At 47.9% G+C, this 72,089-nt stretch overlaps 2 protein-coding genes across 2 annotated transcripts in view; both read right to left on the reverse strand.

Annotated features, from left to right (window-relative positions):
• Positions 1–8,175: 8,175 nt before the first annotated feature.
• LOC142302129 (uncharacterized) lies at positions 8,176–48,963 on the reverse strand. The gene is made up of 6 exons (XM_075343211.1): positions 48,843–48,963; positions 22,733–22,839; positions 15,439–15,672; positions 14,127–14,254; positions 9,248–9,317; positions 8,176–8,902 (listed from the first exon to the last, which is right to left on the reverse strand). Exons 1-6 carry the CDS (start codon positions 48,925–48,927, stop codon positions 8,756–8,758), a joined length of 771 nt encoding a protein of 256 aa, XP_075199326.1. The 5' UTR covers positions 48,928–48,963; the 3' UTR covers positions 8,176–8,755.
• Positions 48,964–69,659: 20,696 nt separating this feature from the next.
• The window catches only part of WRAP53 (WD repeat containing antisense to TP53), an 8,227-nt gene continuing 5,797 nt past the window's right edge, over positions 69,660–72,089 (reverse strand). The window contains 7 exon segments of the mRNA XM_075343212.1: positions 69,660–70,019; positions 70,251–70,385; positions 70,475–70,578; positions 71,045–71,253; positions 71,355–71,466; positions 71,468–71,488; positions 71,863–71,953. Of these exon segments, the coding sequence (XP_075199327.1) occupies positions 69,791–70,019; positions 70,251–70,385; positions 70,475–70,578; positions 71,045–71,253; positions 71,355–71,466; positions 71,468–71,488; positions 71,863–71,953 (901 nt within the window). The 3' untranslated portion in view covers positions 69,660–69,790.

A 72,089-nucleotide genomic window follows, 5' to 3' on the forward strand; every position in this document is an offset into this window, starting at 1 on the left:
CCTCAGACTCATCAGAATCAGGAAGTGTTAATGTTTCCCCGCCCCCCAGACTCATCAGAATCAGGAAGTGTTAATGTTTCCCCGCCCCCAGACTCATCAGAATCAGGAAGTGTTAATGTTTCCCCGCCCCTCAGACTCATCAGAATCAGGAAGTGTTAATGTTTCCCCTCCCCTCAGACTCATCAGAATCAGGGAGTATTAATGTTTCACCGCCCCTCAGACTCATCAGAATCAGGAAGTGTTAATGTTTCCCGCCCCTCAGACTCATCAGAATCAGGAAGTGTTAATGTTTCCCGCCCCTCAGACTCATCAGAATCAGGAAGTGTTAATATTTCCCCGCCCCTCAGACTCATCAGAATCAGAAAGTGTTAATGTTTCCCCGCCCCCAAGACTCATCAGAATCAGGAAGTGTTAATGTTTCCCCGCCCCTCAGACTCATCAGAATCAGTAAGTGTTAATGTTTCCCCGCCCCCCAGACTCATCAGAATCAGGAAGTGTTAATGTTGCCCCACCCCTCAGACTCATCAGAATCAGGAAGTGTTAATGTTTCCCGCCCCTCAGACTCATCAGAATCAGGAAGTGTTGTTTCCCCGCCCCTCAGACTCATCAGAATTGGGAAGTGTTAATGTTTCCCCGCCCCTCAGACTCATCAGAATCAGGAAGTGTTAATGTTTCCCCGCCCCTCAGACTCATCAGAATCAGGAAGTGTTAATGTTTCCCCGCCCCTCAGACTCATCAGAATTGGGAAGTGTTAATGTTTCCCCGCCCCTCAGACTCCTCAGAATCAGGAAGTGTTAATGTTTCCCCGCCCTTCAGACTCATCAGAATCAGGAAGTGTTAATATTTCCCCGCCCCTCAGACTCATCAGAATTGGGAAGTGTTAATGTTTCCCCGCCCCTCAGACTCATCAGAATCAGGAAGTGTTATTGATTCCTTATCAAGAAGTGTCAATATTTCCTCACAAATTAGACACATTAGAAATAAGAAGCGTCGGAATTTAAAAACACGTAGAGTCCATGTTTCCCTGCCTCTAGGACTTAAAATTCAGTACAAGTCACTGCTTCCTTGCCTTGTGGACTCTTTAAAATCAGGAAGTGTCAGTGTTTCCCCACCTCTCGGACACTTTAACCCTAGAACGCGCAAGCATAACAATCTACCATAGAAAACAAAAGACCTAGCAGGCCTGCGAGGCCACAGGTACGCATTCTAGGGTTAAAATCAAGAAGTCAGTGTTTCCTTGTCATTAGGACTTTTAAAATCAGGAAGTGTTAATGTTTCCCCCCCCCTCTAAGATTAGAAGCAGGAAGTGTCCATGTTTTCCCACCCCTTACCCATTAGAAGCAGGAAGTGTCAGTGTTTTCCCACCCCTTAGACTCAGAAGAAGCAGTAAGTGTCAGTGTTTTCCTGCCTCTTAGACAGATTAGAAGCAGGAAGTGTCAGTGTTTTCCCGCCCCTTAGACTCATTAGAAGCAGGAAGTGTCAGTGTTTTCCTGCCCCTTAGACTCATTAGAAGCAGGAAGTGTCCATGTTTTCCCACCCCTTAGACTCATTAGAAGCAGGAAGTATCCATGTTTTCCCGCCCCTTAGACTCATTAGAAGCAGGAAGTGTCAGTGTTTTCCTGCACCTTAGACTCATTAGAAGCAGGAAGTGTCAGTGTTTTCCTGCCCCTTAGACCCATTAGAAGCAGGAAGTGTCAGTGTTTTCCCACCCCTTAGACCCATTAGAAGCAGGAAGTGTCAGTGTTTTCTCGCCCCTTAGACCCATTAGAAGCAGGAAGTGTCAGTGTTTTCTTGCCCCTTAGGCTCATTAGAAGCAGGAAGTGTCAGTGTTTTCCTGCCCCTTAGACTCATTAGAAGCAGGAAGTGTCAGTGTTTTCCTGCACCTTAGACTCATTAGAAGCCGGAAGTGTCAGTGTTTTCCCACCCCTTAGACTCATTAGAAGCAGGAAGAGTCAGTGTTTTCCCACCCCTTAGACTCATTAGAAGCAGGAAGTGTCAGTGTTTTCCCACCCCTTAGACTCATTAGAAGCAGGAAGTGTCAGTGTTTTCCTGCACCTTAGACTCATTAGAAGCAGGAAGTGTCAGTGTTTTCTCGCCCCTTAGACTCATTAGAAGCAGGAAGTGTCAGTGTTTTCTCACCCCTTAGACTCATTATAAGCAGGAAGTGTCAGTGTTTTCTCACCCCTTAGACTCATTAGAAGCAGGAAGTGTCAGTGTTTTCTCACCCCTTAGACTCATTAGAAGCAGGAAGTGTCCATGTTTTTCCACCCTTTAGACTCATTAGAAGCAGGAAGTGTCAGTGTTTTCCTGCCCCTTAGACTCATTAGAAGCAGGAATTGTCAGTGTTTTCTCGCCCCTTAGACTCATTAGAAGCAGGAAGTGTCAGTGTTTTCCCGCCCCTTAGACTCATTAGAAGCAGGAAGTGTCAGTGTTTTCTCGCCCCTTAGACTCATTAGAAGCAGGAAGTGTCAGTGTTTTCCCGCCCCTTAGACTCATTAGAAGCAGGAAGTGTCAGTGTTTTCCTGCACCTTAGACTCATTAGAAGCAGGAAGTGTCAGTGTTTTCCTGCACCTTAGACTCATTAGAAGCAGGAAGTGTCAGTGTTTTCTCACCCCTTAGACTCATTAGAAGTAGGAAGTGTCCATGTTTTTCCACCCTTTAGACTCATTAGAAGCAGGAAGTGTCAGTGTTTTACTGCCCCTTAGACTCATTAGAAGCAGGAAGTGTCAGTGTTTTCTCGCCCCTTAGACTCATTAGAAGCAGGAAGTGTCAGTGTTTTCTCGCCCCTTAGACTCATTAGAAGCAGGAAGTGTCAGTGTTTTCTCACCCCTTAGACTCATTAGAAGCAGGAAGTGTCAGTGTTTTCTCACCCCTTAGACTCATTAGAAGCAGGAAGTGTCCATGTTTTTCCACCCTTTAGACTCATTAGAAGCAGGAAGTGTCAGTGTTTTCCTGCCCCTTAGCCTCATTAGAAGCAGGAAGTGTCAGTGTTTTCCCGCCCCCTAAAGACTCTTTTGAAGCAGGAAGTGTCAGTGTTTTCTTGCCCTTTAGACTCAGTAGAAGCAGGAAGTGTCAGTGTTTTCCCACACCTCAAACTCTTTTGAAGTAGTAAGTGTCAGTGTTTTCTCACCCTTTAGACTCAGTAAAAGCAGCAAGAGTCAGAGTTTTCCCACCATTTAGACCCATTGGAAGCAGAATTTGTCAATCCTCCTTATAATCAGGATGAGTCAGCGTTTCCCCACCTCTAGGACTCTTTAAAACAGGAAGTGTCAAAATGTCCCTGCTCTTTTGAACCAAGAAGTTTCAATGTTTCTCTGTCCTTAAATTAGAAGAAGGCGATGTCAGTGTTTCCCCACTCCTTAGACCCATGAGAAGCAGGAAGTGTCAGTGTTTTCCCATCCCTTAGACTCAGAAAAAGCAGGAAGTGTCAGTGTTTTCTTGCCACTTAGGCTCATTATAAGCAGGAAGTGTCACCTGTCTCTAGGACTCTTTAAAATCAGGAAGAGTCAGTGTTTCCCAGCTTCTAGGATTCCTTAAAATCAGGAAGAGTCAGTGTTTCCCAGCTTCTAGGACTCCTTAAAATCAGGAAGAGTCAGTGTTTTCCCACCTCTAGCACTTTTTAAAGTAAGGAAGAGTCAGCGTTTCTCCGCCACTAGGACTCCTTAAACCAGGAAGTGTCAACATTTTCCTGCTCTTTTGAACCAAGAAGTTTCAATGTTTCCCTGTCCTTAAATCAGAAGAAGGCGGTGTCAGTGTTTCCCCACTCCTTAGACTCATTAGAAGCAGGAAGTGTCAGTCTTTTCCCACCCTCTAAAGACTCATTAGAAGCAGGAATTGTTGGAAGTGTTCCAGCCCCTTAGACTCATTAGAAGCAGGAAGTGTCAGTGTTTTCTTGCCACTTAGGCTCATTAGAGGCAGGAAGTGTCAGTGTTTCCCCTGCACCTTAGACTCATTAGAAGCAGGAAGTGTCAGTGTTTTCCAGCCCCTTAGACTCATTAGAAGCAGGAAGTGTGAGTGTTTTCCCGCCCCTTAGCCTCATTAGAAGCAGGAAGTGTCAGTGTTTTCCCGCCACTTAGCCTCATTAGAAGCAGGAAGTGTCAGTGTTTTCCCGCCCCTTAGCCTCTTTAGAAGCAGGAAGTGTCAGTGTTTTATTGCACCTAAGACTCATTAGAGGCAGGAAGTGTCAGTGTTTTCCTGCCCCTTAGGCTCATTAGAAGCAGGAAGTGTCAGTGTTTTCCCGCCCCTTAGCCTCATTAGAAGCAGGAAGTGTCAGTGTTTTATTGCACCTAAGACTCATTAGAGGCAGGAAGTGTCAGTGTTTTCCTGCCCCTTAGGCTCATTAGAAGCAGGAAGTGTCAGTGTTTTCCCACCCCTTAGACTCATTAGAAGCAGGAAGTGTCAGTGTTTTCCTGGCCCCTTAGGCTCATTAGAAGCAGGAAGTGTCAGTGTTTTCCTGCACCTTAGACTCATTAGAAGCAGGAAGTGTCAGTGTTTTCCTGCACCTTAGACTCATTAGAAGCAGGAAGTGTCAGTGTTTTCCTGCACCTTAGACTCATTAGAAGCAGGAAGTGTCGATTTTTTTCCCGCCCCTTAGACTCATTAGAAGCAGGAAGTGTCAGTGTTTTCTCGCCCCTTAGACTCATTAGAAGCAGGAAGTGTCAGTGTTTTTCCACCCCTTAGACTCATTAGAAGCAGGAAGTGTCAGTGTTTTCTCGCCCCTTAGACTCATTAGAAGCAGGAAGTGTCAGTGTTTTCCCGCCCCTTAGACTCATTAGAAGCAGGAAGTGTCAGTGTTTTCCTGCCCCTTAGACTCATTAGAAGCAGGAAGTGTCAGTGTTTTTCCACCCCTTAGACTCATTAGAAGCAGGAAGTGTCAGTGTTTTCTCGCCCCTTAGACTCATTAGAAGCAGGAAGTGTCAGTGTTTTCCTGCCCCTTAGACTCATTAGAAGCAGGAATTGTCAGTGTTTTCTCGCCCCTTAGACTCATTAGAAGCAGGAAGTGTCAGTGTTTTCCCGCCCCTTAGACTCATTAGAAGCAGGAAGTGTCAGTGTTTTCTCGCCCCTTAGACTCATTAGAAGCAGGAAGTGTCAGTGTTTTCCCGCCCCTTAGACTCATTAGAAGCAGGAAGTGTCAGTGTTTTCCTGCACCTTAGACTCATTAGAAGCAGGAAGTGTCAGTGTTTTCCTGCACCTTAGACTCATTAGAAGCAGGAAGTGTCAGTGTTTTCTCACCCCTTAGACTCATTAGAAGTAGGAAGTGTCCATGTTTTTCCACCCTTTAGACTCATTAGAAGCAGGAAGTGTCAGTGTTTTCTCGCCCCTTAGACTCATTAGAAGCAGGAAGTGTCAGTGTTTTACTGCCCCTTAGACTCATTAGAAGCAGGAAGTGTCAGTGTTTTCTCGCCCCTTAGACTCATTAGAAGCAGGAAGTGTCAGTGTTTTCTCGCCCCTTAGACTCATTAGAAGCAGGAAGTGTCAGTGTTTTCTCACCCCTTAGACTCATTAGAAGCAGGAAGTGTCAGTGTTTTCTCACCCCTTAGACTCATTAGAAGCAGGAAGTGTCCATGTTTTTCCACCCTTTAGACTCATTAGAAGCAGGAAGTGTCAGTGTTTTCCTGCCCCTTAGCCTCATTAGAAGCAGGAAGTGTCAGTGTTTTCCCGCCCCCTAAAGACTCTTTTGAAGCAGGAAGTGTCAGTGTTTTCTTGCCCTTTAGACTCAGTAGAAGCAGGAAGTGTCAGTGTTTTCCCACACCTCAAACTCTTTTGAAGTAGTAAGTGTCAGTGTTTTCTCACCCTTTAGACTCAGTAAAAGCAGCAAGAGTCAGAGTTTTCCCACCATTTAGACCCATTGGAAGCAGAATTTGTCAATCCTCCTTATAATCAGGATGAGTCAGCGTTTCCCCACCTCTAGGACTCTTTAAAACAGGAAGTGTCAAAATGTCCCTGCTCTTTTGAACCAAGAAGTTTCAATGTTTCTCTGTCCTTAAATTAGAAGAAGGCGATGTCAGTGTTTCCCCACTCCTTAGACCCATGAGAAGCAGGAAGTGTCAGTGTTTTCCCATCCCTTAGACTCAGAAAAAGCAGGAAGTGTCAGTGTTTTCTTGCCACTTAGGCTCATTATAAGCAGGAAGTGTCACCTGTCTCTAGGACTCTTTAAAATCAGGAAGAGTCAGTGTTTCCCAGCTTCTAGGATTCCTTAAAATCAGGAAGAGTCAGTGTTTCCCAGCTTCTAGGACTCCTTAAAATCAGGAAGAGTCAGTGTTTTCCCACCTCTAGCACTTTTTAAAGTAAGGAAGAGTCAGCGTTTCTCCGCCACTAGGACTCCTTAAACCAGGAAGTGTCAACATTTTCCTGCTCTTTTGAACCAAGAAGTTTCAATGTTTCCCTGTCCTTAAATCAGAAGAAGGCGGTGTCAGTGTTTCCCCACTCCTTAGACTCATTAGAAGCAGGAAGTGTCAGTCTTTTCCCACCCTCTAAAGACTCATTAGAAGCAGGAATTGTTGGAAGTGTTCCAGCCCCTTAGACTCATTAGAAGCAGGAAGTGTCAGTGTTTTCTTGCCACTTAGGCTCATTAGAGGCAGGAAGTGTCAGTGTTTCCCCTGCACCTTAGACTCATTAGAAGCAGGAAGTGTCAGTGTTTTCCAGCCCCTTAGACTCATTAGAAGCAGGAAGTGTGAGTGTTTTCCCGCCCCTTAGCCTCATTAGAAGCAGGAAGTGTCAGTGTTTTCCCGCCACTTAGCCTCATTAGAAGCAGGAAGTGTCAGTGTTTTCCCGCCCCTTAGCCTCTTTAGAAGCAGGAAGTGTCAGTGTTTTATTGCACCTAAGACTCATTAGAGGCAGGAAGTGTCAGTGTTTTCCTGCCCCTTAGGCTCATTAGAAGCAGGAAGTGTCAGTGTTTTCCCGCCCCTTAGCCTCATTAGAAGCAGGAAGTGTCAGTGTTTTATTGCACCTAAGACTCATTAGAGGCAGGAAGTGTCAGTGTTTTCCTGCCCCTTAGGCTCATTAGAAGCAGGAAGTGTCAGTGTTTTCCCACCCCTTAGACTCATTAGAAGCAGGAAGTGTCAGTGTTTTCCTGGCCCCTTAGGCTCATTAGAAGCAGGAAGTGTCAGTGTTTTCCTGCACCTTAGACTCATTAGAAGCAGGAAGTGTCAGTGTTTTCCTGCACCTTAGACTCATTAGAAGCAGGAAGTGTCAGTGTTTTCCTGCACCTTAGACTCATTAGAAGCAGGAAGTGTCGATTTTTTTCCCGCCCCTTAGACTCATTAGAAGCAGGAAGTGTCAGTGTTTTCTCGCCCCTTAGACTCATTAGAAGCAGGAAGTGTCAGTGTTTTCTCGCCCCTTAGACTCATTAGAAGCAGGAAGTGTCAGTGTTTTCCCGCCCCTTAGACTCATTAGAAGCAGGAAGTGTCAGTGTTTTCCTGCCCCTTAGACTCATTAGAAGCAGGAAGTGTCAGTGTTTTTCCACCCCTTAGACTCATTAGAAGCAGGAAGTGTCAGTGTTTTCTCGCCCCTTAGACTCATTAGAAGCAGGAAGTGTCAGTGTTTTCCCGCCCCTTAGACTCATTAGAAGCAGGAAGTGTCAGTGTTTTCCTGCCCCCTAAAGACTCTTTTGAAGCAGGAAGTGTCAGTGTTTTCCCACCCCTTAGACTCATTAGAAGCAGGAAGTGTCAGTGTTTTCCCGCCCCTTAGACTCATTTGAAGCAGGAAGTGTCAGTGTTTTCCTGCCCCTTAGACTCATTAGAAGCAGGAAGTGTCAGTGTTTTCCTGCACCTTAGACTTAATAGAAGCAGGAAGTGTTAAAGTTTCGTTGTCCCTTAGATTTATTAGATGTAGATCATGTAAATGTTTTCCCACACTTAAGACTCATTAATAGCAGGAAGTTATTAGGATTTACAACAGATCCTGTAATTTAAAGGGGCAGGTCTTTCTTAAAGAAAGTTTGGATTGTTAGAGAATGCGGAGGAGGACATGGCTGTACTTGAAAGACACAAGTCTACGTCCATGTCTGCTATTGCAGATCTAGCTGTAATACCTGACCCAACCTGTGACCAGGAGTGGCGCTGTTTCTGGAAGCTTGCAGCCATGTTTTTCTAATTAGGAACGAGCCTGAATATGGAAAACTGATACGTTCGTGATCACACATAAGAGCGTAGAGGACGCAGATCGTTGTTCGGCGTGTATATAATGGAAGCGAGCGTATCTGACACTCGTTAATAAGATAATGAGCGGGTCACATAATTAAACTTGTCTCCGCTATAATTACACAAGGATGTTTCCTCTAAGACCTGATTACAGTAAATCACAGCTCCAGCATCATTACACAGGCGAAATCTATATATAATGTGATTTTATATCTTCCAGTCACATCCAGAGCTGCAATCACAATTCTGCTACTATCCTGTTAATTCTCAGGCTGCAGTAAACTCCTATTTAAGTGCTGCTCCCTGAACTGTGACCTGAGCCTGCTGCGGTGCATTGTGGGAGATGTAGTCCATATGTCTGGCACTGTGTAGGCATCACGTGTTGAAAAAAAAAATGCATTGTGAGTGCAGCTCTGGATATGATTGGAGCATAAGACATGATCAGGGAAATGGTGGAGCGCTGAGGGCCTCTAGTGGCGACAGAGTAAATTGCAGCATGCTGGAATTTGTAAAAAATGGTAAATACAGAAATAGAGAATAAAAATTACAAAATAAAAATATATATATATATATTTTTTCTTGGCTCCAGTATGGATAGGATGAGACCAAGAACTTTATAAAGAATCGCCATCCATTTCTGTCTGGACGGCGCAGTGGGCGAATCCAGGAGGTTTTCCGAGGCGAATTAACCGCAGGAGATAATCGGAGTGAAGGGCAGAGTCTGTCAAGTCGATAAATCGCTTGTAATTCAGCTGTAGCTCCTGTAACAAAAAAGAAAACTGAACAGTCTGTATTATACTTCAGAGCTGCATTCATAATTCTGCAGAGCTGAAATCGTTAATTATTCCCTGATCCTTCAGTTTCTTCTATTGTTGTACAGGAATCTAAAAGAAATGAGCACACATCCGATTCTAAGGATGCGTCTGTCAACAGCCTTGCTGACTGTTTCCATTAACAAACTGCAGAATTGTGAATGCAGCTCTGAAGTGAAATTCAGAATCTAACTGTAATTATTCAAAAGTAACAAACTGAAGCTCAGACTAGGATCTTATGACCTTCGGAGCTTACAATCTACGCCCTATGTATAGAGGTAAACAGTAAAATACCTTAAACTGACAGGCGTAGTCCTCCTTGTTCCGGATGACGCATTTCAGCTGCTCCTGTACGGTGCAAATCCTACCGGGAAGGAAATGCAGGCGCGGTATATAGTAAAGTGACACTACATACGTGTGTGTATATATATATATATGCACACACACACATTATATGTGTGTGTGTGTGTGTGTGTATATATGTATATATATATACAGGGCGGTCCAAAAGTAGGTGGACAGCATGTGTAATATGGTTTTCAAACATGGTGTAAAGCGAAACTGACTCAGTTGCCCTTAGCAACCAATCAGATTCCACCTTTCATTTTCCAAACAGCCTGTGAAGAATGAAAAGTGGAATCTGATTGGCTGCTAAGGGCAACTGAGTCAGTTTCACTTTACACCATGTTTGATAACCCTATTACACATACTGTCCACCTACTTTTGGACCACCCTGTATATAAATAAATATATATATATATATATATATATATATATATATATATATATATATATATATATATATATGTAGAGTACAGACCAAAAGTTTGGACACACCCTCTCATTCAAAGAGTTTTCTTTATTTTCAGGACTCTGAAAATTGTAGATTCACATTGAAGGAATCCAAACTATGAATTATCACATGTGGAATGAAATACTTAACAAAAAAGTGTGAAACAACTGAAAATATGTCTTATATTCTAGGTTCTTCACAGTAGCCACCTTTTGCTTTGATTACTGCTTTGCACACTCTTGGCATTCTCTTGATAAGCTTCAAGAGGTAGTCACCGGAAATGGTCTTCCAACAGTCTTGAAGGAGTTCCCAGAGATGCTTAGCACTTGTTGGCCCTTTTGTCTTCACTCTGCGGTCCAGCTCACCCCAAACCATCTCGATTGGGTTCAGGTCTGGTGACTGTGGAGACCAGGTCATCTGGCGTAGCATCCTATCACTCTCCTTCTTAGTCAAATAGCCCTTACACAGCCTGGAGGTGTGTCTGGGGTCATTGTCCTGTTGAAAAATAAATGATGGTCCAACTAAATGCAAACCGGATGGAATAGCATGCCGCTGCAAGATGCTGTGGTAGCCATGCTGGTTCAGTATGCCTTCAATTTTGAATAACTCCCCAACAGTGTCACCAGCAAAGCACCCCCCACACCATCACACCTCCTCCTCCATGCTTCACGGTGGGAACCAGCCATGTAGAGTCCATCCGTTCACCTTTTCTGCGTCACACAAAGACACGGTGGTTGCACCCAAAGATCTCAAATTTGGACTCATCAGACCAAAGCACAGATTTCCACTGATCTAATGTCCATTCCTTGTGTTCTTTAGCCCAAACAAGTCTCTTCTGCTTGTTGCCTGTCCTTAGCAGTGGTTTCCTAGCAGCTATTTTACCATTAAGGCTGCTGCATAAAGTCTCCTCTTAACAGTTGTTCTAGAGATGAGAAGGTGTGTCCAAACTTTTGGTCTGTACTATATATATATATATATATATATATATATATATATATATATATACAGTGCCTACAAGTAGTCTTCAACCCCCTGCAGATTTAGCAGGTTTGATAAGATGCAAATAAGTTAGAGCCTGCAAACTTCAAACAAGAGCAGGATTTATTAACAGATGCATAAATCTTACAAACCAACAAGTTATGTTGCTCAGTTAAATTTTAATAAATTTTCAACATAAAAGTGTGGGTCAATTATTATTCAGCCCCTAGGTGTAATATTTTGTGGAATAACCCTTGTTTGCAATTACAGCTAATAATCGTCTTTTATAAGACCTGATCAGGCCGGCACAGGTCTCTGGAGTTATCTTGGCCCTCTCCTCCATGCAGATCTTCTCCAAGTTATCTAGGTTCTTTGGGTGTCTCATGTGGACTTTAATCTTGAGCTCCTTCCACAAGTTTTCAATTGGGTTAAGGTCAGGAGACTGACTAGGCCACTGCAACACCTTGATTTTTTCCCTCTTGAACCAGGCCTTGGTTTTCTTGGCTGTGTGCTTTGGGTCGTTGTCTTGTTGGAAGATGAAATGACGACCCATCTTAAGATCCTTGATGGAGGAGCAGAGGTTCTTGGCCAAAATCTCCAGGTAGGCCGTGCTATCCATCTTCCCATGGATGCGGACCAGATGGCCAGGCCCCTTGGCTGAGAAACAGCCCCACAGCATGATGCTGCCACCACCATGCTTGACTGTAGGGATGGTATTCTTGGGGTCATATGCAGTGCCATCCAGTCTCCAAACGTCACGTGTGTGGTTGGCACCAAAGATCTCGATCTTGGTCTCATCAGACCAGAGAACCTTGAACCAGTCTGTCTCAGAGTCCTCCAAGTGATCATGAGCAAACTGTAGACGAGCCTTGACATGACGCTTTGAAAGTAAAGGTACCTTACGGGCTCGTCTGGAACGGAGACCATTGTGGTGGAGTACGTTACTTATGGTATTGACTGAAACCAATGTCCCCACTGCCATGAGATCTTCCCGGAGCTCCTTCCTTGTTGTCCTTGGGTTAGCCTTGACTCTTCGGACAAGCCTGGCCTCGGCACGGGTGGAAACTTTCAAAGGCTGTCCAGGCCGTGGAAGGCTAACAGTAGTTCCATAAGCCTTCCACTTCCGGATGATGCTCCCAACAGTGGAGACAGGTAGGCCCAACTCCTTGGAAAGGGTTTTGTACCCCTTGCCAGCCTTGTGACCCTCCACAATCCTGTCTCTGATGGCCTTGGAATGCTCCTTTGTCTTTCCCATGTTGACCAAGTATGAGTGCTGTTCACAAGTTTGGGGAGGGTCTTAAGGTGGCTTTACACACTGCAACATCGCAAACGACATCGCTGTAATGTCACCGGTTTTGTGACGTTATAGCGACCTCCCCAGCAACATTGCAGTGTGTGAAACACATCAGCGACCTGGCCCCTGCTGTGAAGTTGCTGATCACTACAAATCGTTCAGGACCATTCTTTGGTCCTTTGTGTCCCGCTGTGCAGCATGATCGCTAGAAAGTTTCAGTGTCTAAAGAGGACTTAAAACACTGGAAACGAGTTATGTGTCACAATGTCTGTCAATCACTATTCTCTGTCAGTCGGTCTCTCCCTCTCGGTCTCTCACTGGATCCAGCGGTGGATGCAGCGGTGGCCGCGGGTAACCTCAGTGACAGCTCAGCTGATCACGCTACTCACCGCCGCTCCGGTCAGCTCCACGCAGCAACTGAGGTGAGTAGCGCGATCAGCTGAGTTGTCACTGAGGTTACCCGCGGCCACCGCTGCATCCACTGCTGGATCCAGTGACAGCGGGTAACCTCAGTGACAGCTCAGCTGATCGCGCGGCTGTCTTCATTAGCTGCGTGGAGGTGACAGGAGCGGCGGTGTATTCTGCAGCTCCTGTCACCTGCATGCAGCAGAGCTGGAAGCGACGCTGGAGGTCCGTGGATTACGCCGGACATGGAGGCCTTTTTGGGGCTGATTAAATTAGTGATGAGGGAATTTGTTTGTGTTTTTTATTTCTAATAAAGGATTTTTCGGGTGTGTGTGTTTATTTACTGTAATTTACAGATTAATCATGGAAGGTATCTCATAGACGCCTGACATGATTAATCTAGGACTTATTGGCAGCTATGGGCTGCCAATAACTCCTTATTACCCTGATTTGCCAACGCACCAGGGCAAATCGGGAAGAGCCGGGTACAGTCCCAGAACTGTCGCATATAATGTATGCGGCAATTCTGGGCGGCTGTTGGCTGATATTGTTAGGCTGGGGGGCTCCCCATAACGTGGGGCTCCCCATCCTGAGAATACCAGCCTTCAGCCGTATGGCTTTATCTGGCTGGTATTAAAATTGGGGGGACCGCATGCCGTTTTTTTTAATTATTTAATTATTTATTTCACTGCACAGTATAGATACGCCCACCGGCTGCTGTGATTGGGTGCAGTGAGACACCTGTCACTCAGCGTGGAGGCGTGTCTCACTGCAACCAATCATAGGCGCCTGTGGGCGGGAAAAGTAGGGAATACGAAATTGTTTGATGAGCGGCCGGCTTTTTCAAAATAGTAAAAGCCGCCGGAGCAGTGTGAACGCCGTGCAGCGCCGCGCCGGGGAACGGTGAGTATGAGAGAGGAGGGGAAAATGACCGACAGACTGTGAGAGAGGGACAGAGATAGTGACGGACCGACAGAGAGAGAATAGAGACCGAGAGGGAGAGACCGACTGACAGAGAATAGTGATTGACAGACATTGTGACATCGCTCGTTTCCAGTGTTTGACTAGCTAGGTCGTTCTGCAGGTCCGGATCGCTGTTGCGTCGTTGGCCAGGTTTGCCTGTTTGACAGCTCACCAGAGACTCACCAGAGACTTTGTAGTGATCCCGGCCAGGTTGGGATCGCTGAAAGTCTCAGTGTGTAAAGGGGCCTTTAATTAGTCAGAAAAGGCTGGAAAAAGAGATAATTAATCCAAACATGTGAAGCTCATTGTTCTTTGTGCCTGAAATACTTCTTAATACTTTAGGGGAACCAAACAGAATTCTGGTGGTTTGAGGGGTTGAATAATAAATGACCCTCTGAATAAACTTTTCACAATTTAAAAAAAAAAATAAAAAAAGAAATAACATTCTTTTTTGCTGCATTTCACACTTCCAGGCTGATCTACAGTCCAAATGTCACAATGCCAAGTTATTCCGAATGTGTAAACCTGCTAAATCTGCAGGGGGTTGAATACTACTTGTAGGCACTGTACATATATACACTAGTCCTGTATATCCAGGGCAACTAAGCCTATAGTAAATCTAGCCACAAGACTCGAAATGCGTGATGTACTCCATAGGAATTAATGGTGAATCACCAACGTGGGGGCTACTGTATAGAGGCAGTCATGCCGTCTCAGGGTCAGGCATATGGAGGACATACTTATCCTGAAATGACTTCAGTTCCTCCTCATGCCGCTTTTTCAGTGACTCCCTCAGCAGCTCGGACTGTCTCCGCTCCTCGGCGATCGCTTCCGATACAGCTTCCTTCATACGCTCCTTGTAATATATCTGAGAATAAGCAGAGGTGGATGATAGGTACAGCAGTGTCACGGGTGTGTCATGGGTGACAGACAGTCCTGTGGTGTCCGGCTGAAGAAGGTCGCAGCGTTTGTCTGCACAAACTGCTCCCTGACCTTCTATTCTTCTTGCTGTGGTGTAAATGGTATCCTATGTATCTTCTCTGCTTGGGAGTTATCCCTTTCCTTTTAGGACCCTGCGGATATCCTCACCTTTCAGCTGTTAATCATCACTTCCCCTTGTGTCTTTAAATACCCACATTTCCCCTTGGTGTTGGCTGGTGATAGAGTTAATAACCTATACAGGCCTCGGATGCAAGCAGTCGGCTTGCATTCATCTGAAGATACATTGTCATTGCTTCTCTCGCCAAGTCTTCTTGGAGATAAGTTATTTGTTCACTTTCCCCTGGTTGTGCACCCTTTGTCTTCTCTAGAGCTTAGTGGGGTTGACTAAGTGCTCATTCCATCCATTCCCTACCTAGGGCCCAGTTCAGGGTCAGCCAGGGCCAGGTATCCTGCTCGGCGCATAGGTGTGGAAACTATCTTGGGTGGGCAGGGGAGCCAGGGGCTAGCGGTAGGCTTGGTTAGGGGTCACCTCCCACCCCTTCTCTAGACACAGGGTTTCCCTTCCCTGTCGCCGTACACGTGGTACTTTCACATGCCTAACGTGACAAGTAGTCCCCAGAGCTGTCAGTAATAGTGTAATTCTATCTAATAGGATCTATAGCTGATACAATGTATTAATCGGTACAGTGGGCAGGGGCGTGTACATGGAGGTGGAGTCATAATGAAGTCCCACCCCCGAGTTTCCGTTTCCACTCAATTCTGCCATTATTGAGGTCAGCAAATAAAAAAACAGGCATTTATCATCAACGTAGCCTGATTCCTGCTCTTAAATAAGAGCGGGGGATGTTTCCATCAATCTATGCACCATCCTGACCACTAGAGGTCATACTGCCCTGACCACTTATGTCTCTGCTGCGCTCTATGGCCCCTCTAAAAAAATTACTTTCACTCCTCAACTGTGGAAAACTGCATCTTTTTTTCTGAAGTGAATGGGACTGAGCTGCAATGCCACATACAACTATAAACTAGTGCGGCGCTGTTTTGAGGAAGATTTTTTTTTGGACACATTCTTCAGTCCCCACATTATTTTGGTACACACCAGGTTCTTACCTCTGCTGCCTCTTTCACTGCCCGTATCTCCCTCTCCTGTTCCCTCTCCGCCCGATTCTGCTCCTCCTGACGCGCTTCTTCCACAGCCACAGTGGACTCCGTCTTCCAGCTCCGCCGCACGTCCTCCATCTCCTTCTCCAGATCTTTCCGGATCCTTTGACGCAGAGTCTTTATTCGTTCCTCCTCTAGACGCTTGCGGTTGGTGGCGATCTCTGCCAGCTGTTTCTGAAAAGACTGGGGCACAGAATGACCCCAGAACAGGTACAGAGTGGGCACAGAACAGACAGAACAGGTACAGAGTGGGCACAGAACAGACAGAACAGGTACAGAGTGGGCACAGAACAGACAGAACAGGTACAGAGTGGGCACAGAACATACACAGAACAGGCACAGAACAGGCACAGAACAGGCACAGAACAGGCATAGAACAGGCATAGAACAGGCACAGAACAGGCACAAAACATACACAGAACAGGTACAGAACAGGCACAAAACAGACACAGAACAGGCACAGAACAGGCACAAAACATACACAGAACATACACAGAACAGGTATAGAATGAGCACAGAACAGGCACAGAACAGGCACAAAACAGACACAGAACATACACAGAACAGGTATAGAATGAGCACAGAACAGGCACGGAATGAGCAAAGAACGGGCACAGAATGAGCACAGAAAAGGCACGGAATTAGCACAGAACGGGCACAGAATGAGCACAGAACAGGCACAGAACAGGCACAGAACAGGCACAGATTGAGCACAGAACAGGCACAGAACAGGCACAGAACAGGCACAGATTGAGCACAGAACAGGCACAGAGTGGCACAGAAAAGACACAAAACATACACAGAACAGGCACAGAATGAGAACAGAATAAGTGTCACGCTCCCCGGGTCCTCTGCCCCGCTCCCCGGCTCACCTGCCACGCTGCCCGCTCCTCAGCCCCCGGATTCCGTCCGTCCCAGGCCCCCTGGTCCCCGATCCCGGCGCCCGACGGCTTCTCAGGACCTGGCCGGCTCTCCTGCGTCCTCCTCTCAGCCTCCTTCCCTGGCTTCTGGCACCCGGGCGGCGCGCATGCGCGTTAGGGCGCGCGCGCGGTCACTGACCCTTTCTTAAAGGGCCAGCGTCCATTAACAGGAAATGAGGTTGAACAGGTACTGGGTATAAAGGGGGTTATTGTCCAAGGGGGCGGGGCCTGATCTTCGTGTTCCCTGAGCTAGGAGTCAGGTCTCCTGGTGTTTATGTGCCTGTACTCACCTATCTCTCTTTGTAGAGCCGTACCTGCCTCGCCATCCAGTCAGCCGTATCCTGAACCCCGCACACTGTCCGTCTGCCATCTGACAGTCCGTACCATCTCGGATCCCTGCGGTGACCCGTCATCTCGCTCCTGAGGTTCCGGACCCCGCCTGATATCATCTCGGCTTCCGAACCTGAGCTACGTCACCAGGACTACCATCTGTGACTCCGTGGTCCCAGGGACTCCTCCGCTGCCTTCACTTGCACGGACTGTTCTGCTGCCCATCAGTGCTTCAGCTGCCGGACTCCCTACCACCATCTTCGAGTTCGGTCCAGTGGATCCACCTCCTGGGTCTGCCCGACCGCCCGGCCGTGACAGTAAGATCAGGCCATGGATCCCGCTGCAGCACTAGCGGCCTTGCAAGAGGAACTCCAACGTCAGCATGAAGTCCAGACCCGCATGTTGCAATTTATGACCTCCGTGGACACCCGCCTGTACACGTTACAAGCATCAATGACGCCTGCGGCACCCAGGTCCCCAGCTAGGCAAGCCATGGCTCCCGCACCAGTGGCAGCCTTTTCAGATGCTTCCCGTCTCCGTTTGGCGTCACCACCTCGTTATGCTGGAGATCCCAAGACCTGCAGGGGCTTCATAAACCAGTGTTCCCTTCATTTCACGCAGCTGCCACATCTGTTCGCCTCTGACCAAGCCAAGGTCGCCTTTATAATGTCTCATCTGGAGGGCGAGGCGCTGGCGTGGATGAACCCCTTGTGGGAGAAGGAGGACCCCATGACCAAGAACCTTCAAGACTTCCTGCAGGCCTTTCGCAGCACCTTCGACGAGCCGGGACGCGCCTCTGCGTCTGCTTCATCCCTCCTCCGCCTACGTCAAGGAACACTGACGGTGGGCCAATATGCCATCCGTTTCCGTACTTTGGCTTCTGAACTCGGGTGGAATAATGAGGCCCTGACAGCCGCCTTCTGGGAAGGACTCTCGAGTCGCATCAAGGATGAGTTGGCGGGCCGTGACGTGCCCTCCACCCTAGATGCCCTGATTGCCCTAGCCACTCGAGTGGACATTCGTTTCCAGGAACGCTCCAAAGAGCTGTATCGTGAGAGACGTGCAGTACGGCACTCCCCTCCTCCACAGAAGTCCTCTGTGCCTCACTCATCAACAGCTGGGATTCCTGTCCACGAGCCCATGCAGGTTGACCGAGTACGACAGTCTGACCAACGTAGAGCAGAGCGGCTCGCCAAAGGCCTCTGCTTTTACTGCGGAGAGGGCACTCATCTCTTACGCTCCTGTCCGGAAAGGCCGGGAAACTCCAAAGCCTAGGGTTGGTAGGAGAGGCCACCCTAGGTGCTGGGACTCTCTCAGACCCAGTTATGTGGACGGTACAAGTGTCAACAGGAGAGACGCGCTTCACGGCTGAGGCATACCTCGACTCCGGAGCAGCAGGCAATTTTATCCAGCAGGCCACGGTGGACAAGTACCAGCTGCCTGTTACTCCACTCAATAAGCCCCTAGTGATTGCCTCGGTGGATGGGAGACCCCTCTCTGATACCATCTCCTGGGTCACCAAGCCGGTGGAATTGCGTATAGGTGCTCTGCACACCGAGAACATCGCTCTCTACGTCCTTCCACACATGTCCCATCAAATCCTGCTGGGACTTCCTTGGTTGCGGACACACGAACCATCAGTCAGCTGGGGTACTGGCGAAATCACTCGTTGGGGCTCTGCCTGTCATGAGAGATGTCTAAAGTCCCTACAACCAATCCGACGTCCCCCGGCTCCAGAGAACCTACCGGAACTGCCCTCGGCCTATTGGTCCTTCGCGGACGTTTTTGACAAGAAGGAGTCTGAGGTACTTCCGCCACACCGTCCCTACGATTGCGCCATCGACCTGCTCCCAGGAACAACACCACCTCGAGGACGGATATATCCGTTGTCTCCAGCTGAAACCAGGGCCATGTCCACATACATCACGGAAAGCCTGGCAAAGGGATTCATCCGGAGATCCTCCTCTCCTGCGGGAGCAGGCTTCTTCTTCGTTAAGAAGAAAGAGGGTGACCTTCGCCCATGCATTGACTACCGGGGCTTGAATCAGATCACCATAAAAAACAAGTACCCCCTACCGCTCATCCCCGAATTGTTCGACCGGCTCAGAGGAGCCCGTGTGTTCACCAAACTGGATCTTCGGGGTGCCTACAACCTAGTTCGTATCCGCTCTGGGGACGAATGGAAGACCGCATTTAATACTCGCGACGGGCACTACGAATACTGCGTGATGCCCTTCGGTCTGTGTAACGCTCCTGCCGTATTCCAAGAACTGGTGAACGACATTTTCCGGGACCTCCTCTACCTCTGTGTAGTAGTTTATCTGGATGACATCCTTGTCTTCTCTCCGGACCTCCAGACCCACAGAGAGAACGTAAAGCTGGTTCTACAAAGACTGAGAGAGAATCGTCTCTACGCCAAATATGAGAAGTGCGTCTTTGAGCAGTCTTCTCTTCCTTTCCTGGGATACATCATCTCGGGTACTGGGTTGCAGATGGATCCAAAGAAGGTCTCCTCCATACTCAACTGGCCTCCCCCTTCTGGACTGAAGGCAATCCAACGGTTCCTGGGATTCGCCAACTACTACCGCCAGTTTATCCCGCACTTCTCCGCCCTGACTGCTCCTCTCTCCGCTTTGACCAAAAAGGAGGCTAAACCAAAGGACTGGTCACCTGCGGCCGACGCCGCGTTTTGCTCTTTGAAGCGAGCTTTCGCCTCCTCTCCTGTACTCCACCGACCGGAGTTAAACCGCCAGTTCACCTTGGAGGTGGATGCCTCCTCCTCAGGAGCCGGAGCAGTGCTCATGCAAAAATCCTCCTCCGGGAAGATGGTGACTTGCGGTTTCTTTTCTAAGAGCTTCTCAGCACCTGAACGGAATTACACCATCGGTGACCGAGAATTATTGGCGGTCAAACTAGCTCTGGAGGAGTGGCGTTACCTCCTGGAAGGAGCAGTGTACCCCGTGACCATCTACACGGACCACAAGAACCTGGAATACCTGCGGTCCGCTCAGCGACTGAACCCACGGCAAGCCAGGTGGTCCTTATTCTTTGCCAGGTTTGACTTCCAGCTCCACTTCCGACCCGCGGACAAGAATGTACGCGCCGATGCCTTGTCTAGGTCCCTCATGCCCATGGAGCAGGAGGAAGAGACTACCCAACCTATCATCCCTCCTAGCAAGATTGTTCCGGTGGCTCCCGTCACTCTGGCCCAAATACCACCCGGGAAGACCTATGTCTCGGAGACCGACAGGCTAAAAGTGTTACACTGGGGTCATGCCTCAAAAACAGCCGGCCATGCAGGCCAGAAGAGAACATGGGGTGCGATTGTACGCCATTACTGGTGGCCATCCCTTCGCACTGACGTCGCCGCCTTTGTCTCTGCCTGTTCCTCTTGTGCCAGGAACAAGACGCCCAAACACCTGCCCTATGGCCGTCTTCTGCCTCTACCGATACCCTCAGTTCCGTGGCAACACATAGCTATGGACTTTATTACGGACTTGCCATTGTCATCCGGACACACAGTCATATGGGTCGTGGTGGATCGGTTCTCTAAAATGGCCCATTTCGTCCCTATGGCTGGACTGCCCTCTGCTCAGGAACTCGCGGACGCCTATATACAACACATCTTCCGCTTGCATGGCTTTCCATTACACATCGTATCAGACAGAGGAACTCAGTTCACTTCCCGCTTCTGGAGGGCTCTCTGTAACCATCTGGGAGTGACTCTGGACTTTTCATCTGCATACCATCCTCAGTCTAATGGCCAGGTAGAGAGGGTCAATCAAATCTTGACCTCTTTCTTACGTCACTACGTCAATGCCCATCATGACGACTGGTCCGCCCTTCTACCTTGGGCTGAATTCTCCCACAACCACCACTTCAGTGAGTCGTCCTCCAGCTCTCCCTTCCATGTTGTCTACGGGCTTCAGCCTTCCATCCCATTGCCTGTATCCCCCTCTTCGGATGTCCCTGCTGCAGATACAGTAGCCCGTGACTTTGCAAACATTTGGGACTCTGTCAAATCGTCCCTTGGGCGTGCTTCCCTGCGGATGAAAAGACACGCCGACAAGAGACGTCTGGACCCTCCGTGTTTCTCTCCTGGAGACCTCGTCTGGCTTGCTTCCCAGTACGTCCGCCTGAAGATACCATCATACAAGCTGGGTCCTCGCTACATTGGGCCGTTTAAAGTTCTCAGCAAGATCAATGAGGTTTCCTACAAGCTACAGCTCCCGGCCACGATGAGGATACCCAACTCATTCCACGTCTCCCTGCTCAAGCCGGTTATCCTTGGTCCCTTCTCCGATGCTGCCAGTCCGGCCCCTCCACCTATTGCCGATGACGACATCTATGCGGTAAGGGATATCGTGGCCATGAAGACTGTTCGAGGTCGGCAGTTCTTCCTGGTGGACTGGGAAGGGTATGGTCCTGAGGATAGGTCTTGGGAGCCCAGGGAGAACGTGGGCACTCCTCTTATCCGTGCCTTCATGTCCCGGTTGCGGGGTGGGGGGCGTGGGGGGGGGGTACTGTCACGCTCCCCGGGTCCTCACCCCCGCTCCCCGGCTCACCTGCCACGCTGCCCGCTCCTCAGCCCCCGGATTCCGTCCGTCCCAGGCCCCCTGGTCCCCGATCCCGGCGCCCGACGGCTTCTCAGGACCTGGCCGGCTCTCCTGCGTCCTCCTCTCAGCCTCCTTCCCTGGCTTCTGGCACCCGGGCGGCGCGCATGCGCGTTAGGGCGCGCGCGCGGTCACTGACCCTTTCTTAAAGGGCCAGCGTCCATTAACAGGAAATGAGGTTGAACAGGTACTGGGTATAAAGGGGGTTATTGTCCAAGGGGGCGGGGCCTGATCTTCGTGTTCCCTGAGCTAGGAGTCAGGTCTCCTGGTGTTTATGTGCCTGTACTCACCTATCTCTCTTTGTAGAGCCGTACCTGCCTCGCCATCCAGTCAGCCGTATCCTGAACCCCGCACACTGTCCGTCTGCCATCTGACAGTCCGTACCATCTCGGATCCCTGCGGTGACCCGTCATCTCGCTCCTGAGGTTCCGGACCCCGCCTGATATCATCTCGGCTTCCGAACCTGAGCTACGTCACCAGGACTACCATCTGTGACTCCGTGGTCCCAGGGACTCCTCCGCTGCCTTCACTTGCACGGACTGTTCTGCTGCCCATCAGTGCTTCAGCTGCCGGACTCCCTACCACCATCTTCGAGTTCGGTCCAGTGGATCCACCTCCTGGGTCTGCCCGACCGCCCGGCCGTGACAATAAGCAAGGCAACAGAGCGGGTACAGAACAGGCACAGAACAGGCAACAGATCGGGCACAGAACAGGCACAGAATGAGCACAGAACAGGCACAGAGCAGGCAAAAGAGCGGGCACAGAACAGGCACAGAGCTAGCACAGAACAAGCACAGATCAGGCACAGAACAAGAACAGAATGAGCACAGAGCAGACACAGGACAGGCACAGAGCGGGCACAGAACAGGCACAGAATAAGCACAGAGTGGGCACAGAACAGGCACAGAACAGGTAACAGAGCAGACAAAGAATGGGCACAGGCACAGAGGGGGCACAGCACAGACACAGAATGGGCACAGGCACAGAGGGGGCACAGCACAGACACAGAATGGGCACAGGCACAGAGGGGGCACAGCACAGACACAGAATGGGCACAGGCACAGAGGGGGCACAGCACAGACACAGAATGGGCACAGGCACAGAGGGGGCACAGCACAGGCACAGAGGGGGCACAGCACAGGCACAGAGGGGGCACAGCACAGGCACAGAGGGGGCACAAAGTGGGAACAGTCGGCAGAGAATGGACACAGAACATTTGACAATTTTATGTACTTTTTCCATACAAAGGTTAATGGTGGCTTTTGCCTCATGTCCGGTGATGTTGCCCCGTGTATATATAACGCCCCCTGTGCTGTGCCCTGAGCTGGCGCTGTGGCACTGTCTGGCGGGTGCTCGTCTCGTGGTGCTGGTGGTTCTTACCTCCTTCTGGTCTTTTATCGCCTCCTCCTTTTCCCGCACCACTTTGGTAATGGCGGCTCGCAGGTCGGTACAAGTCTCGCACGGTACACCGGGCACAAATTTGGTTTCTGAAAAAAAAGGTTTTGAACTTAAAATATCATCTAAGAAAAAATCTATATATATAATTGCCTTATTCTGTCTGTCTGTCTTGCTCCAAAATTGTGTCACCGTGACAGTGTCCTTAGAGTGACAACTGTCGGATTGGCCGCTGGGCTCGGCCTGGCCCCGCCCCCTGCATGGATTGGCCGCTCGCCTCGGCCTGGCCCCGCCCCCCGCATGGATTGGCCGCTCGCCCTGGCCCTCCGCATGCATCGCCCGCTCTAGCGTACACCGGCTCCTGGTACACATGTGCAGGGAGTCGGCATACGCTGACACCTCGCCCGCTCAGCCCCGCCCCCGGCACACGTTGCCACGCTCGGACCCGCCCCCGGCGGCCCCAGCATGGGGGATGGAGCACGATCGGGGGTGTGCAGCATGGAGGATGGAGCACGATGGGGGGTGCGCAGCATGGGGGATGGAGCACGATGGGGGGTGCGCAGCATGGGGGATGGAGCACGATGAGGGGTGCGCAGCATGGTGGATGGAGCACGATGAGGGGTGCGCAGCATGGGGGATGGAGCACGATGAGGGGTGCGCAGCATGGGGGATGGAGCACGATGGGGGGTGCGCAACATGGAGGATGGAGCACAATGGGGGTGCGCAGAATGGAGAATGGAGCACGATGGGGGGTGTGCAGCATGGGGGATGGAGCATGATGGGGGGTGTGCAGCATGGGGGATGGAGCATGATGGGGGGTGCGCAGCATGGGGGATGGAGCACGATCGGGGGTGCGCAGCATGGGGGATGGAGCACGATGGGGGGTGCGCAGCATGTCGGATGGAGCACGATGGGGGGGTTTGCAGCATGGGGGATGGAGCACAATGGGGGGTGCGCAGCATGGGGGATGGAGTACAATAGGGGGTGCGCAGCATGGGGGATGGAGCACGATGGGGGGTTGGCAGCATGGGGGATGAAGCATGATGGGGGGTGCGCAGCATGGGGGATGGAACACGATGGGAGGTGCGCAGCATGGGGGATGGAGCACGATGAGGGGTGCACACCTCCCCCCAAAACACACACACACACCGCCACACGCGCACCGCACAACACACCACACACACACTGGGAACCACAAACACCGCCCTACACAGACACCCACACACACAGACAACACCCAACACACAAACACCGCGGCACACACAAATATATGCACATACCGCACAACACACACATTGCACAAAACATACCTCCCCCCAAAACACACACACCCCACACCCACACAAACCGCGCAACACACACAGCACCACACACACACAACACTGCAGACACACAGCGCTCCACAAACAACGCAACACACAAACAACACCGCTCTCACCCCCCCACCCAGAACATGTACAGCGCCTACACAAACACTGGCAACTACACACAACAACATCTATATATATATATAACAAAAATCATACATTAACTAAACTATACGTATATTCTAGAATACCCGATGCGTAGAATCGGGCCACCTTCTAGTATGTATATATTTACAGGGGAACACAGCGCCTTCCGATCATGGCATCCGTACAATGCCCTGCTAAGCTGAAGCATTGTGCAGAAATGCACCCAAACATGAGACCCCCAAACTGCCAAGAGGAGGAGTGAAGAAGAGAGCTCCGCCCCCCTGACCTCTGCCCGGACTACCCCTGTCAGTAAGGAGTCAGGAAGGGTCACATGACTCTTCCCAGCTTCAATGGCTGAAGACTCCTTAGATGGCATGGACATAGATTTTCTATTATTTTTAGAGAAAATCCCTTTAAATTTAAAGGAGAAGTGACCCCCTAAATTAAAGAGGTTGTAAAGCAGCGTTCAGGGTGCTGGGAAAGCTGGGTGATCCTGACGCTGTGTCTATGAGCATACAATGTGTCCAGGGATCGGGGCTCCTCATTTACGAGTGTGAACGAGCGGCTCCATAAAACGCCCTGTGTAAATGTTTTCGCCTTTTTATTTGCACAGTCAGGATTCCTTTTGTGTCCCATAAAACAAACTCTTGACCTCTGACCTGTCACCGGTCCTAGGGTCAGAAATGTCAAGAATTCTCGCCTCCCCCCAAGGAAGAGGCAGGACGGTCAAGAGAGAAGTCACCAAGATGGCGGCTGCAGATGTTTTCTACACAGTGACTGAAGCAAAATCCTCAGCAGCACAGAGTATTTTAGCAAAAATGTAAACGAATCTTGAGGGGTGGTGCCCGGACTGAGGGTTACTGGTCTGCTGGAAGGTCACAGCCTGGGAAATACATAGTGGAAAACGCAGATTACTTTCAGCAGCACAGAGGATTTCAGGAGATGACCGTATCAATCTAGTGCAGAGATATCAATCGCAAATACAAAGAGCGCCAAAGTTAAAAACATGGACAAAGTCGAGGGTCAACCTAGACGCAGGCCCCACATAGCTCTCCATACAGAATAATGGGCCCCACATAGCTCTCCATACAGAATAATGGGCCCCACATAGCTCTCCATACAGAATAATGCACCCCACATAGCCCTCCATACAGAATAATGGGCCCCACATAGCCCTCCATACAGAATAATGTGCCCCACATAGCCCTCCATACAGAATAATGTGCCCCACATAGCCCTCCATACAGAATAATGGCCCCACATAGCCCTCCATACAGAATAATGTGCCCCACATAGCCCTCCATACAGAATAATGTGCTCCACATAGCTCTCCATACAGAATAATGCACCCCACATAGCCCTCCATACAGAATAATGGGCCCCACATAGCTCTCCATACAGAATAATGGGCCCCACATAGCCCTCCATACAGAATAATGTCCCCACATAGCCCTCCATACAGAATAATGGGCCCCACATAGCCCCCCATACAGAATAATGGCCCCCACATAGCCCTCCATACAGAATAATGGACCCCACATAGCCCTCCAAACAGAATAATGGACCCCACATAGCCCTTCATACAGAATAATGAGCTCCACATAGCCCTCCATACAGAATAATGGGCCCCACATAGCCCCCCATACAGAATAATGGCCCCCACATAGCCCTCCATACAGAATAATGGACCCCACATAGCCCTCCAAACAGAATAATGGGCCCCACATAGCCTTCCATACAGAATAATGAGCTCCACATAGCCCTCCATACAGAATAATGTGCCCACATAGCCCTCCATACAGAATAATGGGCCCCACATAGCCCTCCATACAGAATAATGGGCCCCACATAGCCCTCCATACAGAATAATGTGCCCCACATAGCCCTCCATACAGAATAATGGGCCCCACATAGCCCTCCATACAGAATAATGGGCCCCACATAGCCCTCCATACAGAATAATGGGCCCCACATAGTCCTCCATACAGAATACTGGGCCCCACATAGCCCTCCATACAGAATAATGGGCCCCACATAGCCTTCCATACAGAATACTGGGCCCCACATAGCCTTCCATACAGAATAATGGGCCCCACATAGCCTTCCATACAGAATAATGGACCCCACATAGCTCTCTATACAGAATAATGGGCCCCACATAGCCCTCCATACAGAATAATGGGCCCACATAGCCCTCCATACAGAATAATGGGCCCCACATATCCCTCCATACAGAATAATGGGCCCCACATAGCCCTCCATACAGAATAATGGGCCCCACATATCCCTCCATACAGAATAATGGGCCCCACATAGCTCTCCATACAGAATAATGGGCCCCACATAGCCCTCCATACAGAATAATGGGCCCCACATAGCCTTCCATACAGAATAATTGGCCCCACATAGCCTTCCATACAGAATAATGGACCCCACATAGTTCTCTATTCAGAATAATGGGCCCCACATAGCCCTCCATACAGAATAATGGGCCCACATAGCCCTCCATACAGAATAATGGGCCCCACATATCCCTCCATACAGAATAATGGCCCCCACATAGCCCTCCATACAGAATAATGGCCCCCACATAGCCCTCCATACAGAATAATGGGCCCACATAGCCCTCCATACAGAATAATGGGCCCCACATAGCCCTCCATACAGAATAATGGCCCCACATAGCCCTCCATACAGAATAATGGGCCCCACATAGCCCTCCATACAGAATAATGGGCCCCACATAGCCCTCCATACAGAATAATGGCTCCACATAGCCCTCCATACAGAATAATGGCTCCACATAGCCCTCCGTACAGAATAATGGACCCCACATAGCCCTCCGTACAGAATAATGGGCTCCACATAGTCCTCCATACAGAATAATGGGCTCCACATAGCCCTCCATACAGAATAATGGCCCCACATAGCCCTCCATACAGAATAATGGGCCTCACATAGCCCTCCATACAGAATAATGGGCCCCACATAGTCCTCCATACAGAATAATGTAATCCACATAGCCCTCCATACAGAATAATGGCTCCACATAGCCCTCCATACAGAATAATGTGCCCCACATAGTCCTCCATACAGAATAATGAGCCCCACATAGCTCTCCATACAGAATAATGGGCCCCACATAGCCCTCCATACAGAATAATGGGCCCCACATAGTCCTCCATACAGAATAATGGGCCCCACATAGCCCTCCATACAGAATAATGGGCCCACATAGCCCTCCATACAGAATAATGGCTCCACATAGCCCTCCATACAGAATAATGGCCCCCACATAGCCCTCCATACAGAATAATGGGTCCCACATAGCCCTCCATACAGAATAATGGGCCCACATAGCCCTCCATACAGAATAATGGGCTCCACATAGCCCTCCATACAGAATAATGGACCCCACATAGCCCTCCATACAGAATAATGGGCCCCACATAGCCCTCCATACAGAATAATGGGCTCCACATAGTCCTCCATACAGAATAATGTGCCCCACATAGCCCTCCATACAGTATAATGTACCCACATAGCCCTCCATACAGAATAATGGGCCCCACATAGCCCTCCATACAGAATAATGGGCTCCACATAGTCCTCCATACAGAATAATGTGCCCCACATAGCCCTCCATACAGTATAATGTACCCACATAGCTCTCCATACAGAATAATGGGCCCCACATAGTCCTCCATACAGAATAATGAGCCCCACATAGTCCTCCATACAGAATAATGCACCCCACATATCCCTCCATACAGAATAATGTACCCACATAGCCCTCCATACAGAATAATGGGCTCCACATAGCCCTCCATACAGAATAATGGGCCTCACATAGCCCTCCATACAGAATAATGTACCCACATAGCACGCCATACAGAATAATGGGCTCCACATAGCCCTCCATACAGAATAATGTACCCACATAGCACGCCATACAGAATAATGGGCTCCACATAGCTCTCCATACAGAATAATGGGCCCCACATAACCCTCCATACAGAATAATGGGACCCACATAGCCCTCCATACAGAATAATGGGCCCCACATAGCCCTCCATACAGAATAATGGGACCCACATAGCCCTCCATACAGAATAATGGGCGCCACATAGCCCTCCATACAGAATAATGGCCCCCACATAGTCCTCTATACAGAATAATGGCCCCCACATAGCCCTCCATACAGAATAATGGCCCCACATAGTCCTCCATACAGAATAATGGCCCCACATAGTCCTCCATACAGAATAATGGGCCCCACATAGTCCTCCATACAGAATAATGGGCCCCACATAGCCCTCCATACAGAATAATGGCTCCACATAGCCCTCCATACAGAATAATGTACCCCACATAGCCCTCCATACAGAATAATGGGCCTCACATAGCCCTCCATACAGAATAATGTGCCCCACATAACCCTCCATACTGAATAATGGCACCACATAGCCCTCCATACAGAATAATGGCCCCACATAGACCTCCATACAGAATAATGGCCCCACATAGACCTCAATACAGAATAATGGGCCTCACATAGCCCTCCATACAGAATAATGGCCCCACATAGACCTCCATACAGAATAATGTGCCCCACATAACCCTCCATACTGAATAATGGCCCCACATAGTCCTCCATACAGAATAATGGCCCCACATAGTCCTCCATACAGAATAATGGCCCCACATAGTCCTCCATACAGAATAATGGGCCCCACATAGCCCTCCATACAGAATAATGGCCCCACATAGTCCTCCATACAGAATAATGGCCCCACATAGACCTCCATACAGAATAATGGGACCCACATAGCCCTCCATACAGAATAATAGCCCCACATAGCCCTCCATACAGAATAATGGGGCCCACATAGCCCTCCATACAGAATAATGGCCCCACATAGACCTTCATACAGAATAATGGGCCCCACATAGTCCTCCATACAGAATAATGGGCCCCACATAGCCCTCCATACAGAATAATGTGCCCCACATAGACCTCCATACAGAATAATGGGCCCCACATAGCCCTCCATACAGAATAATGGCCCCACATAGTCCTCCATACAGAATAATGGGCCCCACATAGACCTCCATACAGAGTAATGTGCCCCACATAGACCTCCATACAGAATAATGGGCCCCACATAGTCCTCCATACAGAATAATGGGCCCCACATAGCCCTCCATACAGAATAATGGGCCCCACATAGTCCTCCATACAGAATAATGGCCCCACATAGTCCTCCATACAGAATAATGGGCCCCACATAGCCCTCCATACAGAATAATGGGCCCCACATAGCCCTCCATACAGAATAATGGGCCCCACATAGTCCTCCATACAGAATAATGGCCCCACATAGTCCTCCATACAGAATAATGGGCCCCACATAGCCCTCCATACAGAATAATGGCCCCACATAGTCCTCCATACAGAATAATGTGCCCCACATAGACCTCCATACAGAATAATGGGCCCCACATAGTCCTCCATACAGAATAATGGGCCCCACATAGCCCTCCATACAGAATAATGGGCCCCACATAGTCCTCCATACAGAATAATGGACCCCACATAGTCCTCCATACAGAATAATGTGCACCACATAGCCCTCCATACAGAATAATGTGCCCCACATAGTCCTCCATACAGAATAATGGCCCCACATAGCCCTCCATACAGAATAATGTGCCCCACATAGTCCTCCATACAGAATAATGGCCCCACATAGCCCTCCATACAGAATAATGTGCACCACATAGCCCTCCATACAGAATAATGTGCCCCACATAGCCCTCCATACAGAATAATGGCTCCACATAGCTCTCTATACAGAATAATGGGCCCCACATAGCCCTCCATACAGAATAATGGGCCCCACATAGTCCTCCATACAGAATAATAGGCCCCACATAGCCCTCCATACAGAATAATGGGCCCCACATAGCCCTCCATACAGAATAATGTGCCCCACATAGTCCTCCATACAGAATAATGGCCCCACATAGCCCTCCATACAGAATAATGTGCCCCACATAGTCCTCCATACAGAATAATGGCCCCACATAGCCCTCTATACAGAATAATGGGCCCCACATAGCCCTCCATACAGAATAATGGGCCCCACATAGCCCTCCATACAGAATAATGGGCCCCACATAGCCCTCCATACAGAATAATGGGCCCCACATAACCCTCCATACAGAATAATGGCCACACATAGCCTTCCATACAGAATAATGTGCTCCACATAGCCCTCCATACAGAATAATGGGCCCCACATAGCCCTCCATACAGAATAATGGGCCCCACATAGAACTCCATACAGAATAATGTGCCCCACATAGCCCTCCATACAGAATAATGGACCCCACATAGCCCTCCATACAGAATAATGGGCCCCACATAGCCCTCCATACAGAATAATGGACCCCACATAGCCCTCCATACAGAATAATGGCTCCACATAGCCCTCCATACAGAATAATGGCTCCACATAGTCCTCCATACAGAATAATGTGCCCCACATAGTCCTCCATACAGAATAATGGGCCCCACATAGCCCTCCATACAGAATAATGGCTCCACATAGTCCTCCATACAGAATAATGTGCCCCACATAGTCCTCCATACACAATAATGGGCCCCACATAGCCCTCCATACAGAATAATGGCTCCACATAGCCCTCCATACAGAATAATGGCTCCACATAGCCCCCCATACAGAATAATGGGCCTCACATAGCCCTCCATACAGAATAATGGCTCCACATAGCCCTCCATACAGAATAATGGGCCCACATAGCCCTCCATACAGAATAATGTGCCCCACATAGTCCTCCATACACAATAATGGGCCCCACATAGCCCTCCATACAGAATAATGGCTCCACATAGCCCTCCATACAGAATAATGGCTCCACATAGCCCCCCATACAGAATAATGGGCCTCACATAGCCCTCCATACAGAATAATGGCTCCACATAGCCCTCCATACAGAATAATGGGCCCACATAGCCCTCCATACAGAATAATGGGCCCCACATAGTCCTCCATACAGAATAATGGGCCCCACATAGTCCTCCATACAGAATAATGGGCCCCACATAGTCCTCCATACAGAATAATGGGCCCCACATAGTCCTCCATACAGAATAATGGGCCCCACATAGCCCTCCATACACAATAATGGGCCCCACATAGCCCTCCATACACAATAATGGACCCCACATAGCCCTCCATACAGAATAATGGGCCCCACATAACCCTCCATACAGAATAATGGGCCCCACATAACCCTCCATACACAATAATGGACCCCACATAGCCCTCCATACACAATAATGGACCCCACATAGCCCTCCATACAGAATAATGGACCCCACATAATCCTCCATACAGAATAATGGGCCCCACATAGCCCTCCATACACAATAATGGACCCCACATAGCCCTCCATACACAATAATGGACCCCACATAGCCCTCCATACAGAATAATGGACCCCACATAATCCTCCATACAGAATAATGGGCCCCACATAGCCCTCCATACACAATAATGGACCCCACATAGCCCTCCATACACAATAATGGACCCCACATAGCCCTCCATACAGAATAATGGACCCCACATAATCCTCCATACAGAATAATGTGCCCCACATAGCCCTCCATACACAATAATGGACCCCACATAGCCCTCCATACACAATAATGGACCCCACATAGCCCTCCATACAGAATAATGGACCCCACATAATCCTCCATACAGAATAATGGGCCCCACATAGCCCTCCATACACAATAATGGACCCCACATAGCCCTCCATACACAATAATGGACCCCACATAGCCCTCCATACAGAATAATGGACCCCACATAATCCTCCATACAGAATAATGTGCCCCACATAGCCCTCCATACAGAATAATGGCCTCACATAGGCCTCCATACACAATAATGGACCCCACATAGCCCTCCATACAGAATAATGGACCCCACATAATCCTCCATACAGAATAATGTGCCCCACATAGCCCTCCATACAGAATAATGGCCTCACATAGTCCTCCATACAGAATAATGTCCCCACATAGCCCTCCATACAGAATAATGGGCTCCACATAGTCCTCCATACAGAATAATGGGCCCCACATAGTCCTCCATACAGGATAATGGACCCCACATAGCCCTCCATACAGAATAATGTACCCCACATAGCCCTCCATACAGAATAATGGGCCTCACATAGCCCTCCATACAGAATAATGGGCCCCACATAGCCCTCCATACAGAATAATGGGCTCCACATAGTCCTCCATACAGAATAATGGGCCCCACATAGTCCTCCATACAGGATAATGGACCCCACATAGCCCTCCATACAGAATAATGTACCCCACATAGCCCTCCATACAGAATAATGGGTCCCACATAGCCCTCCATACAGAATAATGGACCCCACATAGCCCTCCATACAGAATAATGGGCCTCACATAGTCCTCCATACAGAATAATGGCCCCACATAGCCCTCCATACAGAATAATGGACCCCACATAGCCCTCCGTACAGAATAATGTACCCCACATAGCCCTCCATACAGAATAATGGGCCCCACATAGGCCTCCATACAGAATAATGTGCCCCACATAGCCCTCCATACACAATAATGGGCCCCACATAGCCCTCCATACACAATAATGGGCCCCACATAGCCCTCCATACACAATAATGGGCCCCACATAGCCCTCCATACACAATAATGGACCCCACATAGCCCTCCATACAGAATAATGGACCCCACATAATCCTCCATACAGAATAATGGCCCCTTATAGCCCCCATACAGTATAATCAGCCTGTGGGCCGGAGTGTGACGTAGAGGAAGGTTACAGACTGAAGGTCACATGGTGGAAGGATCCGGCTCTCCAGCAGCACAGAGTATTTCAGTACATGTCATGTGGTCGGAGCCCCCCCCTCCCCCGCAGTGCTTGTTTCTTCCATTCAGTGATTTTCTGCTCTTCTCTCATCATTTATTCATGATTTCCTAATATTTTGGTTCCTCGGATGGATTTTTTAAATTTTTTTTTTTTTACATGTTTTGATCAAGTAGCCGAAAAAACCAGCATGCTGGTCTAACGAGGGCAGCGGTCGCCATGGCAACCAGCCCCTCGGCAATCATCTCCCGCGTATCACCGGGAACGGCTAAATAAGAGGAAAATATTTTATTTTTCTGTCCGTCCCTCACATCTGCTTATTACGGGGTCAGTCCGTCCACTTATGTCGCCGTGTGGTGAGCGAGGGGAGAGGGGCTTTTACATATTCGGAGGATTATCGTCCCCGGGGGCCCTCAGAAGAGGACGGGTCCATGTTGCCTGTATGAATCTACAAACGTGACAATGAATTCTACAGACGATGGTCGCGGGTGTGAGATTGGGCCCCTGCTGCGCAGCGGCGGCTGGCTCTCAGTCTGGGGCTTCAGGGAACATTTCGGGATCCTGGTCTTTCACGTTGGGGATAGAATATAGAGGATGATGAGGACACAACACATCCGCGTCCTCTTATGATTCACGGGAAACCAAATTTTGAGGAAGAATGTGATGAATCTGGTGGAGCCTAATTTCTAAAGATTCCCTCATGGGAATGTAGGACCCCCGAGAGGGTCTTAATGTCATGGGGTGACAGGGCTCCTAGACTGGCCCTCAGGCTGTGGGGGCTCTAGCTGTCCCTGATCCTAGAGATACCTCTGATGGTGACGATGTCTGGGCCGCCTTCCTTTCCCTGCTCCTTGCCAGCCCTGATCTAATACCCCCTCTACCTACCACCCCATGAGAAGACCGGGACAGGAGTGCTTAAATGCACAGATATGGACAAACAGGGAGACTAAAACTCTATCACAAACGGAGATATACGATAATACGTGATCAGGAGAAGGGAGGAAATAAACATATGTCGAGATGATTTCCATAGCACACCAAGCAGCACACAGTAAATCACCAAATACAGGAACACAACAGCACACAAATCGGGTTAGCAAAAGCTATAGTCGGCATTGGAAGACAGATTCCTCCATCTTAAAAAGGTCTGTGATAAGTCTCCAACAACATCTGATCCAAAAGGTAACCAGCAGGATAGCAGAAATTAACTCCTTCTAGTCCGATCACTCATGAGAACACAGCTAGTAGATGCCTGAGCCTGGCCGTGCAACTCAGACGCACCAGACAGTGTCAGATGCCACCATGACATTCGGCGAGTTAAACAGTGAGTGACACTTAAAGGCGCCCATCTTTACGAGAACAAGAGGGGAATATTATTTTGCCAGATTGGTAATGTTATCTCTGGATATGTTGGTGCCAGGCTGGAGGTGTCATCTCTGGATATGTTGGTGCCAGGCTGGAGGGGTCATCTCTGGATATGTTGGTGCCAGGCTGGAGGTGTCATCTCTGGATATTTAGGCACCAGGCTGGAGGTACCATCTCTGGATATGTTGGTGCCAGGTTGGAGGTGCCCTCTCTGGATATTTAGGTACCAGGCTGGAGGTGTTATCTCTGGATATGTTGGTGCCAGGCTGGAGGTGTCATCTCTGGATATTTAGGCACCAGGCTGGAGGTACCATCTCTGGATATGTTTGTGCCAGGTTGGAGGTGCCCTCTCTGGATATTTAGGCACCAGGCTGGAGGTGTCATCTCTGGATATTTAGGTACCAGGCTGGAGGTGTCATCTCTGGATATGTTGGTGCCAGGCTGGAGGGGTCATCTCTGGATATGTTGGTGCCAGGCTGGAGGTACCATCTCTGGATATGTTGGTGCCAGGCTGGAGGTGTCATCTCTGGATATTTAGGTACCAGGCTGGAGGTGTCATCTCTGGATATGTTGATGCCAGGCTGGAGGTGTTATCTCTGGATATGTTGATGCCAGGCTGGAGGTGTCATCTCTGGATATTTTGGTACCAGGTTGGAGGTGCCCTCTCTGGATATGTTGGTGCCAGGCTGGAGGTGTCATCTCTGGATATGTTGGTGCCACGCTGGAGGTGTCATCTCTGGATATGTTGGTGCCACGCTGGAGGTGTCATCTCTGGATATTTAGGCGCCAGGCTGGAGGTGTCATCTCTGGATATTTAGGCACCAGGCTGGAGGTGTCATCTCTGGATATGTTGGTGCCAGGTTGGAGGTGCCCTCTCTGGATATTTATGTACCAGGTTGGAGGTGTCATCTCTGGATATTTTGGTGCCAGGCTGGAGGTGTCATCTCTGGATATTTAGGTGCCAGGTTGGAGGTGCCCTCTCTGGATATTTAGGTACCAGGCTGGAGGTGTCATCTCTGGATATTTAGGTACCAGGCTGGAGGTGTCATCTCTGGATATTTAGGCACCAGGCTGGAGGTGTCATCTCTGGATATTTAGGCATCAGGCTGGAGGTACCATCTCTGGATATGTTGGTGCCAGGTTGGAGGTGCCCTCTCTGGATATTTAGGTACCAGGCTGGAGGTGCCCTCTCTGGATATTTAGGCACCAGGCTGGAGGTGTCATCTCTGGATATTTAGGTACCAGGTTGGAGGTGCCATCTCTGGATATTTTGGTGCCAGGTTGGAGGTGTCATCTCTGGATATTTAGGCACCAGGCTGGAGGTACCATCTCTGGATATGTTGGTGCCAGGTTGGAGGTGCCCTCTCTGGATATTTAGGTACCAGGCTGGAGGTGTTATCTCTGGATATGTTGGTGCCAGGCTGGAGGTGTCATCTCTGGATATTTAGGCACCAGGCTGGAGGTACCATCTCTGGATATGTTGGTGCCAGGTTGGAGGTGCCCTCTCTGGATATTTAGGCACCAGGCTGGAGGTGTCATCTCTGGATATTTAGGTACCAGGCTGGAGGTGTCATCTCTGGATATGTTGGTGCCAGGCTGGAGGGGTCATCTCTGGATATGTTGGTGCCAGGCTGGAGGTACCATCTCTGGATATGTTGGTGCCAGGCTGGAGGTGTCATCTCTGGATATTTAGGTACCAGGCTGGAGGTGTCATCTCTGGATATGTTGATGCCAGGCTGGAGGTGTTATCTCTGGATATGTTGATGCCAGGCTGGAGGTGTCATCTCTGGATATTTTGGTACCAGGTTGGAGGTGCCCTCTCTGGATATGTTGGTGCCAGGCTGGAGGTGTCATCTCTGGATATGTTGGTGCCACGCTGGAGGTGTCATCTCTGGATATGTTGGTGCCAGGCTGGAGGTGTCATCTCTGGATATTTAGGCGCCAGGCTGGAGGTGTCATCTCTGGATATTTAGGCACCAGGCTGGAGGTGTCATCTCTGGATATGTTGGTGCCAGGTTGGAGGTGCCCTCTCTGGATATTTATGTACCAGGTTGGAGGTGTCATCTCTGGATATTTTGGTGCCAGGCTGGAGGTGTCATCTCTGGATATTTAGGTGCCAGGTTGGAGGTGCCCTCTCTGGATATTTAGGTACCAGGCTGGAGGTGTCATCTCTGGATATTTAGGTACCAGGCTGGAGGTGTCATCTCTGGATATTTAGGCACCAGGCTGGAGGTGTCATCTCTGGATATTTAGGCATCAGGCTGGAGGTACCATCTCTGGATATGTTGGTGCCAGGTTGGAGGTGCCCTCTCTGGATATTTAGGTACCAGGCTGGAGGTGCCCTCTCTGGATATTTAGGCACCAGGCTGGAGGTGTCATCTCTGGATATTTAGGTACCAGGTTGGAGGTGCCATCTCTGGATATTTTGGTGCCAGGTTGGAGGTGTCATCTCTGGATATTTAGGCATCAGGCTGGAGGTACCATCTCTGGATATGTTGGTGCCAGGTTGGAGGTGCCCTCTCTGGATATTTAGGTACCAGGCTGGAGGTGCCCTCTCTGGATATTTAGGCACCAGGCTGGAGGTGTCATCTCTGGATATTTAGGTACCAGGCTGGAGGTGCCCTCTCTGGATATTTAGGCACCAGGCTGGAGGTGTCATCTCTGGATATTTAGGTACCAGGTTGGAGGTGCCATCTCTGGATATTTTGGTGCCAGGTTGGAGGTGTCATCTCTGGATATTTTGGTGCCAGGTTGGAGGTGTCATCTCTGGATATTTAGGCACCAGGCTGGAGGTACCATCTCTGGATATTTTGGTGCCAGGTTGGAGGTGTCATCTCTGGATATTTAGGCACCAGGCTGGAGGTGTCATCTCTGGATATTTAGGCACCAGGTTGGAGGTGTCATCTCTGGATATTTTGGTGCCAGGTTGGAGGTGCCCTCTCTGGATATTTAGGCACCAGGCTGGAGGTGTCATCTCTAGATATTTTGGTGCCAGGTTGGAGGTGTCATCTCTGGATATTTTGGTGCCAGGTTGGAGGTGTCATCTCTGGATATTTTGGTGCCAGGTTGGAGGTGTCATCTCTGGATATTTTGGTGCCAGGTTGGAGGTGTCATCTCTGGATATTTAGGCACCAGGCTGGAGGTGTCATCTCTGGATATTTAGGCACCAGGCTGGAGGTGCCCTCTCTGGATATTTAGGCACCAGGCTGGAGGTGTCATCTCTGGATATTTAGGTGCCAGGTTGGAGGTGCCATCTCTGGATATTTTGGTGCCAGGTTGGAGGTCTCATCTCTGGATATTTTGGTACCAGGTTGGAGGTGCCATCTCTGGATATTTTGGTGCCAGGTTGGAGGTGTCATCTCTGGATATTTTGGTGCCAGGCTGGAGGTGCCATCTCTGGATATTTTGGTGCCAGGTTGGAGGTGCCATCTCTCGATATTTTGGTGCCAGGCTGGAGGTGCCCTCTCTGGATATTTAGGCACCAGGCTGGAGGTGCCATCTCTGGATATTTTGGTGCCAGGTTGGAGGTGCCATCTCTGGATATTTTGGTGCCAGGTTGGAGGTGCCATCTCTGGATATTTTGGTGCCAGGTTGGAGGTGCCATCTCTGGATATTTTGGTGCCAGGTTGGAGGTGCCATCTCTGGATATTTTGGTGCCAGGTTGGAGGTGCCCTCTCTGGATATTTAGGCACCAGGCTGGAGGTGCCATCTCTGGATATTTTGGTGCCAGGTTGGAGGTGCCATCTCTGGATATTTTGGTGCCAGGCTGGAGGTGCCCTCTCTGGATATTTAGGCACCAGGTTGGAGGTGCCATCTCTGGATATGTTGGTGCCAGGTTGGAGGTGCCCTCTCTGGATATTTAGGCACCAGGTTGGAGGTGCCATCTCTGGATATGTTGGTGCCAGGCTGGAGGTGCCCTCTCTGGATATTTAGGCACCAGGCTGGAGGTGCCCTCTCTGGATATTTATGCACCAGGTTGGAGGTGCCATCTCTGGATATGTTGGTGCCAGGCTGGAGGTGCCCTCTCTGGATATTTATGCACCAGGTTGGAGGTACCATCTCTGGATATGTTGGTGCCAGGTTGGAGGTGCCCTCTCTGGATATTTAGGTACCAGGCTGGAGGTGTTATCTCTGGATATGTTGGTGCCAGGCTGGAGGTGTCATCTCTGGATATTTAGGCACCAGGCTGGAGGTACCATCTCTGGATATGTTGGTGCCAGGTTGGAGGTGCCCTCTCTGGATATTTAGGCACCAGGCTGGAGGTGTCATCTCTGGATATTTAGGTACCAGGCTGGAGGTGTCATCTCTGGATATGTTGGTGCCAGGCTGGAGGGGTCATCTCTGGATATGTTGGTGCCAGGCTGGAGGTACCATCTCTGGATATGTTGGTGCCAGGCTGGAGGTGTCATCTCTGGATATTTAGGTACCAGGCTGGAGGTGTCATCTCTGGATATGTTGATGCCAGGCTGGAGGTGTTATCTCTGGATATGTTGATGCCAGGCTGGAGGTGTCATCTCTGGATATTTTGGTACCAGGTTGGAGGTGCCCTCTCTGGATATGTTGGTGCCAGGCTGGAGGTGTCATCTCTGGATATGTTGGTGCCACGCTGGAGGTGTCATCTCTGGATATGTTGGTGCCAGGCTGGAGGTGTCATCTCTGGATATTTAGGCACCAGGCTGGAGGTGTCATCTCTGGATATGTTGGTGCCAGGTTGGAGGTGCCCTCTCTGGATATTTATGTACCAGGTTGGAGGTGTCATCTCTGGATATTTTGGTGCCAGGCTGGAGGTGTCATCTCTGGATATTTAGGTGCCAGGTTGGAGGTGCCCTCTCTGGATATTTAGGTACCAGGCTGGAGGTGTCATCTCTGGATATTTAGGTACCAGGCTGGAGGTGTCATCTCTGGATATTTAGGCACCAGGCTGGAGGTGTCATCTCTGGATATTTAGGCATCAGGCTGGAGGTACCATCTCTGGATATGTTGGTGCCAGGTTGGAGGTGCCCTCTCTGGATATTTAGGTACCAGGCTGGAGGTGCCCTCTCTGGATATTTAGGCACCAGGCTGGAGGTGTCATCTCTGGATATTTAGGTACCAGGTTGGAGGTGCCATCTCTGGATATTTTGGTGCCAGGTTGGAGGTGTCATCTCTGGATATTTAGGCATCAGGCTGGAAGTACCATCTCTGGATATGTTGGTGCCAGGTTGGAGGTGCCCTCTCTGGATATTTAGGTACCAGGCTGGAGGTGCCCTCTCTGGATATTTAGGCACCATGCTGGAGGTGTCATCTCTGGATATTTAGGTACCAGGCTGGAGGTGCCCTCTCTGGATATTTAGGCACCAGGCTGGAGGTGTCATCTCTGGATATTTAGGTACCAGGTTGGAGGTGCCATCTCTGGATATTTTGGTGCCAGGTTGGAGGTGTCATCTCTGGATATTTTGGTGCCAGGTTGGAGGTGTCATCTCTGGATATTTAGGCACCAGGCTGGAGGTACCATCTCTGGATATTTTGGTGCCAGGTTGGAGGTGTCATCTCTGGATATTTAGGCACCAGGCTGGAGGTGTCATCTCTGGATATTTAGGCACCAGGTTGGAGGTGCCATCTCTGGATATTTTGGTGCCAGGTTGGAGGTGCCCTCTCTGGATATTTAGGCGCCAGGCTGGAGGTGTCATCTCTAGATATTTTGGTGCCAGGTTGGAGGTGTCATCTCTGGATATTTTGGTGCCAGGTTGGAGGTGTCATCTCTGGATATTTTGGTGCCAGGTTGGAGGTGTCATCTCTGGATATTTTGGTGCCAGGTTGGAGGTGTCATCTCTGGATATTTAGGCACCAGGCTGGAGGTGCCCTCTCTGGATATTTAGGCACCAGGCTGCAGGTGTCATCTCTGGATATTTTGGTGCCAGGTTGGAGGTGCCATCTCTGGATATTTTGGTGCCAGGTTGGAGGTCTCATCTCTGGATATTTTGGTACCAGGTTGGAGGTGTCATCTCTGGATATTTTGGTGCCAGGCTGGAGGTGCCATCTCTGGATATTTTGGTGCCAGGTTGGAGGTGCCATCTCTCGATATTTTGGTGCCAGGCTGGAGGAGCCCTCTCTGGATATTTAGGCACCAGGCTGGAGGTGCCATCTCTGGATATTTTGGTGCCAGGTTGGAGGTGCCATCTCTGGATATTTTGGTGCCAGGTTGGAGGTGCCATCTCTGGATATTTTGGTGCCAGGTTGGAGGTGCCCTCTCTGGATATTTAGGCACCAGGCTGGAGGTGCCATCTCTGGATATTTTGGTGCCAGGTTGGAGGTGCCATCTCTGGATATTTTGGTGCCAGGCTGGAGGTGCCCTCTCTGGATATTTAGGCACCAGGTTGGAGGTGCCATCTCTGGATATGTTGGTGCCAGGTTGGAGGTGCCCTCTCTGGATATTTAGGCACCAGGTTGGAGGTGCCATCTCTGGATATGTTGGTGCCAGGCTGGAGGTGCCCTCTCTGGATATTTAGGCACCAGGCTGGAGGTGCCCTCTCTGGATATTTATGCACCAGGTTGGAGGTGCCATCTCTGGATATGTTGGTGCAAGGCTGGAGGTGCCCTCTCTGGATATTTATGCACCAGGTTGGAGGTGCCATCTCTGGATATGTTGGTGCCAGGTTGGAGGTGCCCTCTCTGGATATTTAGGTACCAGGCTGGAGGTGCCATCTCTGGATATTTAGGTACCAGGCTGGAGGTGCCATCTCTGGATATTTAGGTACCAGGCTGGAGGTGCCATCTCTGGATATTTAGGCACCAGGTTGGAGGTGCCATCTCTGGATATGTTGGTGCCAGGCTGGAGGTGCCCTCTCTGGATATTTAGGCACCAGGCTGGAGGTGCCCTCTCTGGATATTTAGGCACCAGGCTGGAGGTGCCCTCTCTGGATATGTTGGTGCCAGGCTGGAGGTGCCCTCTCTGGATATTTAGGCACCAGGCTGGAGGTGCCCTCTCTGGATATTTAGGCACCAGGCTGGAGGTGCCATCTCTGGATATGTTGGTGCCAGGTTGGAGGTGCCCTCTCTGGATATTTAGGCACCAGGTTGGAGGTGCCATCTCTGGATATGTTGGTGCCAGGCTGGAGGTGCCCTCTCTGGATATTTAGGCACCAGGCTGGAGGTGCCCTCTCTGGATATTTAGGCACCAGGCTGGAGGTGCCCTCTCTGGATATTTAGGTACCAGACTGGAGGTGCCATCTCTGGATATGTTGGTGCCAGGTTGGAGGTGCCATCTCTGGATATTTTGGTGCCAGGTTGGAGGTCTCATCTCTGGATATTTTGGTACCAGGTTGGAGGTGCCATCTCTGGATATTTTGGTGCCAGGTTGGAGGTGTCATCTCTGGATATTTTGGTGCCAGGCTGGAGGTGCCATCTCTGGATATTTTGGTGCCAGGTTGGAGGTGCCATCTCTGGATATTTTGGTGCCAGGCTGGAGGTGCCCTCTCTGGATATTTAGGCACCAGGCTGGAGGTGCCATCTCTGGATATTTTGGTGCCAGGTTGGAGGTGCCATTTCTGGATATTTTGGTGCCAGGTTGGAGGTGCCATCTCTGGATATTTTGGTGCCAGGTTGGAGGTGCCCTCTCTGGATATTTAGGCACCAGGCTGGAGGTGCCATCTCTGGATATTTTGGTGCCAGGTTGGAGGTGCCATCTCTGGATATTTTGGTGCCAGGCTGGAGGTGCCCTCTCTGGATATTTAGGCACCAGGTTGGAGGTGCCATCTCTGGATATGTTGGTGCCAGGTTGGAGGTGCCCTCTCTGGATATTTAGGCACCAGGTTGGAGGTGCCATCTCTGGATATGTTGGTGCCAGGTTGGAGGTGCCCTCTCTGGATATTTAGGCACCAGGTTGGAGGTGCCATCTCTGGATATGTTGGTGCCAGGCTGGAGGTGCCCTCTCTGGATATTTAGGCACCAGGTTGGAGGTGCCATCTCTGGATATGTTGGTGCCAGGTTGGAGGTGCCCTCTCTGGATATTTAGGCACCAGGTTGGAGGTGCCATCTCTGGATATGTTGGTGCCAGGCTGGAGGTGCCATCTCTGGATATGTTGGTGCCAGGCTGGAGGTGCCCTCTCTGGATATTTAGGCACCAGGTTGGAGGTGCCATCTCTGGATATGTTGGTGCCAGGTTGGAGGTGCCCTCTCTGGATATTTAGGCACCAGGTTGGAGGTGCCATCTCTGGATATGTTGGTGCCAGGCTGGAGGTGCCATCTCTTGATATGTTGGTGCCAGGCTGGAGGTGCCCTCTCTGGATATTTATGCACCAGGCTGGAGGTGCCCTCTCTGGATATTTATGCACCAGACTGGAGGTGCCATCTCTGGATATGTTGGTGCCAGGTTGGAGGTGCCCTCTCTGGATATTTAGGCACCAGGTTGGAGGTGCCATCTCTGGATATGTTGGTGCCAGGCTGGAGGTGCCATCTCTGGATATGTTGGTGCCAGGCTGGAGGTGCCCTCTCTGGATATTTAGGCACCAGGCTGGAGGTGCCCTCTCTGGATATGTTGGTGCCAGGCTGGAGGTGCCTTCTCTGGATATTTAGGCACCAGGCTGGAGGTGCCCTCTCTGGATATTTATGCACCAGGTTGGAGGTGCCATCTCTGGATATTTTGGTGCCAGGTTGGAGGTGCCATCTCTGGATATTTTGGTGCCAGGCTGGAGGTGCCCTCTCTGGATATTTAGGCACCAGGTTGGAGGTGCCATCTCTGGATATGTTGGTGCCAGGTTGGAGGTGCCCTCTCTGGATATTTAGGCACCAGGTTGGAGGTGTCATCTCTGGATATGTTGGTGCCAGGTTGGAGGTGCCCTCTCTGGATATTTAGGCACCAGGCTGGAGGTGCCCTCTCTGGATATTTAGGCACCAGGCTGGAGGTGTGATCTCTGGATATTTAGGCACCAGGTTGGAGGTGTCATCTCTGGATATTTAGGCACCAGGCTGGAGGTGCCCTCTCTGGATATTTAGGCACCAGGCTGGAGGTGCCCTCTCTGGATATTTATGCACCAGGTTGGAGGTGCCATCTCTGGATATGTTGGTGCCAGGCTGGAGGTGCCCTCTCTGGATATTTAGGCACCAGGCTGGAGGTGCCCTCTCTGGATATTTATGCACCAGACTGGAGGTGCCATCTCTGGATATGTTGGTGCCAGGTTGGAGGTGCCCTCTCTGGATATTTAGGCACCAGGTTGGAGGTGCCATCTCTGGATATGTTGGTGCCAGGCTGGAGGTGCCATCTCTGGATATGTTGGTGCCAGGCTGGAGGTGCCCTCTCTGGATATTTAGGCACCAGGCTGGAGGTGCCCTCTCTGGATATTTATGCACCAGGTTGGAGGTGCCATCTCTGGATATGTTGGTGCCAGGTTGGAGGTGCCCTCTCTGGATATTTACGTACCAGGCTGGAGGTGTCATCTCTGGATATTTAGGCACCAGGCTGGAGGTGCCTTCTCTGGATATTTAGGCACCAGGCTGGAGGTGCCCTCTCTGGATATTTATGCACCAGGTTGGAGGTGCCATCTCTGGATATTTTGGTGCCAGGTTGGAGGTGCCCTCTCTGGATATTTAGGCACCAGGCTGGAGGTGCCATCTCTGGATATTTTGGTGCCAGGTTGGAGGTGCCATCTCTGGATATTTTGGTGCCAGGCTGGAGGTGCCCTCTCTGGATATTTAGGCACCAGGTTGGAGGTGCCATCTCTGGATATGTTGGTGCCAGGTTGGAGGTGCCCTCTCTGGATATTTAGGCACCAGGCTGGAGGTGCCCTCTCTGGATATTTATGCACCAGGTTGGAGGTGCCATCTCTGGATATGTTGGTGCCAGGTTGGAGGTGCCCTCTCTGGATATTTAGGTACCAGGCTGGAGGTGCCCTCTCTGGATATTTAGGTACCAGGTTGGAGGTGTCATCTCTGGATATTTTGGTGCCAGGCTGGAGATGCCATCTCTGGATATTTAGGTACCAGGCTTGAGGTGTCATCTCTGGATAATTTGGTGCCAGGTTGGAGGTGCCATCTCTGGATATGTTGGTGCCAGGTTGGAGGTGCCATCTCTGGATATGTTGGTGCCAGGTTGGAGGTGCCATCTCTGGATATGTTGGTGCCAGGTTGGAGGTGCCCTCTCTGGATATTTAGGTACCAGGTTGGAGGTGTCATCTCTGGATATGTTGGTGCCAGGCTGGAGGTGTCATCTCTGGATAATTTGGTGCCAGGCTGGAGGTGCCATCTCTGGATATGTTGGTGCCAGGCTGGAGGTACCATCTCTGGATATGTTGGTGGCAGGTTGGAGGTACCATCTCTGGATATTTAGGCACCAGGTTGGAGGTGCCATCTCTGGATATTTAGGCACCAGGTTGGAGGTGCCCTCTCTGGATATTTAGGCACCAGGTTGGAGGTGCCATCTCTGGATATTTAGGTGCCAGGCTGATTACTGATGACGGTTTTATAAGCGTTTCGTCCTTGGACCTCCCGATTGTCAGAAGAAGGGCCCCAATGCTTGGAGATAACCTGGGCTCTGACTTCATGGAAATCTCTATTTTTTGTGAGTTCCCCCGGCTGGACTCCACAGCCCCATGTGACCTTGTGGTAGGAATACCCCTTTAAGGACAGTAACACTTAGAAGGAGCCCGTTCCTTGCAGAAACTGCTGATTTCCATCTGAACAGGACAGATGTGGTGTTGCAGGCGCCGTCTCCCCAGTCACGGGAGGATGTGCGCCCGCGCCTGTAAATGGGACTAATCAGCAGGACTCATTATTTTTAGCTGCGTAATTCTCGGTGTCAGCGCCTCGTCGACTCCGATGAAACTTGCAGAATATATTAAAATGTCTCCCCAGCTGCCGATGTGATGACGGGAAAGACACAACACAGCGGCTCGTTATAGAAGCCGCGGGAACAGAGAACAACATCCGCGATACAGCGGCAGACCAGGGGTCATATGGCGGCCAGTGGATCCACAGCCAAAGTCCTGTCTGCGGGGCCTGGAAGAAGTCTTCAGACCCCTCCAAATCGAGAGGCGCATTACTGACCCCCCCGCCTGTGAGCCACGCTGACCGATAAACCCTACCATTAAGTTACCCAGTGTCCCCAAGACCCTGACTTCATAGACCCTCAGTGGTCCTTTAATTAGGGACCCCGGCCCTTTACCAATTGGGGTCTCCTGTATGGTAATTAGACTGGTGATCCCACAGAGCAGCATGAACATCGGCGCAAGACTAGTCAGATCAGAGCTTCATACTGTCAACATGAGAAGAATGTGAAGAATCGTTCTCATGATAGGGTCAGAAGAGGATGTAACGAATACTCTTAAAAGGATAAGAAGAGTATGCGAAAAATTGTTCGAATGAAAGGATCTGAAGAGGATGTGAAGAATCATTAGGATGAAAAGATCGGTGGAAGATGTGAAGAATCATTAGGATGAAAGGATCGGTGGAGGATGTAAAGAATCAGTCTGATGAAAAGATCTGAGGAGGCGAAAAATCATTCAGACCCAAAGGGGTCAGAGTAGGATGAGTTTGGATAAAAGTATCAAAAGAGGATGTGAAGAATCATTCTCACAAAAGGATCAGAGGAGGATGTGAAGAATCAATAGGATGAAAAGATCGGTGGAAGATGTGAAGAATCATTAGGATGAAAATATCAGTGGAGGATGTGAAGAATCAGTCTGATGAAAAGATCAGAGGAGGATTGAAAAAAATCATTCAGCGAGAAAGGAGTCAGAGTAGGATGGGCTTGGATGAAAGGATCAAAAGAGGATGTGAAGAAATCATTCTCACAAAAGGATCAGAGGAGAATGTGAAGAATCATTAGGATGAAAGGTTTGGTGGAGGTTGTAACGAGTCAGTTTGATGAAAAGATCAAAAGGAAGATGCGAAAAATCGTTCAGACGAAAAGTGGTCAGAAAGGATGTGTCTGTATCAAAAGAGGATGTGAAGAATCATTCTCACTAAAGGAAAAGAGGAGGATGTGAAGAATTGTTCTTATATAAGGCATCAGAGGAGACCGTGAAGTATCACTCTAATGAAAGGATTGCTAGAGGAGAAAGAAATGGTCTGGTAAAAAGATCAGAGAAGGATGCAAAATGCCATTGTGATAAAAGGAGTCAGAGGAGGATGTAAATAATCAACATAAAGATCAGAAGAGGACGTGAAGACTCATTCTAATGAAAAGATGAGAGTCTTTCAGATGAAAGGATCAGTAGAGGACATGAAAAATAGCCCTAATAAAAGAATAAGAGGAGGATGAGAAAAATTGTTCGGATGAAAGGATCAGAGAAGGATGTGATGAATCAATCTGATGGAAAGATCAGAGGAGCATGTGAAAAATTATTCAGATGAAAGGAGTTAGAGTAGGAGGTAAGGAATCGTTCTGATTAAAAGATCAGAGGAATATGTGAAGAAATGTTTCAATTAAAAGATCAGAGAGAGATGGGAAGAATAGGTCTGATATGAAAGATGAGAAAAATGATAGGTCAGAAAAGAAGATAAAGAACAACTCTAATGAAGATGATGTGAAGAATAATTCTGACTAAAGGCTCAGGGGAGGATGTAAAGAATCGTTCTAATAAAAGGGATCAGAGGAGAGATTGAAAAATCATACTGATGAAAGAAATGGTGGACAAAGAATAAGACTGATGAAAAGAGGAGGATGTGAAGAATCGTTCTAATATAAAGATCAGAACAGGATATGAAGAATCATTCAGATAAAAAACCAGAAGGATGTGAAGAATCATTCTAATGAAAAGATAAGAGGTGGATGCAAAGAATCTTTCAGATAAAACAATCAGAGGAGCATGTAAAGAATCGTTCTGATGAAAAATTCAGAGGAGGATACAAAGAATAATACTACATAAAAGGATCAGAGGAGGGTGAAGAATCGTTTTGATTGCAAATTCAGGGGAGGGTGCAAAGAATAGAATCTGATAAAAGGAACAGAGAAGGATATGAAGAATCGTTATGATGAAAAAAATCAGAAGATGCAAAGATTCTTTCATATTAAATGATTGAAGGTATATGTGAAGCATTGTTCTGATGAAAACTTCAGCGGAGGATGCAAAGAATAATATCAGATAAAAGGATCAGAAGAGGATGTGAAGAATCGTTATGATGAAAAAAATTAGAAGAGGATGCAAAGATTCTTTTATATTAAAGTATCAGAGGTATATGTGAAGAACTGTTCCAATTAAAAGTATTAAAAGGAGGATAGAAAGAATAATACTAGCTAAAAGGATCAGAGGAGAATGTGAAAAATCGTTATGATGAAAAATATCAGAAGAGGATGTAAAGATTCTTTCATATTAAAGGATCACAGGTATATTTGAAGAATTGTTCTGATGAAAAATTCAGAGGAGGATGCAAAGAATAATACTAGATAAAAGGATCAGAGGAGGATGTGAAGAATCGTTATGGTGAAAAAAATCAGAAGAGGATGCAAAGATTCTTTCATATTAAAGGATCACAGGTATATGTGAAGAATTGTTCTGATGAAAAATTCAGAGGAGGATGAAAAGAATAATACTAGATAAAAGGATCAGAGGAGGATGTGAAGAATCGTTATGATGAAAAAAATCAGAAGAGGATGCAAAGATTCTTTCATATTAAAGGACTACAGGTATATGTGAAGAATTGTTCTGATTAAAAAAAATTAAAAGGAGGATACAAAGAATCTTTCAGATAAAAGGATCAAAGGACAAAGTGAAGAATCGTTCTGATGAAAGGATCAGTGGAGGAAGAACAGTGGATTTCTTGCACTTTCAATAACACTGCAGCTGAATATAACACTGATGATCTACTAACATATCTGGAGTCAGAATACGGTGTATCTTACCGTGGATGAGTTATTACCGCAGACGACCATTGCTCCTACTATCCAAGGAAAACAGATGACACCAGAGAGCAAAAGAGAGCGGAAATTTGGTCACTAAGAGGTGGGAATACAATGGGAAGAAAAGCAGTAAGACTAGCTGATCCCTCCTGTCAAGGGCAATGGTGTTCATGAAACAGGAGGCTCAGGATGAAAATATCCAAACCACATAAGGGATTGGAGGAAGCAACAAAACATTGAAGGGTAAAAGAAAAACACATTCATGTATGGAGGAACACTGCCACCCGGTGGTCACTGTGCAGAATGCAGCCTAATATAAAAAAATCAAATATCGATTATTTCAAACTATTCACAAAAAATAAAACACCATGAAAAGGTCATGAAGCGTCACACTCAGCGCTACACATATACAGAGAGCCATGTATTGTGCCTACAAGGAACCAGTCACCACAATGCTAGATAACAGGGGAACCCACAGCGAAAGCAAAAGAGCGGATTACCCCCATCCCTGCGCTGCTGCTGCGGAGGAGGAGGCGGTGCGAGGACTGAAGGGGCAGCGTGGAGCGCAACCACACCAGACATCATCTCTGGGAAGGAAGAAGAGCAGCCTCTCACACACGCCGGATACACCGCAACTGTGTACTGACAGTCTCCTGGAAACAAGAAGGAGGAGCCGAGAACAGGGAGGGAGAGGAGGGGAGGAAGCTGCAGAATACACACTTATACAGCCGCCCACACACGAGGCGGCCACATATCCTCACACAACACAGTCAGAAGGACGTATATTCCTGTACATAGGAGCAGTATTATAGTAGTTATATTCCTGAACATATGAGCAGTATTATAGTAGTTATATTCCTGTACATATGAGCAGTATAATAGTAGTTATATTCTTGTACATATGAGCAGTATTATAGTAGTTATATTCTTGTACATATGAGCAGTATTATAGTAGTTATATTCTTGTACATAGGGGCAGTATTATAGTAGTTATATTCCTGTACATAGGGGGCAGTATTATAGTAGTTATATTCTTGTACATAGGGGGCAGTATTATAGTAGTTATATTCTTGTACATAGGGGCAGTATTATAGTAGTTATATTCTTGTATATAGGGGGCAATATTATAGTAGTTATATTCTTGTACATAGGGGCAGTATTATAGTAGTTATATTCTTGTACATAGGGGGCAATATTATAGTAGTTATATTCTTGTACATAGGAGCAGTATTATAGTAGTTATATTCTTGTACATAGGAGCAGTATTATAGTAGTTATATTCTTGTACATAGGAGCAGTATTATAGTAGTTATATTCTTGTATATAGGGGCAGTATTATAGTAGTTATATTCTTGTACATAGGGGCAGTATTATAGTAGTTATATTCTTGTACATAGGGGCAGTATTATAGTAGTTATATTCTTGTACATAGGGGCAGTATTATAGTAGTTATATTCTTGTATATAGGGGCAGTATTATAGTAGTTATATTCTTGTACATAGGAGCAGTATTATAGTAGTTATATTCTTGTACATAGGGGCAGTATTATAGTAGTTATATTCTTGTACATAGGGGCAGTATTATAGTAGTTATATTCTTGTATATAGGGGCAGTATTATAGTAGTTATATTCTTGTACATAGGGGCAGTATTATAGTAGTTATATTCTTGTACATAGGAGCAGTATTATAGTAGTTATATTCTTGTACATAGGGAGCAGTATTATAGTAGTTATATTCTTGTACATAGGGGCAGTATTATAGTAGTTATATTCTTGTACATAGGAGCAGTATTATAGTAGTTATATTCTTGTACATAGGAGCAGTATTATAGTAGTTATATTCTTGTACATAGGGGACAGTATTATAGTAGTTATATTCTTGTACATAGGAGCAGTATTATAGTAGTTATATTCTTGTACATAGGAGACAGTATTATAGTAGGTATATTCTTGTACATAGGGGCAGTATTATAGTAGTTATATTCTTGTACATAGGGGGCAGTATTATAGTAGGGGTATATTCTTGTACATAGGGGCAGTATTATAGTAGTTATATTCTTGTACATAGGGGGCAGTATTATAGTAGTTATATTCTTGTACATAGGGGGCAGTATTATAGTAGGTATATTCTTGTACATAGGGGGCAGTATTATAGTAGGTATATTCTTGTACATAGGGGTAGTATTATAGTAGTTATATTCTTGTACATAGGGGGCAGTATTATAGTAGTTATATTCTTGTACATAGGGGGCAGTATTATAGCAGTTATATTCTTGTACATAGGGGGCAGTATTATAGTAGTTATATTCTTGTACATAGGAGCAGTATTATAGTAGTTATATTCTTGTACATAGGAGCAGTATTATAGTAGTTATATTCTTGTACATAGGGGCAGTATTATAGTAGTTATATTCTTGTACATAGGAGCAGTATTATAGTAGTTATATTCTTGTATATAGGGGCAGTATTATAGTAGTTATATTCTTGTACATAGGGGCAGTATTATAGTAGTTATATTCTTGTACATAGGAGCAGTATTATAGTAGTTATATTCTTGTACATAGGGAGCAGTATTATAGTAGTTATATTCTTGTACATAGGGGCAGTATTATAGTAGTTATATTCTTGTACATAGGAGCAGTATTATAGTAGTTATATTCTTGTACATAGGAGCAGTATTATAGTAGTTATATTCTTGTACATAGGGGACAGTATTATAGTAGTTATATTCTTGTACATAGGAGCAGTATTATAGTAGTTATATTCTTGTACATAGGAGACAGTATTATAGTAGGTATATTCTTGTACATAGGGGCAGTATTATAGTAGTTATATTCTTGTACATAGGGGGCAGTATTATAGTAGGGGTATATTCTTGTACATAGGGGCAGTATTATAGTAGTTATATTCTTGTACATAGGGGGCAGTATTATAGTAGTTATATTCTTGTACATAGGGGGCAGTATTATAGTAGGTATATTCTTGTACATAGGGGGCAGTATTATAGTAGGTATATTCTTGTACATAGGGGCAGTATTATAGTAGTTATATTCTTGTACATAGGGGCAGTATTATAGTAGTTATATTCTTGTACATAGGGGCAGTATTATAGTAGTTATATTCTTGTACATAGGAGACAGTATTATAGTAGGTATATTCTTGTACATAGGGGCAGTATTATAGTAGTTATATTCTTGTACATAGGGGGCAGTATTATAGTAGGTATATTCTTGTACATAGGGGCAGTATTATAGTAGTTATATTCTTGTACATAGGGGCAGTATTATAGTAGTTATATTCTTGTACATAGGGGGCAGTATTATAGTAGTTATATTCTTGTACATAGGGGGCAGTATTATAGTAGGTATATTCTTGTACATAGGGGGCAGTATTATAGTAGGTATATTCTTGTACATAGGGGCAGTATTATAGTAGTTATATTCTTGTACATAGGGGACAGTATTATAGTAGTTATATTCTTGTATACAGGGTTCAGTATTATAGTAGTTATATTCTTGTACATAGGGGACAGTATTATAGTAGTTATATTCTTGTACATAGGGGACAGTATTATAGTAGTTATATTCTTGTACATAGGGGACAGTATTATAGTAGGTATATTCTTGTACATAGGGGGCAGTATTATAGTAGGTATATTCTTGTACATAGGGGCAGTATTATAGTAGTTATATTCTTGTACATAGGGGACAGTATTATAGTAGTTATATTCTTGTATACAGGGTTCAGTATTATAGTAGTTATATTCTTGTACATAGGGGACAGTATTATAGTAGTTATATTCTTGTATACAGGGGGCAGTATTATAGTAGTTATATTCTTGTATATAGGAGCAGTATTATAGTAGTTATATTCTTGTACATAAGAGCAGTATTATAGTAGTTATATTCTTGTACACAGGGGGCAGTATTATAGTAGTTATATTCCTGTACATAGGGGCAGTATTATAGTAGTTATATTCTTGTATACAGGGGGCAGTATTATAGTAGTTATATTCCTGTACATAGGAGCAGTATTATAGTAGTTATATTCCTGTACATAGGAGCAGTATTATAGTAGTTATATTCTTGTACACAGGGGGCAGTATTATAGTAGTTATATTCCTGTACATAGGGGACAGTATTATAGTAGTTATATTCTTGTACATAGGGGCAGTATTATAGTAGTTATATTCTTGTACATAGGGGACAGTATTATAGTAGTTATATTCTTGTATACAGGGGGCAGTATTATAGTAGTTATATTCTTGTACATAGGAGCAGTATTATAGTAGTTATATTCTTGTACACAGAGGGCAGTATTATAGTAGTTATATTCTTGTACATAGGAGCAGTATTATAGGAGTTATATTCTTGTACATAGGGGCAGTATTATAGTAGTTATATTCTTGTACATAGGAGCAGTATTACAGTAGTTATATTCTTGTACATAGGAGCAGTATTATAGTAGTTATATTCTTGTACATAGGAGGCAGTATTATAGTAGTTATATTCTTGTACATAGGAGGCAGTATTATAGTTATATTCTTGTACATAGGGGCAGTATTATAGTGGTTATATTCTTGTATACAGGGGGCAGTAATATATTAGTTATATTCTTGTACATAGGGGGCAGTATTAGAGTTATATTCTGGTACATAGGAGCAGTATTATAGTAGTTATATTCTTGTACATAGGGGCAGTATAATAGTTATATTCTTGTACATAGGAGCAGTATTATAGTAGTTATATTCTTGTACATAGGGGCAGTATTATAGGTATATTCTTGTACATAGGGGGCTGTATTATAGTAGTTATATTCTTGTACATAGGGGCCAATATTATAGTGGTTATATTCTTGTACATAGGGGCAGTATTATAGTAGTTATATTCTTGTACATAGGAGCAGTATTATAGTAGTTATATTCTTGTACATAGGGGCAGTATTATAGTAGTTATATTCTTGTACATAGGGGCAGAATTATAGTAGTTATATTCTTTTACATAGGGGCAGTATTATAGTAGTTATATTCTTGTACATAGGGGCAGTATTATAGTAGTTATATTCTTGTACATAGGGGGCAGTATTATAGCAGTTATATTCTTGTACATAGGAGCAGTATTATAGTAGTTATATTCTTGTACATAGGAGCAGTATTATAGTAGTTATATTCTTGTACATAGGAGCAGTATTATAGTAGTTATATTCTTGTACATAGGAGGCAGTATTATAGTAGTTATATTCTTGTACATAGGGGCAGTATTATAGTAGTTATATTCTTGTACATAGGGGGCAGTATTATAGTAGTTATAGTCTTGTACATAGGAGGCAGTATTATAGTAGATATATTCTTGTACATAGGAGGCAGTATTATAGTAGTTATATTCTTGTACATAGGGGCAGTATTATAGTAGTTATATTCTTGTACATAGGGGCAGTATTATAGTAGTTATAGTCTTGTACATAGGAGGCAGTATTATAGTAGTTATATTCTTGTACATAGGGGCAGTATTATAGTAGTTATATTCTTGTATATAGGAGCAGTATTATAGTAGTTATATTCTTGTATATAGGGGCAGTATTATAGTAGTAATATTCTTGTACATAGGAGGCAGTATTATAGTAGTTATATTCTTGTACATAGGGCAGTATTATTGTAGTTATATTCTTGTATATAAGGGCAGTATTATAGTAGTTATAGTCTTGCACATAGGAGGCAGTATTATAGTAGTTATATTCTTGTACATAGGGCAGTATTATAGTAGTTATAGTCTTGTATATAGGACTCGAGCAGTATTATAGTAGTTATATTCTTGTACATAGGAGCAGTATTATAGTAGTTATATTCTTGTATATAGGAGGCAGTATTATAGTAGTTATATTCTTGTACATAGGGGCAGTATTATAGTAGTTATATTGTTGTACATAGGAGGCAGTATTATAGTAGTTATATTCTTGTACATAGGAGGCAGTATTATAGTAGTTATATTCTTGTACATAGGGGCAGTATTATAGTAGTTATATTCTTGTACATAGGGGCAGTATTATAGTAGTTATATTCTTGTATATAGGAGCAGTATTATAGTAGTTATATTCTTGTATATAGGAGCAGTATTATAGTAGTTATATTCTTGTATATAGGGGCAGTATTATAGTAGTTATATTCTTGTACATAGGGGCAGTATTATAGTAGTTATAGTCTTGTACATATGGGGCAGTATTATAGTAGTTATATTCTTGTACATAGGGGGCAGTATTATAGTACTTATATTCTTGTATATAGGAGCAGTATTATAGTAGTTATATTCTTGTACATAGGGGCAGTATTATAGTAGTTATATTCTTTTGCATAGGGGGCAGTATTATAGTAGTTATATTCTTGTACATAGGGGCAGTATTATAGTAGTTATAATCTTGTACATAGGGGCAGTATTATAGTAGTTATATTCTTGTACATAGGGGCAGTATTATAGTAGTTATATTCTTGTACATAGGGGCAGTATTATAGTAGTTATATTCTTTTACATAGGGGGCAGTATTATAGTAGTTATATTCTTGTACATAGGGGCAGTATTATAGTAGTTATAATCTTGTACATAGGGGGCAGTATTATAGTAGTTATATTCTTGTACATAGGGGGCAGTATTATAGTAGTTATATTCTTGTACATAGGGGCAGTATTATAGTAGTTATATTCTTGTACATAGGGGCAGTGTTATAGTAGTTATATTCTTTTACATAGGGGGCAGTATTATAGTAGATATATTCTTGTACATAGGTGCAGTATTATAGTAGTTATATTCTTGTACATAGGGGCAGTATTATAGTAGTTATATTCTTGTACATAGGGGGCAGTATTATAGTAGTTATATTCTTGTACATAGGAGGCAGTATTATAGTAGTTATATTCTTGTACATAGGGGGCAGTATTATAGTAGTTATATTCTTGTACATAGGGGGCAGTATTATAGTAGTTATATTCTTGTACATAGAGGACAGTATTATAGTAGTTATATTCTTGTACATAGGGGCAGTTTTATAGTAGTTATATTCTTGTACATAGGGGCAGTATTATAGTAGTTAGATTCTTGTACATAGGGGCAGTATTATAGTAGTTATATTCTTGTACATAGGGGGCAGTATTATAGTAGTTATAGTCTTGTACATAGGAGCAGTATTATAGCAGTTATATTGATGTACATAACATCAACATTTGTTATAGAGAACATTATGAAGTCATCACATTGACTTCCAGCTTCTTCTTCAGCCTCGTTGCCCCTGCGATGACGATCTTCCGGAAAGTGCAGGGTACTGCTCGTCCATTACTAGTTAAGAGTAGAGATGAACGAACCTCTCAAAGTTCGGTTCGCTAAGCCTTAACAAACAAACGCTACATTCCCAGAACTGTTAGCCAAGCTGAACACCGAACCTTTTCGTACCCTATTGGATTCAAAGTGAGGCCAAACCTAAGAAGACACCTTTAGGGGGTCAAAAAGCTTCCAAAACAGCAAAAATACGTTTTACAGTGCAGCACCACTGTTTTGGGATAGCCTATAGCTTCCTAAACTATTGACATAAGAAATATTGAGGTGGATGAGAGACAGGTTTAGGGCTGGTGCTCCCATACCCCTGCCAGTACAGACAAGACACAACTTGGAGACCCATCTTGGAGTATTTAGCTTTAAAAACATTTTAGGCAGACAGCAGGACAGTGACATCAATTCCCCCCTCCCCCCAATAGTGTGTTTGCAGAGCAGGGAAGTATAATCCATGCAATACGCAAGATGTGGCCTGGTATTTCCATTTTAAAAATCAAAAAGTAGATGAGTGACAGGTGTAGGCCTCTTGCCCCCACACCCTGCCAATACAGACAAGATACAACTTGGAGACCTGTCTTGGAGTCTTGAGCTTTATAAACATTTCAGGTAGACAGCAGGACAGTGACATCAATTCCCCCCTCCCTCCAATAGTGTATTTTAGAAAATCAAAAGGTAGATGAGTGACGGGCATAGGCCTCTTGCCCCCACACCCCTGCCAATACAGACAAGACACAATTTTGAGACCCTATTTGAAGTCTATACATTTCCAAAAATGAAGGTCAGACAACAGGAAAAGTGGCAATAATTGACACAGCCAACTTGGCTACATGGGACCGGCCCTGTAACAAGGCCTGCACCACTCCCTTCACCACCAGAGACAGCAACATCACAGACAGGCATAGGCCTCTTGCTCCCAGAACCCTGGGACTACTCCATCACCTAGTGTGCACAGTCTGGGACTGGAGTGGCAAAGTCATTGGACATCCATGACTTGTTCATGTTTATGAAGGTTAGGTGGTCTACACTTTGAGGGAACAGCCGGATGCGTGTATCCATCAGTACACTGCCAGCAGCGCTGAAGACATGTTCTGAGAACACTTGATGCCAGGCAGGCCAAAACCTCCAAGGGGCTGGCGAGCTCAGGCCACTCCTCCATTTTTGAAAACCAACATGCAAAAGGGTCCATTCTCCCCTGATGGCATCGATACTGAGCTCTAGGCACTCCAGCACCATCCTCGCAATGTGTCAGCCTTCTACTCCGATCTGTTGGTGCAGGCGATGGTGTAAAACATGTGTCCCAAAAATCACAGAAATTGGTTCTGGCACTTGAACCTCCACGGTTAATGTTTCCGAGCTGACGACGTGATGTTCCCATAGTTGGAATTCTAGAATGCTCGCGGTGCGCCTCTCTGCCGTCTTGTGGAAAACTACTGTCAAGATGGTCTACAAGCTTGTTCAGATAGTTTGCTTTCTGCATGTGTGTTATTTCTGCATGTGTGTTATTTCTGCATGTGTGCTATATCTGCATGTGTGCTATATCTGCATGTGTGCTATTTCTCCATGTGTGCTATTTCTGCATGTGTGCTATTTCTCCATGTGTGCTATTTCTGCATGTCTGCTATTTCTGCATGTCTGCTATTTCTGCATGTCTGCTATTTCTGCATGTGTGCTATATCTGCATGTGTGCAATATCTGCATGTGTGTTATTTCTGCATGTGTGTTATATCTGCATGTCTGCTATTTCTGCATGTCTGCTATTTCTGCATATGTGCTATATCTGCATGTGTGCTATATCTGCATGTGTGCTATTTCTGCATGTCTGCTATATCTGCATGTGTGCTATATCTGCATGTGTGCTATATCTGCATGTGTGTTATTTCTGCATGTGTGCTATTTCTGAATGTGTGCTATATCTGCATGTCTGCTATTTCTGCATGTGTGCTATATCTGCATGTGTGCTATATCTGCATGTGTGTTATTTCTGCATGTGTGCTATTTCTGCATGTGTGCTATATCTGCATGTGTGTTATTTCTGCATGTGTGCTATTTATGCATGTCTGCTATTTCTGCATGTGTGCTATATCTGCATGTGTGCTATATCTGCATGTGTGCTATATCTGCATGTGTGTTATTTCTGCGTGTGTGCTATTTCTGCATGTCTGCTATTTCTGCATGTGTGCTATATCTGCATGTGTGCTATATCTGCATGTGTGTTATTTCTGCATGTCTGCTATTTCTGCATGTCTATTTCTGCTATATCTGCATGTGTGCTATATCTGCATGTGTGCTATTTCTGCATGTGTGCTATTTCTGCATGTGTGCTATATCTGCATGTGTGCTATTTCTGCATGTCTGCTATTTCTGCATGTGTGCTATTTCTGCTATTTCTGCATGTGTGCTATTTCTGCATGTTTGCTATTTCTGCATGTCTGCTATTTCTGCATGTGTGCTATTTCTGCATGTGTGCTATTTCTGCATGTCTGCTATTTCTGCATGTGTGCTATTTCTGCATGTCTGCTATTTCTGCATGTGTGCTATTTCTGCATGTTTGCTATTTCTGCATGTCTGCTATTTCTGCATGTGTGCCCACTGGCCACTAGCACACATGCAGAAAGCATGCTGTGTGTGAATACATATGCCATAAGCGTGCTGTGTGTGTATATACACCCGCCATTGCAGGCTATACGTCCCTATTCGCCCCTGATGAACTCTCTGATTGTTTGGAGAGGGAAACGCGTTGGAAGGGGTTAATTCTGTTTGGGGCAGCCTATCTGACCTGGGTGCTGCCCTTGAAGTTACTGCATGGGCACGACAGGGGTAGTATTTACCGACGTGTTCCCCCTTTTTACAAGCTGGCCCTCTTCCGCCTTTGCATATCTGGTAGTGTATGATCTACCTGTGGAGAAGAATCGGGTGAGATCCATCCTTTTGTTTACATTTTAATGCACTGCACTTTATTATTCTATTATGTATTGTCTGATTTAGATTTCAAATATGAAGTTATATTTTAATCCTTGCTATAGCTGCAGATAGTGCAGCAAGACGGTGGTCAGGTGTCGGACGCTTCCATGAGGTCCAAGTCCATGTTGTGTTGGTGGCGGGTGACGCTCAAGCTTGCCTCATCCTCGGTCTCTTCACACCAACCACGGTCAAAAGTGATGGGACCAATGTCTTCTTCGTCTCCGGAGTTTTCTGCGCCCGTCACCTCTTCCTCCTCCATTGGTTCCTCGGCTCCTGCACCTTCACTACCACTTTGTCTGTTACCATGAGCTTGAGTCGATCGATGGACTCCACCTTCCCGTGAAACCCGCCAGTGCGACGACTGTCCGGACCTTCCTCATCCTCCTCTTCCTCTGGGACCCCCACCTCCCGCAGGCTATTCAAAGTGTGCTCCATGCTGTGATGCTGGTGACGGCATCATCAGCACTAATCTTAGTAGCCATTTTGAAACCGTGCACAAGGGTGCAGGAGGCCTTGATCTGTGCCCACTCTGCAAACGTGATGTGCCCCACATCCGTACCGCGTTGTTCAAGGTTATGCATCATGGCATAGTGCATAGTGCACCAGGGCTTGCTGCTGTTGTCACAGTCGTTGCAACCAGGGCTGTGGAGTCGGTAAGCCAAACCTTCGACTCCGACTCCGACTCCGACTCCTCAAATTCTCTTGCACCGACTCCGACTCCGGCTCCGACTCCGACTCCGGCTCCGACTCCGACTCCTACATATATTGCTTATAGTTAGGTGAAAAATTTATTGTAGTACATGAATATGTGTATGTGAACATTAGACATTTAATAATTTTTATGATACAATAATCAAGATATTTGGATAGAACATAAAATATATTTATTGGATACAACTTTAGAACACAAAAAACTGTAATAAATTGTAAATATGTAATACACTATGTAATATACAGTAGATTACATATATATCTTGTGTGTGTATATACACTGTGTATATATATATAATATTACATATTTACAATTTATTAGTTTTTTGTGTTCTAAAGTTGTATCCAATAAATATTTTATGTTCTATCCAAATATCTTGATTATTGTATCATAAAAACAATTAAATGTCTAATGTTCACATTATACTACAATAAATTTTTCACTTAAATATAAGCATTATACTAAATGTTATTATTTAGTAAAATATTCAGCACATTCTGCATTGCACTCCTGTCCCCAATTTATTATATATTTTAGGAGTCGGAGTCGGTGCATTTTATACCGACTCCAACTCCGACTCCGACTCCACCAAAATGAGCTCCGACTCCGACTCCGACTCCACGACTCCGACTCCGACTCCACAGCCCTGGTTGCAACATGTGCAGAGTGGAATTCCTCCGTGTCGGCACATCACATATTAACTGGGAAACCATTATAGAGAGGGGGAGCCAGCACTGCCTGTGAATGCAACAAACAACAAGTGTAAAATTCACAAATTCATTCCTACTGTTCTATAATGCAAAATGAGATTTTTAACAAACAATTGATCAATAATTTGAGCCACCCCTGCCACATCACAGCATGTCTCAATAGGGAGGGTCCTAACTCTATATAAAACACATATACCTGTGACATCTCAGATCCGCTCCCATGTTGCAAAGACAGATAACTGCGAATAAAGGCAGCCCAGGTGCCAGCATATGCAGCAAAGCCACACACACCGGGACAATGTCAGAACTGGCCCTCACAGTGTCTGACCAACAGCCATGGATAAAGGCAGAGCAGGCCCAAATAAATGGTGCTTAAATAATGATGCCTGTGGAACAGGGGGAGGTGGTTGAATGTGAACAGGCTCCAACATTAGTTATGATAGTAACAAAATTCATTCCTACTGTACTATAATGCAAAATTAATTTGCCGTGACGTGGCAGGGGTGGCTCAAATTATTGATCAATTGTTTGCTAAAAATCTCATTTTGCATTATAGAACAGTAGGAATGAATTTGTGAATTCTACACTTTTTATTTGCTGCATGCCATTCATAGGTAGTGCTGGCTCCCCCTCTCTAAACTGATTTACTGGTCCGCTGGCTGACCCCCACTATGCCGTGCACGCCCAGTGTGGTTTGCAAATTCCTTCTGCTACTATCATAACTAATGTTGGAGCCTGTTCACATTCAACTGCCTCACCCTGTTCCACAGGCATCATTATTTAAGCACCATTTATTTGGGCCTGCTCTGCCTTTATCCATGGCTGCTGTTCAGACACTGTGAAGGCCAGTTCTGACATTGTCCCGGTGTGTGTGGCCTTGCTGCATATGCTGGCACCTGGACTGCCTTTATTCGCAGTTATCTGTCTTTGCAACATGGGAGCAGATCTGAGATGTCACAGGTATATGTGTTTTATATAGAGTAGGACCTCCCTATTGAGACTTGCCGTGACCTGGCAGGGGTGGCTCAAATTATTGATCAATTCTTTGCTAAAAATCTCATTTTGCATTATAGTACAGTAGGAATGAATTTGTCAATTTTTACACTTTTTATTTGTTGCATGCCATTCACAGGCAGTGCTGGCTCCCCCTCTCTATACTAACTGGTTGACCAGTAGGCCGAAAGACCTTTGTAGCGTTCAAGACGATTAGCCGCGGGGTGCGAATGACAGAAGTGAGCACACAGCGATCGTGCCGTCTGCAGCAGCGCATCCAGGTGTAGATAGCGGGCTAGACATTTCTGTACAATCAGGCTGAGGATGTGAACCATGGGTGGTGTCGCCCAGACGTAGGGCCACCAGCAGGTTTGCACCATTGTCCCACACAGTCTTCCCTGGCTCCAGGGTCAGTGGAGACGGCCATTGATCAAACTCGGCCCGGATAGCGGTCCACCACTCTGCAGCTGTGACTGCGCTCTACAACGCAGATACATTTCAGCTCTGCCGGATTGCGTTGAGTCCTGGCCGAGCCGTACGGAGGTGGGGAGGATAGTCTTGGAACATGTTACATTAAGGAAGAGGATGGCGCAGGTGGAGGCCCTAGAGGAAGCAGAAGAGGATACGGTAGATCCAGAGGTTTGTCCCCCAAGTCTTGGAGATTTCCTAAGCCACCACAACCACAACGTCCCACACGTACACCTCCAACACCTTCATCACCCCGCCTATTCCCCCTTCCACGACAACCTCGTCGTGATTTACCCCTCATGGTTGATGCACCCTCCCCCTTTCAAACAGATGTTTCGCAACCCTGCACCGACACCGGACACAAACCATAAACTATATCTGGCATGAGATGGAAAAAAAAGTTCCAGCAAGGGCAGAATAACAGGGATAGCCTCAGCGTCCTCACAGTGAGGGCAAAATAACAGGGATAGCCTCAGCGTCCTCACAGTGAAGTCAGAATAACAGGGATAGCCTCAGAGTCCTCACAGTGACGGCAGAATAACAGGGATAGCCTCAGCATCCTCACAGTGAGGGCAGAATAACAGGGATAGCCTCAGCATCCTCACAGTGAGGGCAGAATAACAGGGATAGCCTCAGAGTCTTCACAGTGAGGGCAGAATAACAGGGATAGCCTCAGCGTCCTCACAGTGAAGGCAGAATAACAGGGATAGCCTCAGCGTCCTCACAGTGAGAGCAGAATAACAGGGATAGCCTCAGCATCCTCACAGTGAGGGCAGAATAACAGGGATATCCTCAGAGTCCTCACAGTGAGGGCAGAATAACAGGGATAGCCTCAGCATCCTCACAGTGAGGGCGGAAAAACATGGATAGCTTCAGCGTCCTCACAGTGAGGGCAGAATAACAGGGATAGCCTCAGAGTCCTCACAGTGAGGGCAGAATAACAGGGATAGCCTCAGCATCCTCACAGTGAGGGCGGAATAACAGGGATAGCATCAGCATCCTCACAGTGAGGGCAAAATAACAGGGATAGCCTCAGTGTCCTCACAGTGAGGGCGGAATAACAGGGATAGCCTCAGCGTCCTCACACTGAGGGCGGAATAACAGGGATAGCCTCAGCATCCTCACAGTGAGGGCGGAATAACAGGGATAGCCTCAGAGTCCTCACAGTGAGGACGGAATAACAGGGATAGCCTCAGTGTCCTCACAGTGAAGGCAGAATAACAGGGATAGCCTCAGCGTCCTCACAGTGAGAGCAGAATAACAGGGAAAGCCTCAGCGTCCTCACAGTGAGCGCAGAATAACAGGGATAGCCTCAGCGTCCTCACAGTGAGGGCAGAATAACAGGGATAGCCTCAGCGTCCTCACAGTGAGAGCAGAATAACAGGGATAGCCTCAGCGTCCTCACAGTGAGCGCAGAATAACAGGGATAGCCTCAGCGTCCTCACAGTGAGGGCAGAATAACAGGGATAGCCTCAGCGTCCTCACAGTGAGAGCAGAATAACAGGGATAGCCTCAGCGTCCTCACAGTGACGGCAGAATAACAGGGATAGCCTCAGCATCCTCACAGTGAGGGCAGAATAACAGGGATAGCCTCAGCATCCTCACAGTGAGGGCAGAATAACAGGAATAGCCTCAGAGTCCTCACAGTGAGGGCAGAATAACAAGGATAGCCTCAGCGTCCTCACAGTGAAGGCAGAATAACAGGGATAGCCTCAGCGTCCTCTCAGTGAGAGCAGAATAACAGGGATAGCCTCAGCATCCTCACAGTGAGGGCAGAATAACAGGGATAGCCTCAGAGTCCTCACAGTGAGGGCAGAATAACAGGGATAGCCTCAGCGTCCTCACAGTGAAGGCAGAATAACAGGGATAGCCTCAGCGTCCTCACAGTGAGAGCAGAATAACAGGGATAGCCTCAGCATCCTCACAGTGAGAGCAGAATAACAGGGATAGCCTCAGCGTCCTCACAGTGAAGGCAGAATAACAGGGATAGCCTCAGCGTCCTCACAGTGAGAGCAGAATAACAGGGATAGCCTCAGCGTCCTCACAGTGAAGGCAGAATAACAGGGATAGCCTCAGCGTCCTCACAGTGAGCGCAGAATAACAGGGATAGCCTCAGCATCCTCACAGTGAGGGCGGAATAACAGGGATAGCCTCAGCATCCTCACAGTGAGGGCAAAATAACAAGGATAGCCTCAGCGTCCTCACAGTGAGGACGGAATAACAGGGATAGCCTCAGCGTCCTCACAGTGAGGGCGGAATAACAGGGATAGCCTCAGAGTCCTCACAGTGAGGACGGAATAACAGGGATAGCCTCAGTGTCCTCACAGTGAAGGCAGAATAACAGGGATAGCCTCAGCGTCCTCACAGTGAAGGCAGAATAACAGGGATAGCCTCAGCGTCCTCACAGTGAGAGCAGAATAACAGGGATAGCCTCAGCGTCCTCACAGTGAAGGCAGAATAACAGGGATAGCCTCAGCATCCTCACAGTGAGAGCAGAATAACAGGGATAGCCTCAGCATCCTCACAGTGAGGGCGGAATAACAGGGATAGCCTCAGCATCCTCACAGTGAGGGCGGAATAACAGGGATAGCCTCAGCGTCCTCACAGTGAGGGCAGAATAACAGGGATAGCCTCAGCATCCTCACAGTGAGGGCGGAATAACAGGGATAGCCTCAGCGTCCTCACAGTGAGGGCGGAATAACAGGGATAGCCTCAGCGTCCTCACAGTGAGGGCGGAATAACAGGGATAGCCTCCGAGTCCTCACAGTGAGGACGGAATAACAGGGATAGCCTCAGTGTCCTCACAGTGAAGGCAGAATAACAGGGATAGCCTCAGCGTCCTCACAGTGAGAGCAGAATAACAGGGATAGCCTCAGCGTCCTCACAGTGAGCGCAGAATAACAGGGATAGCCTCAGCGTCCTCACAGTGAGGGCAGAATAACAGGGATAGCCTCAGCGTCCTCACAGTGAGGGCAGAATAACAGGGATAGCCTCAGCGTCCTCACAGTGAGGGCAGAATAACAGGGATAGCCTCAGCGTCCTCACAGTGAGGGCAGAATAACAGGGATAGCCTCAGCGTCCTCACAGTGAGGGCGGAATAACAGGGATAGCCTCAGCGTCCTCACAGTGAGGGCGGAATAACAGGGATAACCTCAGCGTCCTCACAGTGAGGGCAGAATAACAGGGATAGCCTCAGCGTCCTCACAGTGAGAGCAGAATAACAGGGATAGCCTCAGCGTCCTCACAGTGAGGGCAGAATAATAGGGATAGCCTCAGCGTCCTCACAGTGAGGGCGGAATAACAGGGATAGCCTCAGCGTCCTCACAGTGAGGGCGGAATAACAGGGATAGCCTCAGCGTCCTCACAGTGAGGGCAGAATAACAGGGATAGCCTCAGCGTCCTCACAGTGAGAGCAGAATAACAGGGATAGCCTCAGCGTCCTCACAGTGAGGGCAGAATAACAGGGATAGCCTCAGCGTCCTCACAGTGAGAGCAGAATAACAGGGATAACCTCAGCGTCCTTACAGTGAGGGCAGAATAACAGGGATAGCCTCAGCGTCCTCACAGTGAGGGCAGAATAACAGGGATAGCCTCCGCGTCCTCACAGTGACGTCAGAATAACAGGGATATCCTCAGTGTCCTCACAATGAGGGCAGAGTCACACTTACGTATCACTTCTAATGTGAGAGCATCGGATGTGATATGTTAATGACCCTCGGCCTAGGCTCTGCAGTGAACGTGAGCCGAGTATCATGTGACTGTGTTCTGGCCTGAGCTCGGGTCACAGCTGCGGAGGAGAGGGCAGGACTCCCCATCTCCTCCATTGTCAGCCTGTGGGTATTTTGCACTGCACTTGAATGACATCCGAGTGCAGTCTGATGTTTCTCTCACACCCATAGACTTGTATAGGTGCGAGTGACATGGCTCTCACATACAATCACAGCATGCTACGATTTTTGCCTCAGCCTGATTAGCATTGTCTTACATGGGGCCGAGTGCAATATGAGATTTTCATGGTAGTGCACGCTCATCACTAGCTAGGAGTACTGAGCACCCGAGCATGGTAGTGCCCGCTCATCACTAGCTACGAGTACAGAGCACCCGAGCATGGTAGTGCCCGCTCATCACTAGCTACAAGTACTGAGCACCTGAGCATGGTAGTGCCCGCTCATCACTAGCTAGGAGTACTGAGCACCCGAGCATGGTAGTGCCCGCTCATCACTAGTTACCAGTACTGAGCACCCGAGCATGGTAGTGCCCGCTCATCACTAGTTACCAGTACTGAGCACCCGAGCATGGTAGTGCCCGCTCATCACTAGTTACCAGTACAGAGCACCCGAGCATGGTAGTGCCCGCTCATCACTAGTTACCAGTACAGAGCACCCGAGCATGGTAGTGCCCGCTCATCACTAGTTACCAGTACAGAGCACCCGAGCATGGTAGTGCCCGCTCATCACTAGTTACCAGTACTGAGCACCCGAGCATGGTAGTGCCCGCTCATCACTAGTTACGAGTACTGAGCACCCGAGCATGGTAGTGCCCGCTCATCACTAGTTACCAGTACTGAGCACCCGAGCATGGTAGTGCCCGCTCATCACTAGTTACCAGTACTGAGCACCCGAGCATGGTAGTGCCCGCTCATCACTAGTTACCAGTACTGAGGACCCGAGCATGGTAGTGCCCGCTCATCACTAGGAGTACTGAGCACCCGACGCATGGTAGTGCCCGCTCATCACTAGTTACCAGTACTGAGCACCCGAGCATGGTAGTGCCCGCTCATCACTAGTTACCAGTACTGAGCACCCGAGCATGGTAGTGCCCGCTCATCACTAGTTACCAGTACAGAGCACCCGAGCATGGTAGTGCCCCGCTCATCACTAGTTACCAGTACAGAGCACCCGAGCATGGTAGTGCCCGCTCATCACTAGTTACCAGTACAGAGCACCCGAGCATGGTAGTGCCCGCTCATCACTAGTTACCAGTACTGAGCACCCGAGCATGGTAGTGCCCGCTCATCACTAGTTACGAGTACTGAGCACCCGAGCATGGTAGTGCCCGCTCATCACTAGTTACCAGTACTGAGCACCCGAGCATGGTAGTGCCCGCTCATCACTAGTTACCAGTACTGAGCACCCGAGCATGGTAGTGCCCGCTCATCACTAGTTACCAGTACTGAGCACCCGAGCATGGTAGTGCCCGCTCATCACTAGTTACCAGTACTGAGCACCCGAGCATGGTAGTGCCCGCTCATCACTAGTTACCAGTACTGAGCACCCGAGCATGGTAGTGCCCGCTCATCACTAGTTACCAGTACTGAGCACCCGAGCATGGTAGTGCCCGCTCATCACTAGTTACCAGTACTGAGCACCCGAGCATGGTAGTGCCCGCTCATCACTAGTTACCAGTACAGAGCACCCGAGCATGGTAGTGTCCGCTCATCACTAGTTACCAGTACTGAGCACCCGAGCATGGTAGTGCCCGCTCATCACTAGTTACCAGTACTGAGCACCCGAGCATGGTAGTGCCCGTTCATCACTAGTTACCAGTACTGAGCACCCGAGCATGGTAGTGCCCGCTCATCACTAGTTACCAGTACTGAGCACCCGAGCATGGTAGTGCCCCGCTCATCACTAGTTACCAGTACTGAGCACCCGAGCATGGTAGTGCCCGCTCATCACTAGTTACCAGTACTGAGCACCCCGAGCATGGTAGTGCTTACTCATCACTAGTTACCAGTACTGAGCACCCGAGCATGGTAGTGCTCGCTCATCACTAGTTACCAGTACTGAGCACCCGAGCATGGTAGTGCCCGCTCATCACTAGTTACCAGTACTGAGCACCCGAGCATGGTAGTGCCCGCTCATCACTAGTTACCAGTACTGAGCACCCGAGCATGGTAGTGCCCGCTCATCACTAGTTACCAGTACTGAGCACCCGAGCATGGTAGTGCCCGCTCATCACTAGTTACCAGTACTGAGCACCCGAGCATGGTAGTGCCCGCTCATCACTAGTTACCAGTACTGAGCATCTGAGCATGGTAGTGCCCGCTCATCACTAGTTACCAGTACTGAGCACCTGAGCATGGTAGTTCTCGCTCATCACTAGTTACCAGTACTGAGCACCCGAGCATGGTAGTGCCCGCTCATCACTAGTTACCAGTACTGAGCACCCGAGCATGGTAGTGCCCGCTCATCACTAGTTACCAGTACTGAGCACCCGAGCATGGTAGTGCCCGCTCATCACTAGTTACCAGTACTGAGCACCCGAGCATGGTAGTGCCCACTCATCACTAGTTACCAGTACTGAGCACCTGAGCATGGTAGTTCTCGCTCATCACTAGTTACCAGTACTGAGCACCCGAGCATGGTAGTGCCCGCTCATCACTAGTTACCAGTACTGAGCACCCGAGCATGGTAGTGCCCGCTCATCACTAGTTACCAGTACTGAGCACCCGAGCATGGTAGTGCCCGCTCATCACTAGTTACCAGTACTGAGCACCCGAGCATGGTAGTGCCCGCTCATCACTAGTTACCAGTACTGAGCACCCGAGCATGGTAGTGCCCGCTCATCACTAGTTACCAGTACTGAGCACCTGAGCATGGTAGTGCTCGCTCATCACTAGTTACCAGTACTGAGCATCCGAGCATGGTAGTGCCGCTCATCACTAGTTACCAGTACAGAGCACCCGAGCATGGTAGTGCCCACTCATCACTAGTTACCAGTACAGAGCACCCGAGCATGGTAGTGCCCGCTCATCACTAGTTACCAGTACTGAGCACCCGAGCATGGTAGTGCACACTCATCACTAGTTACCAGTACTGAGCACCCGAGCATGGTAGTGCCCGCTCATCACTAGTTACCAGTACTGAGCACCCGAGCATGGTAGTGCTCGCTCATCACTAGTTACCAGTACTGAGCACCCGAGCATGGTAGTGCTCGCTCATCACTAGTTACCAGTACTGAGCACCCGAGCATGGTAGTGCCCGCTCATCACTAGTTACCAGTACTGAGCACCCGAGCATGGTAGTGCTCGCTCATCACTAGTTACCAGTACTGAGCACCCGAGCATGGTAGTGCACACTCATCACTAGTTACCAGTACTGAGCACCCGAGCATGGTAGTGCTCGCTCATCACTAGTTACCAGTACTGAGCACCCGAGCATGGTAGTGCCCGCTCATCACTAGTTACCAGTACTGAGCACCTGAGCATGGTAGTGCCCGCTCATCACTAGTTACCAGTACTGAGCACCCGAGCATGGTAGTGTCCGCTCATCACTAGTTACCAGTACTGAGCACCTGAGCATGGTAGTGCCCGCTCATCACTAGTTACCAGTACTGAGCACCTGAGCATGGTAGTGCTCGCTCATCACTAGTTACCAGTACTGAGCATCCGAGCATGGTAGTGCCGCTCATCACTAGTTACCAGTACTGAGCACCCGAGCATGGTAGTGCCCGCTCATCACTAGTTACCAGTACTGAGCACCCGAGCATGGTAGTGCACACTCATCACTAGTTACCAGTAGTGAGCACCCGAGCATGGTAGTGCCCGCTCATCACTAGTTACCAGTACTGAGCACCCGAGCATGGTAGTGCTCGCTCATCACTAGTTACCAGTACTGAGCACCCGAGCATGGTAGTGCTCGCTCATCACTAGTTACCAGTACTGAGCACCCGAGCATGGTAGTGCCCGCTCATCACTAGTTACCAGTACTGAGCACCTGAGCATGGTAGTGCCCGCTCATCACTAGTTACCAGTACTGAGCACCTGAGCATGGTAGTGCCCGCTCATCACTATTGGCTACAAACCGTTTTGGATTCGGAGGGACAGTGCAGGATTTGGGGAGATGTCCTGCTATCCCAGTTGGTTGGCAGCATGTCCCAGATGCATATACAGTTGGACACAATGGTGGAGCAGGGAGCCGTCAGCTCCTATCTCCACAATTTAGGCTCAGATCTGCTCCTGTCATTGTGGGAACAGGGCTAGGACAGTATTTTTATTTGGCAGTGACTGGAGGGGCGGCTGCAGAATACTTTCCTCCGCGGTCTTGTGCGGCCGGTCAGTATGACGATGGTCCTTCACCAGGTGTGGTCTGATCGGAGCTGCAGTCCCGCCGTTCCCTCCCTGGTCCCGTATTGAGATAGTGGGTGATACAACTACTTCGGCGCCTTTATTGCCTTCAGCCCTTACACAAAGTATAAAATATATACAGGGATATATGTACAAAATATAAAACAGCTCCAGATTTATACACAGGTCTATAGAGCAAACTGCGGACGCCTCCACCGCGTCATAGTCCGGCCCGGCACATCTGCCGCTGCGCCCGATTACTTGGCGTCACTGCCGCCGCCTCCTCCTCCTCCTCCGCACCACCAGAGCTGCAGGGCGTTCTCTCCAGCGCTGCTGCGGCTGCTTTTCGCCCCGCCGCCTCCTGCTGGGACTCATCTCCGCTGTCCTCTGACTCCGGGAACCGCCGCTGTCCCGACGTCGTTGCCAGAATCGGTAGAGACGGGTGAAGGCTGCGGGTAGAGACGGAGAGAGGATGAGTGTGATGGTGCAGTCACTGACAGCAAGCAGAGATCTTACAAGAATTAAAAATATATATCAATCCTGACCCCTAGTGGCCAATAAGTGAATAACATTTACAAAAATATATCACTCCTGACCCCTAGTGGCCAATACGGGAATAACACTTATATTTGATTTTTCACAAAATTATGCACAATTAGGTGCGGCCTGCGTCCGCTCACCTGACGCCGTTGACGCAGTCCTTCTGCGCCTGGAATTGCAGCGCTTGTAGTAGCACGCCGTCTTCGGGGGGAGACATCATGTCCCACACAGAGACCACCCCCTCCGTGTCCCCACTGAGCAGGTACCGGCCGGAGCTGTGCGGAGGAGGAAGGGACCGCAAGATATAAATGATGTGATCATCGACTGCAACTAACTCAGCCAACGGGGCGGAGCCAACACTCACCTCTCCATATCAAAGTACATCCTCTGGTTGGTGGTCACGTTGCGTCTCAGGGAGGTCAGCACCCGCCCGGGGTGACGGACGTCCCAGCACAAGATCTCGGGGTCCTGCAAGTGGCTGACGTTAATACCCGGCCAAAGTCATTGCTTATTAGACAACTATATGGCTACCGGCCCTTTAAGTATGACATTATATCCTTAAAAAAGGGCCAGTAAGGTTTGTAAGAGGAGCAGCAGATATTAGATACACAGAGGGAGGTGGCGGTGCATCTGTCACTCATCCACTGAGAAAATATCAAATCTTCTCTGATGTGGCTGATAACAGAGGACAATAGAATGCAGGGGTAGTGCATGGAATGAGGAGATGTGAGCTGCAGGACAAGTGAATAGTGAGCCTTCTACTGGCTGATAACCGGGAACAATAGACTTTGACTTTGGAGATGTCTATTGTTCCCTGTCTCAGCCACCATAGGTGAAGGATCACTATAGCTCAGAATAAAATAGCTGATAACAGAGAACAATAGATGGCATTTAAACATGCAGCAAAAAAAAAAAAAAAACCAGAGAACTTCACCTTTCTGCCTCCGGAGAAGACGCAGCGCCCATCTGCAGAGAAGAGCAGGTGGGTGACCCCTCCGACGGGGCCGTGCAGGACAGCGAGCGTCACCCCCTCCTCATAGGAGTACAGGCCCAGGCAGCGGGAGTACGAGCCGCAGGCGTAGATGTCCTGGGAGGGGCTGAAGGCCAGGCAGGAGATGATGCCCGGCTGCCCCAGCTTCTTCTCTGCCGGGCGACACCAGATCAGTCATTATACGGGGCGGGGACGATAATGTCACCCGCTGACACCAGAGCGCCCCCCGCCCCACAACAGAAGAAAGACTTACGGAAAGTGGGGCGACATTCACAGTCTCTGCCGGGGCGAGAGGTGTCAAACACCCGAACCATCTTATCAAAGCCGCAAAACAGCCGAGACCCGTCCGGGGAGAAGCAGAGCGAGGTGCGCAGCCGTCAGCTCATCCTGAGGAGACAAGAGCGGGGAGGGTATACAGTGAAGAGCGAAAATATGCACACCCCCTGCAGGGTGATACAGATAGGAGGAGCTATGAGTCTCCTCCCCCTGCAGGGTGATACAGATAGGAGGAGCTATGAGTCTCCTCCCCCTGCAGGGTGATACAGATAGGAGGAGCTATGAGTCTCCTCCCCCTGCAGGGTGATGCTGATGGGCGGAGCTATGAGTCTCCTCCCCCTGCAGGGTGATACAGATAGAAGGAGCTATGAGTCTCCTCCCCCTGCAGGGTGATACAGATAGGAGGAGCTATGACTCTCCTCCCCTGCAGGGTGATACTGATGGGCGGAGCTATGAGACTCCTCCCCCTGCAGGGTGATACATACCAGATGGTTGTAGGCCCGGTATGAAGCCCTGAGGTCTCCGGTGAAGGCGTCCCACACGTGGATGGGGTTGTCTCGGCTGCTGCTGGCGACACTGTGGAGATATTATAGTCAGTATTACAGACAGTACAGGAGATTATACACTGATAGACTGTCACGAACCCCCAAGCTGGTGAGCAGGAATAAGATGTGATCAGCCCAATATGGGGTGATGTGGCCACTGTCGGGAG

Source organism: Anomaloglossus baeobatrachus, chromosome 4, assembly GCF_048569485.1.
Source record: "Anomaloglossus baeobatrachus isolate aAnoBae1 chromosome 4, aAnoBae1.hap1, whole genome shotgun sequence".
Lineage (NCBI taxonomy): Eukaryota > Metazoa > Chordata > Amphibia > Anura > Aromobatidae > Anomaloglossus > Anomaloglossus baeobatrachus.

What these genes read in the sequence shown, in the direction of transcription:
- LOC142302129 (XM_075343211.1), bottom strand. Translation starts at nt 48,927, where the DNA reads ATGATGTCTGGTGTGGTTGCGCTCCACGCTGCCCCTTCAGTCCTCGCA. An exon ending in CGATAAAAGACCAGAAGGAG is followed by an intron (nt 15,673 to 22,732) that starts GTAAGAACCACC and finishes TCTGTGCCCCAG; the next exon opens with TCTTTTCAGAAACAGCTGGC. An exon ending in CTGAAGTCATTTCAGGATAA is followed by an intron (nt 9,318 to 14,126) that starts GTATGTCCTCCA and finishes CCTTCCCGGTAG; the next exon opens with GATTTGCACCGTACAGGAGC.